This window comes from Xiphophorus maculatus, unplaced genomic scaffold (assembly GCF_002775205.1).
Source record: "Xiphophorus maculatus strain JP 163 A unplaced genomic scaffold, X_maculatus-5.0-male Unplaced_Scaffold_BN000173F, whole genome shotgun sequence".
NCBI classification, from domain to species: Eukaryota; Metazoa; Chordata; class Actinopteri; order Cyprinodontiformes; family Poeciliidae; genus Xiphophorus; species Xiphophorus maculatus.
In genome coordinates, this window is record NW_019369769.1 from 27,061 (window position 1) to 99,149 (window position 72,089).

Sequence of the window (72,089 nt, forward strand, 5' to 3'; positions counted from 1 at the left end):
AATGTAAAAAAATATAAAATCTCGTTTTAGAACACAAATTTGTAAATGTATTTTTGTGGAAACTTCCAAATAAAATACATTTGACAATCCAAGCCATTAAAAATGGCTAATACTGCTTTTTTCATTACATTGTCTGCTTTTATAGAACAATTAGATGGAGTTAAACTGGGACGGACATTTGGTATTTAAAAATTAAAATGTTGTCTTTTCCATACTGGGTATTGAATGTAAACCTGACAGTGAAAATACGGCTGGTCTCCTCACATGGAAAGAATTAACCTTTTTGCTTTTAATCAATGTAGATCATATATTACTGTTTCTGACAATTACTTGTGCCATTTAGGAAAAAAGAAAGTGAGAAGAGTAAAAAAAGAATAGCAATGAATCAGAAATGATATGTTTAGTCCAGTTTTGTTTTATTTTACAGCTAATTAAAATCTCAGGTTAGACAAAATAAGATCTGTCATAAAATAAGAATAATGTTTCCAATTTGACATTATTTCCATGTATTTGCCTTAAAAAACTTCAACTTTGTCATCAGGCTTTTTACATACAGTATGTGTGTGTGCACCTCAATAGGAACTCAGGTGGTATTCTCTATCAAGTGCCTTGGAAAAGTAATCATATCTCTTCACATTTTTCACATGTTGTTATATAATGTTGCAAAACAACAACGGTTTGTGTAAATCAACAACAAAAAAATGGCATAAAACAGCTTTGAGTCAACACTTTGTAGAGCTATTTTGTCTTCAATTACAGCAACATGTTTTTTTGCCCAGTGTTGTTTGTAAAGCAGCTCATGGTTAGGAAGTTTGGATGGAAAATGCCTGTGAACATACCTTTTCAAGTCTTGCCACCGATTCTCAGTTAGGTTTTTGGACTAGAGTTCGTCAAATTTAAACACAAGAATTTGTGTTGATCTAGAACATTCCATTGCAGCTCTGGGTTTTGGAGCTTAAAACACCTTTTCTTCCTGGACTGCCTTGAATTTATCTCCATTCATTTCTCCCTTCCTTAATTCCAAAGAAATATGTAGGAAATGCAAAGGTAAATAAGTGTCCCTTATATGAAAGTAGGCTGACAGGAAAGGGGGGGATGACATGCGGCAAATGTCGCCGGGTCCGGGAATTGAACCCACAACGAGGACTCAAGGACTCCAAAGGTGGGTCACGCTATCCCCTACTCCACCACAGCACGCCCCAAATAATCTTTTGACTTAGTGTGAAAAAGTTGACACTGTTTCAGACTTTGAGCAACAGCCCTGCACTGTTGCACAGAAAACATATAACAGAGAGACATCAGGCCAGGATTCAAACCAAGGACCTTTTTGCTGCAACAGAACAGTGCCACCTGCAACACTGTGCACTGTAAAGATTTTTAATATAATGTTGTTTTTTTTTGTTGTTTTTTATTTCAGACATTTCAAACTGTTTAAGAGGTGTGCTGTTAGTAAAAAAAAAAAAAAATCGATGAGTGAATATGTTCTCATGAGTAATACAATGAAATTTTAATTTCAGCAAAAAATATCTCTGTCTAGAGTTCTGACTACTCACACACTGAGTACCAGAGTAACTTAATTCACACTTTTGTGTGCTCCAAAAGCCAACATCCGTTTTCTCATAGAGGAAAACAAAATCCAGGACCTTTGATGTTGCATGAGAATAATGCTATGGAAAGACTTACTGCAAACATTTTACTCATAAAAAGAGATCACCCCTCCTTTAGGATTTTAATATATCCTGTGTTTTAAAGGCATGTTATAAAAAGCTGATTTTCTGAGTTGTTTATCCTGACATGTTTTTCCTCCTGTTAGTTTTGTCATCGACCACTTATGAATGTGGAAACAGAAAAAAAAAACATAAAGAAAAATTAGATGAGTCTCTGTGTAAAATACAGCGACAGACAAAGAGAGACAGTTGATACAACAGTCAACAGAAAACTTAACCAAATCCTTTGTAAAATTCTTACTTTAAATTTCAAGAATGCAAAACAATATATACGTTTTTTTTTTTTTTAATCTTTGCAAGGACTGCTCTTAAGTTGCTTTTTATATTAACAGCATTTCATATTTTTACAATTTATAGACAACTACTACTCAGTGGTAGTTGTTATTGTGTCTTGTCTCTATGCTGTAACTGCGAAGTCATTTCCCTGCTGGGATGAATAAAGTACTTCTATTCTATTCTATTCCATATATATATAAATTTCCAAGAAAATATGAAGACACATTTCCAGCAGTCCAGATTGTTTGTCAATTATTTGGAAGGAAAGACTTAGTAGAAGATGATTTATAAGCAGTCATTCTCCTGAATGAAATAGTAACGGACATATCTGTTGATACATGAGGATGAGCTGGTGTGGATAAAACCAAAACTTTTCTGAATCACACACATGAAGATCTTAAGAGAACCCTTTGGTAGCTCTGTTGTTAAATCTCATAGATACACTGTCAATTTGAAGGGATATTTTAAAAATACATATATTCAACAGACAATTGAATTTCTCGTAATCATTTCAAAGGCAAGGGGAAAAAATTCTCAGGTCCAAGGAGCACTGAGGTGATGCCTATTAATGCCCTTCCATCCGACAGCAACGCTGAAAAGGTAGAATCGTGAAATGACAAGCCCCTAAAAAAAGTGAATGAGCACACTTGAACGATTTCAACTACAGCTCCCCTCAACCATGGCTGTGGTTTTGAAAAGGAGGAGAATATAGTGAATACTGTCTGAAGACTGATGCAAAGCCAAGTGGACAGACAGGTAATGGGAGGCTGAAGCGGGGAGGGAAAGACAGCTATGGAGCAATCATGAAAATGAATGCAAATGGAAGCAAGAGCAGCCATAGGAGGTCCGGGAGCATAAAGAAGGATGTACCTATTAGGAAATATATTCAAGTAGCGCCAAAAGTCTACACGTTTCACATTAATGTATTGGACTTACCAGACAACTTTGAAAATGCACGCTAATGTGTTAGCAGTTTAAAGTCATAAGTTGGCAACGTACAAATGAAAATGCAGTTTATTCAGTGAATCTGGGGCTCTTTAAATAAGCAAATAGCATCTTTAAAGAATTACCCTGGCAGCCAGGTTTAGCAAAGTCACTCCAAATTGTTAATGTTTAAAGTAAGAGTGGAAATTTAAGTTAAGTGTGTGTGTGTGTGTTTCCTCTTTTTGTAGATTAGGTCGACGCTCATAGACGCTACCGTTATTCCATAATACACTCGATAATTGGATGAAAACATACATCAGACCCGTGAAAGTTATCACCTCAAATGTATGTCAATAAAAATGGTAGGTAAAAAAGAAAGATAATACTTGCGCTGTTGAAATGCAGCTACACAAATATGATAACAATACGTTTAAATTTAAATTAATAGCACTGGTGCTTCCAATGGTCCAACAGTCTTGTATTGATTAAAAAAATATATTTTAGGTATGTGAAGTTAAGATCGGAGAAGGTAAGCTTGAATGAATTCCATCTTTTATTTATTTATCTAAAGTTATGTCATATGGAAAACCATTTAGAAATTGTTTCCTAACTTTTTTGTTATGAAAAGAAAAAATAGATTCTTGTGACCTTCTAACTTTGTAAATAGCAATAATAGTGGCTCCTGATGAAGTGTTGGCAAGCAGTTCATAACTCCTCTCTCTCACTCTTCCTCAGTTTCTGTTTTTTATATGCCTTCTTTCCATGCACCGCAGGTTCTTGATGTCCTGCAGCTTTGAACATCTCAGCTTGTGGTTACCAGATTAATAAAACAGGGAATTAATGAATTTTGGATGGAATATTCACAGTTGGGAGCAGGCTGTACTTCATTAGAGCCTGTATTATTGATCAGACTGAAGACCTCATGTTCCTCTGGAGCTGAACTGTTAAAACCAGACACCAGCTTCCCTGTTCACTACAAAAAATGTTAATTATGCAAAGGCAATGCATTGATATCAAATTGGGAGCAATTTCCAGATGAATCATCATCATGGCTTGGCACTAAGAGGATTGACATTAATATGCATCGGCCCGTCACAAGCGCTTAAGCTGATAATATGAATAAGGGTGAGGAGGTTTAAAAGTTAGACATATTTAAACCCTGTGCTGCTCTGGCCCTGCACGGTGGTGCAATTGGTAGAACTATTGCCTCACAGCAAGAAGCCCTGTGTTCAAATACCAGCCTAAGGTCTTTTCGCGTGGAGTTTCCATGTTCTCACCATGTATGTGTGAATTCTCTCCGGGTTCTCCGGCTTCTTCCCACTGTCTAAAAACGTGACTGTCAGGTTAATTGATCCAGCTAGAAATGTGTGTTTGTACATCATTGTTTGTCCTCTTTGTTTCTATGTTGACCTGTGATGGACTGGTGACCTGTCCTGGATGCCTCTTGCTCAATAACCTCTGGAGATATGCACCAGTACTGCTCTACATGGGTATATCTTCATGAGTAGTAAGACATATCTCACTGTGCAAAAGAATAACATTTTACAATAAAGAATAAAACACAGAAAAGTGTTTACAGTCAACATGAGCCCACATTATGAAATAAACTTAGGTTAAAAGTCAGGGAAAGTACTAATTCGGTTCTCCTTTTTTGTGGAGATACCAGTATGTAAATGCATAATGAAGTTTCAGTTTGTTTGTTCTTTGCTCCTCTTTAACGACTATAGTTTGTGCTCTGGAGTAACTTGTCATAAAAATTTAACGGGATGCTAAGTGAATAATGCACTTTCTAGTTGTGCGCAGACACAATAAAAAATTAACACCAGAAATAATTAATCTTGATTGGTGCCTGCACTACTTAGGAACTGCTGTTGTGACCTTATGAGTAATTCATCTCTAATGCAAACTCTGCTCTTCACTTACGCAGAAAATAATGTCACTTCCATGTTACGTGGATTCTAAAAGACTACTAACTTATGTTCCACCGTGTCGTAATTACAATGAGCACTTGAGCACCTCTGCTTGATTTTGAAATTTTATTTTGCTTTATTTTGAAACTCCTCCCAGTCATTTAATATGCATTTAACCAGAGGTAAACATGCATCCTAAGCAAGATTTCAATTTGTAACAATTAATTCTTACCTTTCTTCCCTGGCACGGCTCATTGTGAACAACTTTTGTTTTGTCTTGTTGTCTACCACTTGGCATATTGCTACTAGCACTGCACACGCCTTGGGTTTAACTGTCATTTAGCCTAATGCAGCATCCAGTTCCCCGTGTTTACATGATGTTAGCCTGACTACTACCACTGAGGATATGTTAGTTTGCCTGTTTTCTAAAGCGAGTCAACAAATAAGTCCAGTGTTACATGAATATCTACAGGACCAGGGCGACTCAGCGTCAACTTCTGGATCAGAATAACAAAGTCCTTATTGTTTATTTACTTTGTCATTAAAACATGATTTTTCTATTGAGCTGTGGCCCTATGGTTAATGGCATATTTCCCCACATTTTGTGCTTTTTGCACTGCATGTCACGAGATTGCTGTGTTTAGATCAACCAGTTAAATTTGTTACATATGCATTCCTTAACAAAAAGACCTGCAAAGAAATCACAAAAGTTTAGCTGCTAATAATGTGTTTGCAAGTGTATTTCAGCTGATTACAATGAAAAGTTCATACATTTCTTTAGATTAATTTAAAAAGTAAAACTAATATTTTGTAGCTTCATTAAACACAGAAAGAAATGCTTGAAATATGTCGCTGTGTGTGATAAATCTGTAAAATACGGGCTTGATTTTGTGAACTCATTTAATGAAATAAAAGAACGCCTTCAGACATGTACAACTAATTTCACTTGTGGACGCTCTGAAGGTTGGCGAAATATTTGTTGAGAGTTTTTCTGAGTACAGCCGAAAATCATGCATGTGCAGTCCTTTTATGAGTTTAAATTAGCACATTTAAATGAAAGTTAGATATGCAATGTTCTCAGTTATAGGATACAACTGATAAATGCATCCGCTTAGGTCCTGATTTAACCCAACCAATACTCTAAAACTCACAAGTAAAGTTCTTTCCACAAAATCAAATGTGTAGTCTCGATGGGACACCTCCTCCCCCTCCACACAGACAGAGATTACTCTCAGCCTCCCGTGATCCTCTTGCTATTCCCGCACGGCATCTCGCTGAATGAGTGAATCCATCCTGACAACAAATGGGGTATAAGACACAGAATATGCTTCCCTTCACTTCTCTGTATTACTAATAGATAGACTGTTGGGTTGCATGGCATAAATACTTTAACTACGTCGCCTCCATTTGTAGTTGTGCGGCCCAAACAGATTCAAACAGGAATGTATGAAATATGAATTGGCATTTTATAATGGCTTATTGTGTGTGAGTAACCGTCTGCCTGAGTGCGTTGTGCATTATCGTCATGTTCTACGGGGACAGTCCAACCCATGTACACAAAATAAATTGAGGATGAGAACTTGAGCATTTCGCTGGGGACTCAGCTTGCAATGGTGGGCAACACTGTATGGGAATCATATATCTGCCAAATCCTAAGACGTCTTAATAATATAAATACCCTGAAGCATCGTTTACTGTCGGGTTTGTTTGAGAGTGATTCAAAGATATTGGTAATTTTTCGAGACAGTACTGCTCCACAATGAACTAAAATTGTAACTGTCTTTGCAGTACATATCTAACCACATGTGACACAAGTTAAGGAAAATAGCAGAACACAAATTCAGGACATGAATTTGACTGGTAAATTTAAAAAAAAAAAATTTCCTGAGGAATCAGGGAATCAACATGTTGAATAGCAACGTGGCTGCAAAGAGAGTTGGGACCGACACCAGCCAGAGAACAGCCTCACAAATTCTGGTGAAAACACAGCAGACTGGAGTGGAAACGGGCTTGACACTTGTCAGCACAGAGTTGTCATGTTAAGAACAAGGGTTTCTATTTTATACTTGTCAAACTCTCACAAAATCGTCAAAGTAGTTTAGTTGTTTTATTATGGATGTGTATCATTTTTGGTGGATGATCTGAGTAGAGGACTTGGCATAGGCCAAGAGAAATCCTACTTACAAAAGTGTTCACCCCTTGGATGCCTTAGCCTTTTAATTGCTTTTTTATTTCAAATTAGTCATGGCTAACAAAATTTTGATTTTTTCTTACAAAAAAAAAAGGACATTGCAGTTTTACTTCGTACTTTTTTGATTCTCTGTTGATTAGACTTAGTTTCATCCACTCCAGAACATCCACCTTGTTCTTACTGGATGCTGCATATATACAATATATTTAACCAATTATATATATATATATATATATATATATATATATATATATATATATATATATATATATACTGTATGTATATATTATTATTATTATTATTATTATTATTATTATTATTATTATTATTAGTAGTAGTAGTAGTAGTAGTAGTAGTAGTATTATTATTCATAAGTATGAAATTAAATTAAATCTCTTGGTCATTTTAGACCAAGAGATTAAGTCAAAAGAATACCTTTTCTCAGTGGCTGGTTTTATGTTTAACATGCTGTATGCCTACCACAAGAGAAAACATAGTTAGAAGAGCAAATGGGCAGAGCATGTAGACAAGATACACGGTTTCTTTGAGGTTGTACTACACTCTTGTTGGACATCATGTCAACCTAGGGCTGATCCATCACACTCAGCAACACAAAATGCACTCTAGTTGTGGAGCTCCGACCGCAGATCTGTCATTGTAAGGGCTGCAGAACATCTTGTCTGTCTTGAGCTCATACTACAGTTAAACTGTTGTACTACATATAAAATCAGAGGTCCCTCATTTAACAGGGCAAGGAACATAAAGTCTGTCTTGTTAAAAGCCCAAGACTGAAAATAGAACCAATTACGACTTCAAAGATTCTGCACTATAAGGATACAGATAAAAGCATGTGGACAAAATAAATGTTCTTTAAATTACCACAATACTCTTACAATAAAGACCAGTGAAAGCATCATCTTCACGTTAGTTTTGCCCCTTTAGACATACAAATATAAAAGTGTTATAACATCATATTTCAAAATACGTGTTTTTTTTTTTTACTAAAAGAGCAATGTGAATTGCCCTAAGCAACCTCACACTTCAGAACGGGACACTTGTAAAATTCAGATAGATTTTCTCTTGTATTTTAAAATAAGATTTTTTTTATTTTTTATGAATGTACACAGCCCTTCAAGCATTGTGTTCCCTGTAGCAATGAGCTGACTGAAAGAAATAAAGACAAAGAAACAAAACACAGTAACATAGGTTTGGCATTTATGAATTAAGGAAAGCTTAGTGCTAATCAGCAGCCGATCCGTGGCTTGTGCCATATAGGAAAACGTTTTTAATATATATAAAAACAAACATGAAGTTAGGGTTGCAAGGTGGTTTGGAATTAGTGTTATCTGATCTTTTTAAACCAAAGTCTGACCTTTCTTTCAGTACTGAAGTGAAGTTTGACCATACAGCACATATTTAGAAACCTTGTCCTCGGTTTTCATTTTAGATTAACACAAACCGCATCTTTACTTTACTTAAGAAGATGAGTTGTGTCACATTAAGACATCTAAGGACCAGACATACTGGTTGTCTTCATGTATTTCTATGCCACAGCTCCTGTGGAAGAGAGACAGATTCTGCAGGCAGCTCTCTTAATGGTTTATAAGACAAATGGACCATAAAAAGAGAAAACTGCTTCACAGGAGTGTGTCCTCCAGAGATAATTATATGACAGATTATTTGTCTTTTTATTTTTTCATATGTCATTTTATGAACTTGTCTGAAAGAAACATATTCAGCAACTAGTAAAGCAATGTATCACATTATGGTAGGCTGAAATATTTGGTCATATGTAGAGCCCCAAAAGTTTTTCATCAGGGTGACCAGATAGGGCCAGTGAGCATTTTTATATACATATTCTATATATTTTCTACAATTGAAGTATTTATTTAGTTATTATTTATGCATTTATTTATTGGGATTTGCATTTATGTCTTGATTAAAGATGACTGTATGGTTTCTTGACCTGAATATCATTTATTAGGAGGGGTGGACAGGAATTTTCCAGGATCTTCAATAAAGAATCTGCTGAGTTTATTGAAAAGATCTGAACTTTCCCTGATCTGTCAGACGATGTCATTTTCCTTAGCCTTGATTCCCAGAGTTTGTATGCAAATGTACACTTGAAACCAGATATTTACATACACCAAATAAAAAGAATCAGGCACATTTCTGTCTTTGAAAATTTATGATTTGGGTCAAATCCTTTGAGCTTCTCACAATAGTTCAGTTTAAAAGACAGTTATCCTTGATACTGACTAAATATGTGTAAACTCTTTAATTTGAGGAATGTTTTCTGGCATTTATGAAATAGAAACAATTTGGGTAATTCTAACTGACCTAAAACAAGAGTGGCTTTGTCACATTTCAGACAGTGGGAAAAAAGAAATGTGTATGTGTCTTTATTTGGTAAATATCTGGTTTAAAATGTAACAATTTCCAAACATTTTGGCTTTGGCTTTATCTAAAACCAGCCAAATTCCATTGGAACGTTGAAACATTAATAGAAAAAGCATCTGCAGCATCTATTTATTTGTTTGTTTTAAGATGGGGTCCAAGGAAGAGAAAGAAAAGTGAGTCAAAAGTTATTAATGACTCATCCATATGCATGTTCTGGACAATTATCCATTCACAGGTGAATGTAACCGATAGACCACTTGCTCGTTCTACAACAATTCAAATCAACCTTGATAACATCAATTGCATCCCTCTCTTTACTGCATCCATTCACTCTAGTCATCCATTCTAGTGCGTCCACTTGTCTGTGTGTGTGTCTCCTTGTTTTTGCTAAACTATAAGGACCATTTTGTTAACAAATCCTACGTTGTGGGGACGTACTGATCTTTATGGGGCCCAAAGCGTGGGCCTGTAAGAAAAGGTGCTGCTTGTGGCTTGGGGGTTAGGTTTAGGACTGTGGGGTGAATTGAGTTCATGTTAGGTTTAGGGTTCAGCATGTATCAGTAATGGTTAGATTATGCTATAGGAAAGACCAAAAAAGGAAGGTAAGTCAATGTAAACTCCCTGTGAAGACAGAAAGACATACTGTATGTGTGATTTTGTAACCCAGAGGATGTTGGGGTGCCTTTGGTTATCAATCTATTACCAAAATTTGCTTTCCCATCCCCTGAGGGGACAAAGAGAAAAAAAAGAGAAAGGGAAGGGCTTAATTACTTTAGCCTGTTCCACTGTCAGGTCATTAATAAACCGAGTTATCTTCCTCTGATGCTCAGCTTGGAGCTTCCCTTAGCCATATCTGCAGCTTATCTACAGTAAAATATTTGGAATATTTTTTTTTCACTCAGAAAATAATTCAAGATTTTTGTCTTTTTTGGGGGGGGTATGAAGAGAAAAAAAAATAAAGCATGGACTACACAGGAGATATTTCTGGCATGATGTGAAAAGTCAACTAAGTGCATGTGCTCATGTTAGTGCAATTCAATGTGCTTGTCTACATGCATGTGTGTGTTCTAGGCGGATAAATGTTGCAGACCAGGGCTGGCCACGGCTTCATAAACATTGATGGATCTCGGCAACCTGCAAATGCAGATAAGGGAGGTGAAAAAATCACCCGGGCAGTTTTCTTACTTCTCGGCCAATGTATATTTAAAAAGACTGTATATGTTGTAGGTTACATATGCATTGCTTACCTCTTCCCTCACATACATCAATGACAAACAAGGAAAAATGAATAGTCAATAATAGCATGGCTGGGTTGTCCCACCAAGTCTAGTTGTGCATATTTTACACTCACCCCTATCAAAAAGAAATAGTAATGTGATATGGAGTTCATTTCCTGTAGAGTAACCTTTGGCCTATTTGCCTGGAAAGATAAAATGGTACAGAGTTGGTAATTTAGGCATGCTACAGCCTGCTATGAATTATCTAGCTACAAGCCGTGAAAATCCAGATTTTTTTTTTTCTCAACTAGCATCCAACAGTATTAAATCTCATAAAATGCTGACAGTATACAGATTCATGAGGGAAGAAGACTATTTATGGATATTACACTTGGTCAAATCTTGCTATTTGTTTTATGCGACAGATGCAATGTGTATGAGTTACGCTTAGCAAGAGGAATACCTTATTTGGATGGGCTGTCTACTTTCTAACTAACTTAGAGTTCTGTTTTGAGAGTTCAATCACCTCTGTTTCTCTCTTGGCTGGACGGATAGTTATCTTTGACTCCAACAGTGGTTCTGTCTGCCACAGGAAATTCTAATGGGTTTTTCACCAATGTAGTGCTTACTAAGCTATATTTGGACTTGGATTAACCCACTCCAACACATGAACCAAGTTCTTCCGTTGTAGCTCTGGTTGTTTGACCTGTTGTCCTACTGGAAGAAACTTGGACCAAGCGTTGTATTTATCGCAGCCTCTTAAAGCACTGCCTTAAACTCTGAACAGCTCTCCTTAATCTGTTGAACAAAGCCTATCCACAGCATGACACTGAGTAGTAGCTCCAATGGGAAGCTACCACTTGGGAAGCCAAGATAAAAGTCCAAAGATAGTGGATAAAGACTGTGTAGAATAAAAATAATTAAGACAAAATACCACAAGGTTCAGACTATACAAATGTCAACCAATGATGTGCAGTAGTTTACATATGTTTTTGTCTTTGTATTTTTATCTTGTAAGTTGTTAATATATTGAGTTCTTTTAATGTTGAATATTGAGCAATATTTTTTTAATCTAATGGAGATAGTAGTTATGCTACATAGTGATCATATTGTCAGAATGACCACTTAAACCGCAGGTTTATTATTAACACAAAAGGATACAGCCTGGTCAGGAAATTACTGAGTTCTTCTCAGAATTTGTTTTATATAATAACCTCTTGGAATAATTCAAGAGGTTATTCCCAGTGAATCTTAATACAGACACACTTGAAAATTCATTTTTTTACCTTTATTTTTTCCATCAACCTTTGAGTTTATTGGAATGACAAAACAAAATCTTTTTATAACTCAAATTTGCATTAGAGCTCTCAGATATTGTTGTTAATGAAGTCAGACTCTCTACTGGTGATGTTGGTTTGTGATTCAGTCACCCCACTACCCAGTGTTTTACCCAGCACACACATACACACCCACAAATGCATGTAACCCACCCCCTTCGATATTCAGGGTCAGCCATGCCCATCTCCTCTGCTCTACATTTAGGATTCATGAATAAGTAATGGTGTCTCTCATCACCTCAGAGCACTGACAGTCAAGCCAAGAGCTTTCATCTGCTCCAGCCCATGTTCAATGTTAATGTTTTCTTTCCTTCCTGATCATATGACAGACAAGCAGCTGACCCGAAACCACCATAAACAGTGGCACTATGTAAGCGCACCACTGTGAGGAAATGGAAATCTGGTTAAATTATTTGATTTATTCTAAGGTTGTTATTATGGCACAGTCATGCTTAAGTTTGCAAGCTTTTTGAGGTTCTAGCACTATAACTTCAACTTACTAAAATGAATTAAAAGTTAACACAAAATGCATTTTAAGGTGAAATTGGTTAAATGTTTATGATTTTGAAGCATTAAAGTTGCGCAAAAGCAGTTTTATGACCATCTTCGTAATAACATAAATCAATGTGCGAAAATAAATACAAACATTAATCAACCAGCTTAACAACGTGCCATCTCATAATAGTAATAAATTCTAACCAAAGGGCATCACATATTACAGTGTTTTTGAAAATCTGCCTTTTGGGTCAAGCTTGTAAGACAACTTTGAGGAAAATGACAAAGACAGATCCTCTTCTATGTTGTAGATACTCTTCAATATTTCTAGCTAATTCAGATCGACTGAAAATTTATCAACTTGATTATTTACCTTCACATTAATAAATAGAGCACACTTGCTTTTACACCTTTCAAAAAGAAGAGAAGATGTAGTAGATTATCCAGCTAGCTGAAGCTAATGTTTCTCTGACACCTATCTTAGTTTCTCTTATTATCTCAGATCTTTAGTACAGGAAAAATAGATTCAATTTTCCCAGCCCAAAAGCAGTCCAAATTAAATCGACCTTATTTGTTGCTGATCTTGGACTTAATACTAACCTCAACAGGTTTCAAGGCCTTCTACACAACTTTGATGGGGAATTGCTCTGAAAAAATGTTTGGTAATTTCTGTCAGGGTGTCCTACAGAAATGACTAATGCTAGCTTAAAAGTTGTTAATTTCACAAGGTTCTTTTAACCTGGTGCACACCTTTTCTAACTTGTGGAATACAAATCTAAAACTCCAATATCTCCAATACTTCCTCAAACTTAGTAAAATATTTTAACTTTGTGATGAAACAGAGAGTTGTTCTTTTAAAGTATTTGAGAACTTGCATTTATATTTCCAGCCACATATTAAAAAAACAACAGAAACTTAAAATGAACTCCAAAGAAAAGGTGCCACTGCTACTGCACCTGTGTAGTTTAATCCTTTGGGACTTTGCTGATGTCAAAACACTGACATCGGCAAAATTGATTTCAAATTTGTTACAGTTGCACCAATTATTAATTTTGCTGGGATTTTATTTAAAGAGTAAAGAATAGTCTCTGTCACCCAGTGATATACATTAACTGCTAAAAATGTTGACATTTTTGTGATGAAAGAGACTTTTCCACTCACCACCCCTTTGATCTCAGGTAACTCGGCCACTCATTATTTCCTGTCCTCGTCACCCTGTTCACTGCGTTTGTTACTGAAAAAAATTAAAAGTTCTAATAAGAATGCTTGCTTCATGAAAAGGGAAACTATCCCTTTAATACAGGTAGCAAAGCTTTATAGAGATTGACTGCATGCAAATGAGGCAGTTTAGCTATTTAATTCAAGTTTAGGGACACTGACCCTCGAGAATGGAGTTTGAGACCACTGCTTTTCAATAGATTTAGGATTTCCTTTCTTAGTTTCAATCATGCTTTTACTTTACCTGTTAAGCTATATAGAATGGGTTATCCTTTATTGTCCCACAGTGGGAAAAATTAAGGCGTAGGAGCAGTACCAAGGGAGACAAGTTCACATCCCTCGATGTATTAAAACTATAGAGAAAACTGCATTAATGTTATGTTTCATATTAAGGAGAGGATTATGATGTAAAACACTGTGCAGGTAACAGAGTGAGGGAATTATGGATGTAGTGCAACTAGTTTGTCACTCCCTTATTTGGAGAGGTATAGTAAATTGTTGAACTTTGTTTTACATTTAACATTTGATTTTAACTTTGTTTCCATTGATAATCTTTGTTTACAGATGAGAGTCTGTGATTGGACATAAACTAATCTCTGTTCATCATCCATATTCCGGCTCTTACTTTCATTTTGTCTTTGACACTTACTTTTAAGTATTCAGTTAATGCTAAATTGATGGATTAAGTTATCCCTGGCTCCAAATCAATCGCAACATTTTTTTCCCCTCCTTGTTCCTTTACGCTGGACTGAGATGCCAGAGAAAGGAAGAGAGAATGCATTGAGCCACTGATAAGGCTCTCACCCATTATGTGTCATTTTAAACAAAGAAGCAAGGCAGCCTGTGGAGACTCCCTATCAGCTATTAAACAGAGACGTAGCACGCAGCCTGAGATTAATGATTAGCATTTTCTCCTGGTAGAATAAAGAAGCTGGCTTGGACTGGCGATAACAAGCCAGAGCGTAAAAAAAACAAAAACACTTCCTATTCCACACTCCTCTCATTTCTTTCAATATTCTCTTCTCTCTAGATATTCCTGACCTCATAAATATCTATATCCAGACATTATCGTCTCTTATACATTTTCCTCCTTTTTTTTACTCTCTTTCATTTTTCTTTTGCCATTACTTTTCATTCTCGCTCCCTTCATAGAGGTAAATAAATGCACTGGCTGCGTCGCTGTCCTTTTGTCTTGCATCCTCGTGTAATCTGTTAGGAGCGGACAACTTGGAATCCCTTATGTCACAGTCGGAGACTTGTAAGTCCCGGCCAGATACAAGGCAGAACGACACAGAATGAAAGGGGGGGATTTAAGTAAGGGTTTGATAGGAGCATGTAGGGCCATTGTTTTCTTCGCTGCAAGACCAATGTCAGCCATTGTGCTGAGACAGTTTCAACTGCATGGGTTGGAAGACGGCTAGGTTTTAAATATGCCAAGAGGATCTGCACTGTATGTTTCTTGCTGTACATTAGCCCTCTATGGCATGACTTTTTATTTTTGTGGGGAAGAAATATCTTCCTGCATTCTTTGGGAGCTTGGTGGTCCCTAATTACATGTCAATCATAAAATCGGACTCTGACACCTCCTGGAACCAGATTTGGGTTTGTTGCCTCAGGGTAACATTGGTCTAGAACACCAAGATTGTCTACACTGATTATGAGAAATGAAATACAAATCAAACAAAAACTATATTCATAAAAGAACTATTTTTTGGACAAAAATATGTCAAAAATCATGCCCCCCAAAAAATAAAATAAAGGAGCAATGTGAGGTACAGCTATGTGGTTTGTTGCCTGAGGGCAACGCCATGCCATAGAGGGTTAGATATGAAAAAATGCTGTGATGCTTAATTACTTTGCTATGGGTGCAGTTCAAATTATGTAGCATATTTTATATGAGCTCTAAATTACACTGACAATATTCAAAGATACTGAGATTGATTGCACAAAAGAAATTAATAATGCTTTAATTAAAATAAATAAATAAATAAATTGAACAGTGAAGTCAAATAGGAAGTCATTCTGACTGGGCTGGAGATGTATTGCAGTTACAGTGAGTGTGACCAGCTGGTGAGATCATGCCATTCATTTACCATAGTTATTAGGGATGCAACATTTTTACAAAAATCATGGCTTAATTCATTTTCATTAAGCTTCAATCATTAAAAAAAATAAAACATGTGATTTTATGATTTTCCTTTTTCACTTTAGTCACAAAAAAACTGATAATTTTAAGTTCTGCAATTTGTCTGAACTTAAGTTCCAAAACTTCAAAAAGTGGAATGTTTAAAACTGATTGACAAAGATAAGTAAAAGTATATACATTTATTACAATTTCATACTGAAAGAAAGTGGAAATAACTACCGTTTATCACCAAATATACTGTATATTCCGAATTGTCGAAATATTACTCATGAGTGCAAAACTGTCACAGTGCCGCAAGTTTGTTTCCTCTTCCTTTGGCTTTATCATAGCTGACGAACCATACACTTAAAAACTTGGAAAATTGTTATTTCAGTAAATAGATAATGTGCTAAAAGTTGAAAATATATTTTGAAATAGCTTTTAAGATTTTCGATGACTGACAGAACCTAATGGCTTTACGCTCTTAATTTGTCAAACCAAAATAGGAGAAACAAACATCACACCTTTGACCAAAGCACTAGTCTCATAAATATGCTGATGTTGTGTTTTTCCACAAGAAATAAATGCAACAAAAAACACCCAAACTTTAATCTCGCACAAAGACATGTGCTTATTTTTCAAGGATGGATTTGAGCACATGCTGCACATGTGGCACCATACAAACAAAAGGAAATTTACACAGAATGTACCGTGCATGCATGCATACACACTTGCAGATGTGAGCAGTCACAGATGAAGACATGGTCCACACAAGCACTTTAGAGATGGTCAAAGGAACATCACAAGAGCTCCACCATTTGCTCGCAGCTAGTACTGCAACAAGCCAGACACCATATTCTACATGTCAGATGCTTTTGTTTAAATCACACAGACACCTTTTTACTTATGTTTAGTCATGTAAAACTAATAACATATTTTTCCACTGTGGTTTTATTTGTATTGGCAGTCAAATTGTCAGGTTGTAAGCAAGTCCTCAGAAAAAGTCATATTTCCTGGGTCAAATACGTATTAAACTAGTTAACAATCGAGCGCAGAGTCAGACCTCTTGGTTGTCATTACCACACATAAGACCAGGAAATGATGGGGAAAGCCCAACAGTAAAAGAGTGTGAAATCAAAATCCTTTTGCTTTGATACAGTTGTCATCACCACAGGTGCTCAATTAGACTAAACACTATCACCCTTTCAGGGAAACAAAGGACAACAGAGGCAGCCAGAGGAAGAGAGGAAATAAGGTTGTATTTGTTGCAGTGTTAGCAGATGTGGAGACATGGAAGGACATTTCTCCAACAAAAGAATATAAACAAGTCGCGAGAAATGTGCCATCAACCCTGTTAGACTTTTAGTGTAGATTTATTTTTCTAAGCTTTCAGCCTGTTTTCCATTCCAGCATGTCTTGACCAATCACATCCATTAAAGTAAAGAATGTCTGGTTTTGTTTAATTTTTCCAGCCTGCTTGTCAAAACAAGAACTGACTCTCAAATCTTGACAATTGGCAGTGCTGTGAAAAAGTATTTGCCTCAACAAGATTTTTAGGGTTTTCCCTTTTGTTGTCACGGTTGATGTATCTGATGAAGAAAGAGACAACCTATGCAATTACCTGAAAGGATTCTTTCAGCTATTAACAATAAAAATTATACCCAAATCAGCCTAGTCTCCTTTTTATTAAGCATGAACTAACTGTGATTAACTGCAACTTTGGGAAAAACAAAGTTCAAATTCACAAGTCACACACAGGCCTGGTTAACTTTCGGACATGTTCAGTCAAGAAATCACTTAAATCGAACACGTTTTATAACATAAAGAAGGCTAAAATATCTCCAGAAGCAACACATTATGTCCCGACAGGTTGCAGATGGAGGGTAGGCAGTGAAAAAGCTGAGAATCTGCCATTTTAAAAATTCTTATGTTTTGTGCAGTTTACAGCTGCTCCAATTGTTCTAATAAACAAAAGGGGAAACGTTATTACAGAGCACCAAAGATTGTTTATGAATGTGAAATATGTAAAAAGCTCACAGAACAACGCGGTAAAAAGTGGGTTTTGAATCTACGTTAGCTGTCGGAAGGATTGGCGTCTGCTAATGCCATGGTCTCCATCAACCACTTCAACGGCGGTAGGTTAGCTGGCTCTTTTTAGGTTGTCTTTAAATAAATGTTTACATAATATTGATTGTTAAGCAAGCATTAGTCTAATATGTACTTTGTCTATACTTAGGCTACACAATCCCATGATCAGGGGTGATCAGTGGACATTGAATGGTTGAGGTAGAATGTGTAACCAGCAGTATTCTTAAATATTACATGTAATATTGCCTGAAACAACAACTATCAGGCTAATGTTCCCTGTTTGTTGACATGATTGCCTCTACTACTAGTAGCTAGCATGTTAAGTTATAAAGCAGTAAATAAAATAGAACTCGCCATGATCTAAACCAAACCATATTTATTGTGGAGCCATTTGGTACAAGGGTTCTGAACCCACTCGCTGACAAAAAAAGTTGCTGCTGTGTTGGGTTGTAAGTTGTTTAAAAGACCGTGTAGTTTGTGATATCAACATCTTCTATTGCCGCAAATTTTTTAGGTTCTTTCCAACTCATGATAAGATACCAGTCATGTCCAACATATTTATTAATTTGCTTTTTTGTATCTTTGCATTGAAACTGCATGTAAAGCGCTACAATATGGAATCAGTACAACAGTTACCTTCATTGACATTTTATTGACTGCCTTCCTTCCTGCCATGTTTATGTGTCATGAAGATTACGTGACTGAAACCTAGCTATTTGGAAATCTAAATGAGAAATTTAAAAACAGATGAGAAACAAAGTTACTGACATCTATTAGTCTGAAAGGGCATTGGTACTAAGCAGTTTTTGGAATTCCAGCAACTCACAGTGAGAAGGAATATCCACGAATGGAGAAAACACAAAAGTGTTGCACATTTTAGGCTGGCCAACCAAAATTATTCCAAGAAGCACTTGCAATTTATCCAGGAGGTTACAAAAGAAAGGAGAATATCATCTAAAGTGCTCTTGACGTTACATGCTTCAGAGAAGACAAGAATATTTAATTTTAAAGAAAATCTGTCTTTTTTCCCTGACACTTGCATTTAACTAGAAAGCCATCCAATTGAAAAGATGGGTGTGCCCCTCAGTATAATTCAAATCAAATTATATGAATAATGAATTATGGCTTCTGAATTATGTAGTGAAACACCTGCCACTACATGTTTGGAGTGTAATCACATGATTCAGAAGCCAGCTTGTTTTTTATCATAGTGCACTAAAAGCCTGATATGAACACACAGAAACAAAAAGTAATGGCCACAAACTTTGACCCTTGCCTTGACATCCATTGTAAAGTTCAAGAATTTCACAGGCATCTCATTGTCTAGAACAGACACTAATACCTACTCAAACATTAGTAACTCCTTAGTGGTTTTCAGCTGACACGCTTTGCATGGTGAGAGCACAACAGAGTAAGTGTATTTGGAATGACTGTGTGTTCATCTACTTCAGTACTTCGTCTGTTTTGTCTTCCTGCCGTCTATATTTTAATCACATTCCAAAGCCTTGAGCTCCCATTTTCAGTTCTACATTTTATCTGTTGCTGTGTCTGCAGTCATATTCAGTAATTTAGAATGTATGTTCCAGTGAGTCTCATTTGTCAGACTAAATCTAATAAATGATCTTTTTCTTTTGGAATTAACAGAGTCAACCATATTAAGTCTACATTTTTGTTTTTAAAAATAGTTTTGTATTCATTTGATTCTTATGATTATACGACTGCTATGAAATTGTATAACCACATTTCCTTCATGTGGTCTGTGAGTAGAATATAAAACTAAATTTGGTGGTTTAAATCAGGGTATGAAATGCATTTCTTATAAGTTTGAATTGAGGCAAGGTTAGTATGAAACAGCTGCTCCATTTTTTTTTACCCATAAAAGTCCATCATAAAACAATCAAAATTACAAAGGTACCCTATGTTAATGGCCAAAGCATATTCTCAACTTGTGAAAAAGGGGTTTATATTATTCTACCTAAAGCTCGCCTTCTTAGAAAGCGTCTTTTGAAATGGAAGATGTCTATTTTCCTACTATACACAAAACTTCAAGAATAGAAGGCTACAAAAGAAACTCTGACAAACATTTTCCTGCATGATCCCTCCTTATGCCTCTTTTCCTTTTTGTATTTGAGAAATTACAGTTGTACAGGTGTCTTACCAAAAGAATAATGCTGAAAGACAGGCATGCAAAAGGACAGCCAAGCACTTGTGTTCAGCACAAAGATCTTGCTTGTCTTACAACTGCCTGCCCTGCCCAACAAGTGGCTTTAGTTACAAACAACCCTGCTCCTCTACCCAGAACCCCTTCATCTCCATGAGGAGCAAAGAGGACGATGGAAGGTGCTTTCCGAGATGAGCCGAAAAGTGGCTTCCATTTTCAAAGGGCTGTGGATGTACATGGCTTGCGGATTCCTGTGTTAGCTATGAGATAACGCGACACCTGGAGGGGCCCAACAGGAAGAAAAGACAAGAGAACAGAGATGAGGAAAAAATGAAATGAGAGAAGCCGCTTAGATGCCATGCCAGGGAGGGGATACGCGGCTCTCTCAGATTTCAAATGTCCGTTCTGTGAAATTGTGGTTTCAAACATTTCCAATCTCGCTGCCATCCCATCTCTACCCCTTTCATCCCAGACTTGTCGTCAGCACATCATGAAATGTGAAGATTAGTGCTTTGCACAGAAATGACTGGTGTGAATTCCTTTTTACCACAGGCTTTTGAGAAAACCATTGCCTGTGTTTTGTGTTTTATCGCTTATGGTGCCAAAAGATGACAAAATGCATGGTTCTATATTACATAAAGAGAAAGGCTCTTTGTGGCAGGAGTAAAACAAAGGACCTTTTTCTGAATGACACATCCAGAGAGCCCCCTGTCAATCTCAGGCACAAGCCATTTCCTGAAGCCAAACTGTTCTCTTTGTGTGTTGAATATGTTTTGGAACATGCTGACCATTGATTGACATGGGCGCAAGGGCTGGTAAAACATTTCTGCGGTATGAAGCAAACAACAGTTCGTCTGTCACTCTGCTTCAGATGTTTTGCCTGAGGGGTTGTACTGATATAATAGTGGTGCAAAAATCTGAACATTTCCTCTTCATGTTCTCGTTCTCCCTCATCCTTCCCCTTTCACTCACTCCAGCTGCTTTGAAACAATCCCTCTGGTTAAAAAAATAAATAAAAAATCCTTTGTATTTTTCTTAACCTGATTACAGGCTGTGATTTTTCTTCTCAATATGACCCTTTATCTTCTTTGGTTTTAGACATGCATAATTTGTGTTCACAACCAGCAATGGACGAAAGACAGTTGCAACCAAACTACCAGCAATCCTTCAGCTGATTGATACAAGATAAGCAGGAATCCAAATAAGCTTACAAAGAATGTTGTACATCTGTCTGAGACTGCATCAGATCTTACATTTTTCAATGAGAACTCTGAGTTAACAAAGATAGCATGGAGTTGATCGATGCTAAATTCTCTACTCTCTTTATTTCATATCTATATGCTACGTCTAGCTCTGTGGTCATTTGCTGCTTTATTCAATGCTTCAGAAAGGCAGTGCTGTGTGGCTTCGTGTTCCAAATAAGTTGAGAAAACTTGGATCAATTTGGTTCTGATCATTAAAAGGGCTTCAAGTGGTAAGAACAATATAAAGTCATAACTGAGTTGTTTTGAAGCCTCTTGATCTAAATTTGAAAACTGGGGAAAAGTTACAATTTCACCTTCCACATAACTGGATCATTGTAAAGCTTCAAAGCACAGAGGGAAGAGCTGGAGTAGCCACATTATTAACTGTATTTAAATTAGGGCAGTCAACGTGATTAATCTAAAATGTTCTATGTGTTAATATTAATCTCATTAACTATTTTGATATAAGAGCCTCTCTCTCGCAGCAGCGTGTTACCCGGTCAGATCCTCCAGTCAACACTGAGTAGTAAATGTAAGTGGAAAGATGAGCAAAGGGAGTCAAACTGGTGCGCTCAGCAGCAACTTTTGCTTTAAAAATCACTTCGAAGGAAGTTTGGATAAAACCATGGTTATATGTAGAAATTGCAACAATGAATTATCCTTCCAGCAAAACACAAATAGTTTATAGTTAACATTTTCAAATTAATGTTTCATACAAAATGACTTATTTTAAACCTTCATGAATAAGTATGAAAACCTGGAAAACAGAGAATATTCAAGCATGTTTGTTTTGAGACAATAAAACACTTTTTCAAACATTTTTTTTTGAAAACATGCATATTTACATTTCAAACTTCAGCATAGATTAATTGTGATTAGCGCTAGAGCATGGATTAAAATGATTCATTTTTTTAATTGATTGACAGCACTAATTTAAATTCAGACAGGCTGTTTTTCAGCTGATCAACAACAATAAAATGTTCAAATCCGGAAGGAAATATGGCTTCACATGATTTCGTGGCAAGCATTTACAATCCCAAAACCCTTAATGGCAAAGTGGGAAAGGTTTTCTTTGACAACATTTCTGTAAAGTGGACCAAGGATGGGACATTGGGATGTGGAAGAAAATGTTATTCTTCAACAAGAAAATTAATCTGAATGGTCCTGATGGCTTACAAGATTAGAAATGACAAGTAGATTCTACTCAAGATGTTCTCCATACAGTGACGGAGATTCCATCATAACTGCGGAGCTTCAGGTTATTCAGGGTTATCAAGCTACAGCAAACTAGGTAGAAATGTTTCAGTGAGCCTTGAATGAAGCTCTTTGTCTATGAGACAATGTCTTGGTCTTTCAACAACAAAAGGTTGCAGTTCAAACCTCTCACCTGACAAAAAAGCTCTTCAAGAAGTACTAAGAGATCGACCGAGATTGTACTTTACCACTTAGAATGATTTAATTCGAGGTGATCATATCTTTAGACTTATTTTTTGTTTGTTTGAGGTAAATGTTTATTGTACATTGTATAACCTTTCTTCTTGCTTATGAGTTAACACAACGTACAATAACCATACTTTTTGAGATGTTTAAGCTTTACTTTTACCCCTTCAAATAGTTGGAAGGCATAGTAGTGGCACTTTCGATTTCCAAATGAAAACAACAGGGGGAAAAATGCTTTATATATATATATATAAATATATAAAATGTCCTTATAGTTGTGTATTTTCCAAAATGTCATATGGATTGATTCAACAGCAGCATTACAATTTTAATCAGTGGTGTAGAACCAGGTGTTAAAACCCATGCGGCAGCCCTCCAGGCCATAAGAAATTGGACAAGGCACCAGGAAATTGTCTCTCCTCTAGAAACAAGTGTTTTGTGATTGTTTACCCCATGTCTTTAAATTGCATTTCTTCCTTTTTAATTTAAGCACCTCAGCTATGGGACTGAAGAAGGGAAAGGGAACGTGAAAGGAGAGTGGGAGAAATGAGGAGGGTGGTGGGCACCTTTTGCTTTTTTTCCCTTTCTCTCTATCTCTCCATTTTCTCCAGCATTAACCCTGTCTGGTGTCATTGTTGTCAAATGCAAATGTCACGACCTGATATGGTCAGCCCACGGGGCACTTTGGCTACATATTGTTGCACACTGGAATTAAAATATGAAGTAGAGTGGTCCTTTTTGTGTGGGTGTGGGTGTGTGTGTGCGTGTGTGTGTGTGTGTGTGCGGTCCCTACAAATGTGTGTGGATGTTTTCACAGATGTCTGCATTCAACTGCCTGTCCTTGACATTCTTAGAAAAAGCATAAGCAGAAACACGATTGCACAAAAGAACAAGGGGGAGATTCGGTGTCACAGATGAAATGTTGCCTTCAACACGCAAACCAATTTTTCCTACTATGCTTGAGCACATACGTGAACAAACATGCCCTTCAATCAATGGGCTCAAAAAAGGAAAACTTTCAAAACTGCTGTGTACATGCAATTCAGCTTAACACCAGAGTTTAATACTTGGTTTATTCTTAAAGGAGGGGGTATTATAAAAATTCTTCTTTTTTGCGTTAAAAATGCCTTGAGTGTCGCTCTGATTCTTTCGTGCATGTTTGAGGAATCCTTGGATCTCCTGTAGCATCTATTCGTGGATCCCTGAACATTCGCTCTCAACAAAACCACCTATTTCCACAAAGCTGCTCCTCGGAGCTGCAGTCTCCAGCCGAGCTTCCGTCTCACAGATCACCTGTACCTCCACGCCTTCCACACTCGGCTCCTTCAGACTAGCAGCAGCAAACACCTGGTGGAACTGCAGGTCTGCTAAACTTACACAAATTACTTCTCAGCCCAGTTATGCGAAGAACCATTGTATCGGCATAATAAGAAGCACTGATGTGATGAGGTGCAGAATTCAGTGTCAGAAAGAGCAGGAGCTTCTTCAAAAACAGAAGCCCAATTTCAAGATATCAAATTACAAAGTCAAATTTCTTTTATTTAAATCATGGTCCATATATACAGTACACCATTTTAATAAAAGGCTGAAGGTAACACATTTGCTAGATTGTGCTTCAAAATGACACCATGTACCTGGAACATACACAATACCACTCCTTTAACACTTAATTTTGGGTTATGTTACACTATATTGCATTAATCTTAAATTGTCTCTAGTTAAAAGTACTAATTTCATAAGACCCTGTTTTATATTTTCGAAAGGTCTGATGAAAAGGTAAGTTAGAAAGAAATGATTGAGACTTTATGACTCTTATTGAGCATCTTACTCTGACATAATTTGTACTTCTACCTTGTGTTTTAACGTCAGAAAGAAACTTGATAAATGTTGGTTCCAGCTAGTGTTGCCAAGCATCATTTTAGACTAGTAAAGATGAACATAAAACAGTGATGAACATAAGGTCATATAAAGGGTTTCAATACTTGGAACCAAATAACATATTTTTGTAGAATCTTCCTGAATATTTCACATGAACGGTTTCAATAGTATTTTTTACATATTTTGTCATTTTGACAAAACATTACATTCTTTAATGTTAATACATTATGATACATGTTTTAAGTGTATTACAATGTAACCAGCTATGTAGAAAATTCACTGTTAAAAAAAGACATTTCTAAAATAAGTTTTTCCATCCACTGTTTTAAATGCTCTGCGTTGGTCTATCATTTGAAAGACCCCTAAAAACATATTCTCATTTTTACTTGTAAAGTGGTAAAAATGTGGAAATTGTAAATAAATACTTACAAGGCAGAGCACAATCCATATTTGTTGCATTCATAAATAAATCCTTAACGGTAGAGAAAATGCAAGTTAATTACCAAGTTAGTTTTTTTGTTTGTTTGTTTGGTTTTTTTTTTACATTTTACAATAAAACATTGCACAAATTATTTCAAGGCGTGCAAATGGAAACAGCATTACCTTTTTGTATAGCAACTGAGAGGGCTTTTAAAATGTTGAGTTTTTTTCCGAATTTATTTCTCAGAATATTACAAAGATGTTGCCACAAGAGGGCAGCACATAACTACTTTTACAACACCGAAGTCAATCCACAGCGCCGACACTGCTGGATAACATCACACTTCTGGTAGAAATAAATTGTCAAATATTACACTTCAGTAAACACAAAACATGCAAAGATCAAACCTAAGAGGCATATGTATTTTAATATTTGAATACTGATAGTTGCTATAGCCTACAACTGTCAGGGATTTTTAAACGCATTATCAGTCAAATTTACTACTTTGACCATTGACTACTGTAAATTACTAACCTCAGTTTACGCCCAACAACACAAGAGTTCATCCAGTAGAAATTTACCATAAAATGTGAAAGTTAGGAAAGAACAAAGGTGCATAATGGGATTCAGTGACTAAATTACTGAATCCCATGTTTTCACCACATGAGAAGACTATTGTTAAATTTAAATCAAAAACAAAAATACTTCAATGACCACAAGAAAAAAAAATCATAAGGTTATTATTTAATAGTTACACCTTGTTAAAGATTTATTTGCCTTGAGCAGCAGAACTAATAAAACAGTTAAGAAAAGATAGGATTACATAATCCTACTATTTGAAAACATAATCACTGATATTACTTATTATTACGATGAGTACGGTTTGAACTTTATATATTGAACTATATGTCTGTATTTTACATACTTCATTTTGCTGTATTCATTACACAGTTTTACGTTAAAGTTTTTTAAATTACGACATGTGAGGTTGATTTTGAAGGCAACATTGGGTCGTGCTTGGCAAATGCCGTTGTGGACGTTGCGCAGGCGCACTGCTGTAGGAACGGTGTCGCGCTTCCGTTAGCATTGAGAGCTAGCTGGCAGGTCTGGTTGGGGAAGAGGCTGTGCAGGAAGGAGACCTGCGCAGCCAGACAGATATCGGTGACTTCAGATATCCCCAGTTAATCCTTGAGCTAACAATTATCCCTCCATGCTGACCAGAAAAGGAAGATAACGTTAATAGCTTGGCACTGCCTCCATCTAAATTAGCAACCGACCAAGCCAGTTAAGGGGAGACCGCGTTTTGGTTTTGAGGGGCTTCTTCTCTCTCTTCTTCTTTTTTTTTTTGGCAGTTTTCTTTTTAGGACATAAAAAGTACCAACTGCAAGCCTCACCTTACGGTCTGTCTAAGTATGAGGTTGCCGAGTAGCAAACATTTTGCGACTGAAGGAGATGGAAAGAAAATGGACCAACCTCCTCCGTTCAGAAACCCTTTTGTGCACGTCTTGAAATTCACTCCACTGGAAAAGGCAAAGGTATGAACCGCTTATCTACACACCAACAAGATGCTTTGCTTGTTGGACATGGAACAGCTGAGTGCGACACAGCAATTGTGTTGTCACCATTATTTTAGTTTTTCTTGTTTCCTTTAAATCAGCTGTGCTAAGTCTTAGCTAACCGGCTAACATTAGCAGAGTACATGTCACTTTTATCATGTGGCTTTATTCGGCTTTTACTTCAAACACGTTTTGGTTCTCATACAGTTTAGAGCACAATAAATATTTTAGGAGTTGCAACCACGTTGTTTAGTTTTAATATCAGGGTTTATGTAAAATAAGTTTGTTTCACTCATGAAACCCTTAAAATAGAGTTGACTGAAGCATGGCCCGCTGTCAAGGAGGGGCCTAGCTTGTTGCTCTGAACTGCATGCTTTTCTAGTGCCTTTACCAAAAAGACATTTATTTCAGTAGGCATTATCAAAGAAAAAATATATATATTTTTCAAACACTGCAGTTTAGCAACTTGTTTTGGGATGTCCTCTTGCATTGTTGGATTTGCACTATTCACAGCAGCAAAGCAACATTCGTGTAGAAAGACAGACAACTGATAGCTGCTCTTTTTATTAAGTTTCTCACTTAAATGTCGTTTTTGTTATTGTTTTGGCTGTGATCCATTGCTTTTATTTTGTTTAGGATTGGTTACTTGGAACAAAAATATGGCTATAGTTTTGGAGAACTGTAGAGATTAAAAACATATTAAAACATTTAGAAAAGTGTGTGAGACTCATTGTCATTTGGGCTGTTTCAATGTCATAAATATGCTCAAAAGGCAGGTTGTATTAGAATATGTTACCAAAACTAAACATTAACGAAATTTTAATAAAAAGCTTTCCCCACAATCAGTACGTTTTCTTGGAATTGACAAATATTGAATGTGATTTGGCAATATACAGAAAGAAGCTTATTTTATTGATACAATATTTAAACACACGTGTCATCTTGAATTGATTTGTGTCCCTCTGTTTAAAACACATTTTTGTGCAATATTTACCTGGGTTACAAATAAGAGAAAATAATGTGTAGGTATATAAAAATTGTTGCACAAACGAAATATGCCACCATATGTAATTTCGAGATGCATGTAATGAGTTGTAATTTTTCTGAATCTTGTTTTTTTTTCCCAGATTCTGCTTTATTCCATTTTAAAATTTAACATATTTTCTGAGTTAACACATTATATTACCTAAGAGCTTTCTGAAGTCACGTGGCTAATGTTAAAAAAAAATAATAAAACCAATAGTTCAATATGGAGTAGTCCAAGTTTCATGAGATTAAGTTAAATAGTTGATGTTTTTGTAAAGCTCATGGGAGGAAATGAAGAATATAAAAATTTGTGATTTCTGGGCATTCGTGTTTTTGTTACAAGTGCATGGGCAAAATATACAACCATGATTCTTAAAATCTTTATTTTTATTTCAGAAACTACTACAGAAGGTCAGGATAGAAATCTAAAACTATTCTGCCAAGCTCTTATCATCATGAGTTCATGAAGAGGGTGACTGAGTTTCAACATTTACTTTCAACAACACTGACATGTCCTGTTGCTCTCTATAAGTGTTCAAATTCAAAATAACAAATGTCACAGACGCTATTACTGTAAAAATCAATGTATATTATTTTGGCCACTATAGTGTAGTAATGGTTGCTTTTCAATTTTAAATAATAATTAAAAAAAGATTATGTTTAACATTTTTGGTTTAAAATGTTTGTGGGAAGAGAGGAGTATTTTCCAGGTGCATGGTGCCATTTCTTAACACAGTCAAGTAAGTTGTGTACATCATCAAGAATAATTTTAAATAAATTTGACTTAGCAGTTTGCCTTCTTGAAATTAGCCTCTGTCTCTCTAAGAATCTCCTACACTTTCAGATATTCCTCATTCAGCCTGTCATGAAAACAGTGCTTCTCCATGATGCTGTTTTAAACTGTTCTTAGGAGCATTGGTCTGAGGAATAGTTTGTATGATGAGCTCAGCAGATGCACAGTTCCACCAGGTATTTATTCATTGCTGCCACTGCTAGCCTAGAGGAGCAGCATGGTGTAGGTGTGGGGGAGGGGTGCTCTATGAGGTGGAAGCGTGTTTGGAGATCAAGCTCTAAGGAAGAGCTTTGGGTAAATAGGAGCCGCATTGTATAAGCAAAAATTTAGGCACCCCAGAATGACTGCCACAGGACATTTACGGGATTTCTCAGACATGCAGAAATGATTCAAAGCAGCACTCCAAATATGTTTTTGATGAGGGATTAACAGTATAACATGATATAAGGCTTAGTCAATTTGACATAATTTAGCATGATTTACCTAATTTTTCTGTAGAAACTTTTCATCTGTGCTAAGTTACATTCTTGTTATTCAAATTCAATTCAAAAATGTAAAAAAAAACTAACCCTTTGTTCCATGCTTCATCCAGAGTGTCTGGACTCTTGGCTATTGAGAAACAATTGCTTGCTGGAGGCATACCAGCCGAACCAGGTGGCTCTCATGTTAATGTTAATTCGATATTTAGAAGCATGGCCAACCTGGACTGAATAGCTTTATTCACTTTCACTTCTGCTACTGTCAAACTACAGGCAGACTAAAATTCTGAATCAGAACAGAAATCAATGTCATTCTTCACATTTTTTGAAATCCAGTTCAATGGAAGAAAGCCCTTATGGGGTGGTGAAGAGAGTTGAGAATCAAATGGAATTTTGTAGTAAGGCAATGGCCAGGCTAGGTGCTTTGTGTCAAACAAAAGGTAGAAAGGTATATAAAAGGTCAATGTTGAGTCCTGGGATTGCTGCCACTGTTGGGTCAGTGGTGGGATATTGAAATTTCAATATTCAATCAAATGCTTGATTGCAACAAGATGCACGTTGCAGAATATTTAAATCTTATAACTGCTGATCATAGAGATTTAACTATATGCAACTTTTTTGTCAAGTTTAATGTTTGCAGATATATTATAATCAAAATTATCACAGCTTTGGCAATCATGTTGAACATTTGCAAAAAGTACTACAAGTTGCTACTAATGTGAATCACAAGATTTTGATGGAGAAATACTGTCACATGCTGCATTATGCATGGATGATGGACATTCTACTAATGACATTTGTTCCTTTAAAAACTAAGGGTTGTCTAATCATTAAGAATACCACATGGACCCTCTTGTTGAATTCACATGAGTTAAAATGGGGAAGTGTTTGCATCTACGTGAGGTCATGAGTTTGTTGTTGAGAACAGTGATTAGAAATCCAGCATGTGGTTTAAAACTTCAGACTGCAGAAGTGTCTACTCACAAATGAGGTTGAGAAAAGCGCAGTACTCCTCAGAGTGATGCTGTTGCATGTTTCCTGTCAAGATGGTTTGCAAAAAGAAAAAGATTTGCACAACTAAGCTGTATGGGGCATGAATTTGCACAAAATGTTTGGTCAGCATTATAATAAATTGTCTTTTATGAAAGGAACTACTCTTCCATATCAGGTATCTTGTTACAGGTTACAAATGGTAACCTAAGGAAAGTCAGACACAGATGACATCATGTTTCCATGGATCGTGTGAAAAGTTAGATGGTTAGATGAACAAAGAAAAAAAGTCAGTACTTGAAGTCTTTAACAGTTTTTCTTATTGTAATATGTAATCACAGGTTCTGTGAGAATAGACATTAACTACAACTAAAAAGACAGAAATGATGAAATAAATGTGAAGAAATGTTGCTTGTTAGCCAGAAAGCTGAGGAAAAGAATGACCTCAGACTTATCTTTTAACTAAATCATAAAAAAAAAATCCTATCTGAGAATCATCTCTAACCTGGTACAGATGAACTACTGCTGAGACTTGTGGGATTTCCCCCACTGGTGCGAAGCGAGATGAGGGAAATCCCTGCATTCAGAAACTCTTGTGGAGTTGTGATCACTTCAATTGGAGAAATGTTCCAATTTCAAAACTTTGACTGAAGCGCAGATTGATCCTTCAGATTAAACATCAAAGTCATGACATTTGATGACGCACAAGCGATTACGCAATTCAAGTCCATGCAGACCAGGTAGTTTGCAAACGCGTTTGTTTCTTCAACACCTTTTGTTTGTTTTGGTGATTGTGCTAGTCTTACAACGTTGTTTAAAAGTTATAATGGCCTTCTTAACATACGATCACCCAATAAACTGAAGTGACATATTTATGGATGTAAGGAATATGTTCACTCTAACACTGATCCCGTCTCTTTTCACTCAAGAGTTTCCAATTTCAGAAAAGGGGAGGAAGTAAAGCCAATCCACGTCTGATCTGATAGATTGTCGCAGAGCCGAATTGACGTGATTAGTCCAAGTTGTACTTAGTCTTTGACCGTAAGGCTCTTACGTGTAAAGGACAAACTAAAGACCACTGAACTAATAGGCTGAAGCAGAATTATAACCTACCGTGTTTTCAACATGTCTCTCTTGTCCTTGCCCGAGTAGACTTACTATGCAGTGATGAACAAGTCAAATTTATCTCCTTGTGAAATATGTTAAGATCTTTTCTATCAAAGGAAAAAACTATTCATCAAAGCCGGATGTGTGTAATTATGGTTGCTTCTGTTGGTTTTCTACATAAATCAGTTATATAACATTGAGAAACTTAATTTAGCAGTGAGATAACTTGCGCTTACTGTCTTAAATCTGTTTGATCCTGTTTTATATTGCCTGAATTGGATAGTGAATACTGGTCAATAATGCAGTGCATGAACCTGTCTTTGTACTAGCCATCATTTTAAAGACAAAACAGCCTATCCAACAGTTATAGTTTTTTTCTGGTTTTACTTTATAAAAAAAATACTAACTTATTTAGAAACCCCAATAACTCACCCCAGACTCCACAATGTAGTTATTGTTTTGAACAATAATGAATCTAAGCAGGAAAAAAGAAAAATGAACCCAGAATGCCTCGATACATGCAGCATACATTCAAGACTGAAGTTTAAATGGCTTATCTTTATTTCATGGTTATATGATGGTTGCATTTTAATTTAGGTACAGCACTCACGAAGTGACACTCATTTCATAAGTATCTTGTAAGACTAATTGAATTGATTTTTAATCATGTTCATCACTTTTGAACCATTTATCCTGCATCGTAGCACTGCACAATTTCACAGATATGATTATTTGCGATACAGTTGCTTAAAATTTTAACTATCTGTACTACAGTTATCCCTCTTTTGAAGGAATGTTTTTAAATTCTGTACCTTTGCATAATGTTGCCATCACTTTCCGTTTGCTGTAGGATCTTGTCCACTAAGGAAATAGACCTGGTGTAGGCATTAAGGGAATTTAGAGTTCATCAAACTGCAGATAACCACCATTATATTCTGCCCAGCAGGCGTTGAAGGATTTGGTGTTTTGTGACGCTACTTGCATTGCTTAACACCAATCAACAGTGCAGTGATAATTATGACCAAGTAACCAAGCCTTTGGGTGAATTCTATAAATGCTCTGCAGTAGCCCCTTTCTGAACAAGTAAATTTGAGGGTTTGTTTAGTAGAATAGTTTTGAAAAAAGAAAACCTTTAAAAGACTATGCAATTCAGACTTCCATATATATATATATATATATATATATATATATATATATATATATATATATATATATATTTATTTATAATTTTTTTGTTTCTTTTCTGTTACTACTGCTTCCTCTTTCACCGTATGTTTGCTTGTTGTTCACAAGACAGGTTTAACCTGAAACTGCTTTGCGTTTAAAGCCCAGAATACCAGAATAAAATATGCATCTTTACTTGATTTCAACAAAAGCAGAACAATAACTAACTGCAGCTGTTCACTAAAATAGTGTGACATTAGTGAAACACTGTCATTAAAGCTGGTATTTAAAAGCACCTTCTGGGTCTATTCATTGAACAGTTATTATTCAAAAAACTAAATGATGTTCATTAGGGCAGTGGTAAATGACAGCTAGAAAAATTTATTCCACTTGTAATTTTTTTCGTAGTGTCAACAATGTCGGCTTTTGTTCCCCTTTCAAGAGTGAGAACTGCTTTTGTAAAATTGTATGTGGTGTACTTTAAAATCCTTATGCAATTCAGGGTTTGCTTTAGAAATATTGCATATTTGTTGCAATGAATTAGGTGCTTGCTCCTGTTCTTAAGAGTCAGTTCTCTCAGAGCACGTGGCTGAAAGCTTCTTTTTTATGTGGATGTTCAAGATTTTAAGGACCTGAGACACCTAGAGGGCAGCAAAGTAAGAAGATGTTAGCTGTGAACCTGTGATACAGTATTTAGGGAAAATAAACAATTGATACACCAATGATTTACTTTTTTTCAAGTTTTCTGACTTGCAAAAAATGAAGATGACATATTGTTTAAAAAACAAGGATCCACACAATCACATTGTTTATTTTTGAAATAATTAAATGTTTATTTTATTCCACGTAATAAGTGTGATATAAAATAGAGCTTAATGTTTGGTGCAGAAGTCTGTTTCTTGTAGTTTTTGACCAGGTTTGCATATACTGCAGCAGGGATTTTAGCCCGTACAGATCTCCAGATCTTTCCGACTTCGGGGCTGTTGCTGGGCAACACAGAGTTTCACCTCGTTCCTAAGATTTTCTATTGAGATCAGGTCTCAAGACTGGCTCAGCCATGCTAGGACCTTGAAATTCATTTTACAGAGCTACTACTTGATTGCCCTCTGTGTGTGTTTGGGTCATTGTAATTCTAGAAGACCCAGCCACAACCCATCTTTATTCTCTTACTGAGGCTACGAGGTTGTGACTGCCCCATCCATCCTTAGAATCTAAAATTTTTCAAACATCAAATGGTTATGCATTGGTGCATCACCAAACCTTTCTCATTTTAGAGTAGATTTGATTCCATTGTTTGATTTTATACTGAGAAGACATGATCAAATGATTGTCATTTGATTAACACTTCTTTCCCCCTCCTCTTAATCTTTAACAGATTGGATTAATGACGGTGACGCTATTCCCTATTCGTCTGCTCATAGCAGCATTTATGATGCTACTGGCTTGGCCTTTTGCCTTCCTTGCTTCAGTGGGGCGCTCCGAGACCACTGTTGAACCCCAGTGCCTCTGGAGAAGGTAGGTGCTCTGCTGCTCAAATGTGTCTCTGAAAAGATGTGTGCATTAATGTAAGGAAGCTGAAATAACTCTTTTGATTGTTAAGATTAACTCTTGACTTCTTTTTTCTTGCTTTATTACATGTCATATCAGCAAAAAACTATTGCATTACTAGCAGATGTTTCTATTTGTTTCAGAATTTTAAAAAATGATTTTTTTGTGTTCGACAAAAAAAGTCACAGCTGTTCTTTGTATCATTTAATCTTTGCTATTTTATTAAGACCCTGAGGGTATATTAAAGAAATGTATTAAACTAATGGCAATCAGACAAGTCAATAAATAAGTTTTGAAAAGATTTGTCTGGAGTTGGGTTATAAAACAATATGCCAAGTTTAAAACATCCAGATTTTTCACTTTTAAATCTGTGATCCAAAAATAAAATTAAAAGAAAACATGGCACAATTCAAATATGCAGACATGGTGAAGACATACCCCAAAAGACTTTCAGCTGGTATTATGTTGATGAACTTGTTCAGAGGGGTATAATGTAAATGCTTACCAGGTTTGGGTTTTCATTCTGAACACACGTTATCAAAACCAATGTATTTATTTTTTTCACATCTAAATTATTTCTCTGTGTCAGCCCATCTCACAAACCTCCCATATTACCAGCACTGCTATTTAAGTAAATTGCACCATACTTAGTGTTTGTAATCCAAAGTTGAATGAAAGGACCACTAAGTCATGCCAAATTTTGTTTACAGACTGGTGGACATCATCCTAAGAGTGATCATGCGGATCATGTGGTTTGCGGGAGGCTTTCACTGGATAACTGTGAAAGGGCAAAGAGCTCTGCCTAGAGAAGCACCCATCATCACCCTGGCACCCCACTCCTCTTACTTTGATGCCATCCCCGTCACAATGACAATGTCCTCGATAGTCATGAAGGCTGAGAGCAAGGATATACCCGTTTGGGGAAGTAAGTAAAATGTGCTAAAATGTTTATTGTTACCATTAAACAAAACAATCATTCAGTACACATGTAGCATATGATATTGTTTGGTTTGATGCCACAAATGAGAGGTATTGCTTTAAAATTGTAATAGAGCTAAAGTTTTTACTTTGTCAGTTATTTAAATAAGCTGCCTGCACTATCAGTGACTATTCTTTTCTGATAAGATAGTGTGGACTTTATGCTGAGCAGTAGTTGCTACAATCAAAACAAATATTGACAGTCGATAAGGACTGCTACTAGAAAGTCATAAAGGAAACAATCCAAATCGGGTCAACACAGTGACAAACTAAACAATCTTGGTCCATTAAAAATGACACAGTACACCTTTCATCTCATTTAGACAACAAAGGTCACTATTGACCTACACCATAGTTTTTCGTAGTTTTTTGCATAGTTGAAAATTTTCCCACATTTTAGCAGTGTGTAAAAGAATGTGGGGGTGTACAGGAACAGGCTTGAGATTTCGCTGTAAAATTATTGTCAAAATTTTCAGTTTCCCCAAAAGCTACTTTGGTAAACTGTTAATTTAAACATACATATACAGTACCTATATAATTTTATTCTCCAAATGCAATGAGTTGCTAAGGCAACACTCAAATGTCCTCAGTTATTTTAGGAATAGGAAAACTCTTAATTTCAAATAAACATTGATTTATTTAGAATTTCAGTTAACCTTAGTTTCAACGTTTCAATTTGCTAAATAAATTTTGCTCATTGATTTCTAAATATTTGACAAGGAGGACACTCCTACAGAATACTTTCAGTTATTTGAAGTAAACTTATTATTTTCTCCTGCTATTATTCATTTAATTTTATCCAAACCTAGACCAGGAGCTTACACAGACCCAATGCAGACATCAGGTAGACCTTAGTCGCAGACTGTAGTCACACCACATTGACAACATATCCTATTAAGTGGCTTGCATGTGAAGTTACCCTTCTAGCTGCCAGTGCAGACATTGGATCATATATACCTCTAAGCAGGTACACAGTCAAGGTTTGTGTCTTATTTTAGCCTCTCTTTCACCTCATCCTGCCCTGTCAACTAAGTCAGCAATTTGCCACATTGTTAGCTCCAAGCTGAGTGGAGCTCAGCCAAGTTAAAACACTCTTACTTGCTTGCATTGCAAGATTGAAACGGCATACTATTGGTGCATAATATTTCTGGCAGTGTGTGTCAGAATCAACAGTCTGCAATATGCTGGGAAATGTGTTGTAGTATTCTGAGGTATCAAATATGTGCAATACTAGATTCATTTATTTATTTATTTTTTTGCACAGCTTTTGTTTGACTCTGAAACAGTCATGGCAATGTAAAAATAATAAGACTTGCCAATCTTAAATTTCAGTCCTATTGCCTTTGTAAAAGGAGCCAAGAAGCAGAGCCTGCCAAGCATGTGGAACCCATAATGAGCATTAAGACATGATCAGCTGCAGTCACGTGTGCAGAATGTCTTTTGGAAAGAGCTACCATTAATCCCTTCCTGTCAGTGGGAAACTCAGTCACAAGCAGCTTTTTCTTCATGTAGTTCCACCTCATTTTTTTCCAAATACAACATTATCTTTTTTTTTCATGCCGTTTATTTTATTTTTTTTTTTCTCAAACATGTCTGGAAGATTTGGTTTCCAACAGTGTCTTGGTTAAGCTTGAATATTCAAAAATATCAAGAAATATACAACTGCCATGTGAATCTTTAACCCAGTGTCATATTCATTGCACTTTTTCATGTGCAGTATGCCTCTGTTAGTGCCAATAGCTAAGGTTTACTGTTTTTAATGTTATGAAAGCTTTCTTTTAGTTTTAAGGAGTGAAGGAGTTTGGATCCAGGAAGTAATATTGAAAGCTGCATTTTGTAATCATTTGTTAGTGTGCTGTGTTTTGTCTGAATTTCTTTTAGCTGATTTAAACTGTTTATCTTCCTAATTAAAGTACATTTTCCTTAACCTTAAGTTGGGTTTATCACATTACACATCTGTTTCACTTTCCCACATCTATAGAGTGGGAAACTTGCTAAAGCATATAGCCTTAGTTTTAGTAATTCTAAAAGTACTAAACCAGTGTTACCAGTGATGCTTTGTGTTGGTTGGGTTTTGTTTTGGTGGAAGTTAGTTTGCATAAAAACGAGGAAGACAGACACAGCTAGTATGAGGAAAAGCACTGACAGCTTCGCTGGGAAATTACCTGGATGGCCAGCAGCAGCATCAAAAACACCATGTTATGTCTGTTTAAACAAATTGGTTCTGCATTAACCAAGATTAGGCATAAAAGTAGGCAGAGTGTCTACTTCCATAACAAAATACTGTTTAAAACAGAGAGCAGTGATTATATTCAAATATTTTCAGTCCAGGTAATTTTTGCGCCAATGGGTCCTTTAACATAATTTATACACTGATTGTCAGTTTTGTAAATGTTATTACTCCTTTTAATAATTTGTATTTTAATATTTTACATTTATTTACATGTTTTTATTTATTTTAATGTCTTTAAATTCAGCTATAGACTCAGATTATATAAACTTGCTTATTATTTTGACTAGCCACAATTACTAACTGGATTAGTAATTGTGGCCACAGTACATGGCCGCTACTATACAACTGTCAGTTAAACTAGAAACTGAACTCTGCATTGCTAAGTTCCTGTCATGCGTCATTGTATATAAAAATAGTTATCCAAATACCAGGAAGAAACAATGCAGTTTGTTAATGGGGAACAATGACATTGTGGAGCTTGATTAAACTACGATGAGGATAAAAGATCGCTTGTGTCCTTGTAGCCTTATATTTGCTTACTGTATTTATAAAAAGAAGCGAGACCTATCTTACATTTACGATCATAAGATGAGGCTATTCTGACTATTGCTTCTGTCTTTGAGGAACGTGCATTACTATCATTCACAGCTGTGTTTAAAATAGCACACTAATTGTGGTTACTTTGGCCCAAACATAACACGGATGGGTTTGCTGATTAATGCTGCGCTCAGTCAAATATAACTGTTTTCTAAAGTTTCCATGATGAGAGGTTTTACTCCCCCAAGCTTCTGCTTTTTATCTAAATGTACTGCAGACTTGTAAAAATGTCTGCCGATAAGCATGTTTGACATGACATGTTTGTCAGGAGTGATTTGGTGTTAACTTGTTTGATCATCTGTGTTTTACTTAGTTGAAATAACAAATGTTTTCTTGACTAACTGTGCTATATATTCATTTTTTGATTGTGCGTCTCTTCTAGCTTTGATAAAATACATTCGGCCGGTGTTCGTATCCCGATCAGACCAGAACTCAAGAAAGAAGACAGTCGAGGAGATCAAGCGGAGAGCTCATTATGGAGGAGATTGGCCTCAAGTGAGTTGATTTGCAAAACTGCAATTTTGTTGTGGCCTAATGATCCCCCAAAAGAAGCATCTTTTAACAGAAACTGTTTTTTTGTTGTTGTTTTGTTTTGTTTTGTTTTGGGGTTTTTTTGCATGCCTAATTTACCAAGGTGGTTGCAGTTCTGCTATATCTTTTTGACATTTTCTTTTTTTTCTGCAAAAATGAAAAGATATTGAAACAAGTTTACATAGAGTCACACAAGTGATTTATAGTAACATTTGGTGGATCGTTTTGGGATGAATTACTTGCCGTGTTACAAATTGTAGTTAAGACAAACACTGTATTGTTCCTAGTAGCATGAACAATGATAGAAAATATTGTTAAATCAGTGATTAATTTCCTACTGTTACTTTTAGGTCATGATTTTTCCAGAGGGGACCTGCACCAATAGATCCTGCCTCATTACCTTTAAGCCAGGTAACATGTTTCCAGGCATTCAGTCGAAACTTTGTTCACTAAACTACAGCTGATTTCAAGGCTTGCTTTTAACCAGAAAACAAAGAGTATTGTTTGCCAATCACACAGTAAATCACACACTTTGTCATTTGAAAGAATGTTATACAACATTAAACAAAGTGGGTCCAAATGTGAAAATTGGGCTATTTTAGGCCTATTTATCCATTGTCTTTTATTCTGGTATCTTCCTAATAATCTACACTAATAAAATCAAATATTCTTGATGACCACTGACATAAGTAAATAACTGATTATTACTGGTGAACCAGCGACATGGTGATTGATAAAAAGGTATTTTTTTGATGCACGTTGGAATCAAAGGCTGCAAGTTGTCTATCCAACAGATGAGCCATCATAACAAAAATTCCTAAAGTGTAACTCTTCAGAAAAACAAAACAAAAAACTTTCCTGTAAATATCAATTTACTCTCTGCTCAAAATAACTTGATACTTTCTTGAACCACAGAGACATGTGAAGGGTAATCAGAAAAATAGACAAAGTTTAAGTTGTTATTAAACTCCCAAATGTAGATTTATCACATATAATCTACAGAAATATGGCTTTGGCCGTTATATTGTAATGGTTCTGTTTATGTGTTTGCAGGTTTTTATTCATCTAAACTTTGTTTTCTTTTTTCTTTTAGGAGCTTTTATTCCTGGTGTTCCAGTACAGCCTGTTGTGATTCGCTACCCCAATAAACTGGTAAGATTGCCGATATATTTTGTAATAGACTATTTTATTGCCAAACCTTTGATATTTATATAAAATAGTCTGGTAAATACATCAGCTTGCTATCTGTACATAAAGTCCAAGGATAATACAATAATAATTTGTTTTAAAGCAAATTTAGCTTAACAGTTTTATGTGTTTTTAACAGGACACAATCACATGGACGTGGCAAGGACCAGGAGCGTACGTACTGTTTTTTATACAGTAATTATTATATGGTCTATGGTGTTCTAGCAATGTTGTTAGAAATTTGCATTTTGTGGGGAGGTAAACGATTAAATAAATGTGTAACAAAATTTCATATGGTCTCAGATTCATTCAAAATGCACAACTTGTTTTTGATATACCTAAAACAATTGCGACCCGTTTTAGAAATTAGATGTCATAAAATTGACGTTTGCAGGAGTAAAAGAAAGAAACCCAGTGCTTATAGTTTTCATTTTAGCATTATTATTACAACTTAGATCTGTGCTGCGTTGAATGCTGTGATTACTTGTTAGTTGGCCTCACTGAGCCATTTGACAGGTAGTCATTTGACAGAATATTGCACAACATTAAACAAAGTGTTTTGTTTAATGGTGTCATAGAAACTGCTGTATGTGTCTTCATTGGTCACTTATGATTTCTATCTTTCTGCCTTTCAGTTTTAAAATCTTGTGGCTGACTCTCTGCCAGTTACACAACGAATTTGTGATAGAGGTAAGTATTAAAGCAGGATTATCTGTGCATTTTTCTCTCACTGTCAAAGATGGCTTACTTGATGTTAATCATTAAAAGCAAGAATTTGATCTTAGAAACCCTCAGGTTCTTTTGTCATTCTAATTTTTGTTAAATTTAGACTTATTTTTCCTTTTGAATGATGAACAGCTCACATTTTATTTTTGGATTTTGTGCAGTTCCTTCCCATTTACACCCCTTCAGAGGAGGAGAAAAGAAATCCTGCTCTCTTTGCTGTCAATGTGAGACGAGTCATGGCCAAGTAAGTGAAATGTATTGATTGTTTTGGCAGATGTGAGAAATTACACCATCCTGCACTCTACACTTTGGTATGCACATCACCACATGTAACAGAAAGGAAGCTCAGATGGCCAGAGATTTGTAAAACCCCTCTATATAATCATAAGGATTTGATCTGTGATCACTAAAAGTTTCATACGTTTGAGATGGAAGCATAAATCTTTTCCATAATAAGAACATATACCTAAAGCAAAGTATTGATTTGTCCTGTCGTTGTCCCATCATCTCTGGTGCGCTCAGAGCCCTTGGGGTACCTATCACAGATTATTCATTTGAAGACTGCCAGCTGGCGATGGCAGAGGGCCAGCTGAGGCTGCCGGTCGACACCTGTCTGTTGGAGTTTGCCAAGCTTGTCAGGAGACTGGGGTGAGTCAAGTTTTCCAATGCATAGCACTCATTTAAGAGAACTAAGTAAAGGGCACAAATGGGAGACGATGAAAATCACAGCAGGAAATCAGCAGGGATTTGTTTTTTGGCCACAGTATTGTAAACAAGTCTTGCGTATACTAAGTTAACTGTCTGCAGTGGATTGGTGCTTTTTGTGACGAGCAGCTACCGGAAAAGAGTCCCAGTTCCTCTCTAGCTGCTGGAGATTTCACTGAACTTCTTCTTTTAAAAGTATTGTAAAATTCAGTTATGTTATCTACTCTAAACGTCAACCAAAATTGTCCTTGCTGTTGAGAGAATATTATCCTTTCTCAATGCATCAGTTGTCTTTTTTTTTTAATAATTAGAAAATGTTTTCTTGCTCATATAATGCATAATAGTTTATAGATTCTAAACAAGTGTTTCCTCCCATGCTGTCACAGGCTGAAACCCCAGAACACCGAGAAGGTTTTGCAGGAATACGGGAACAGAGCCAGAAAGCTGGAAGGGCAGAAACTTGCCTTGGAAGACTTTGCTCACTTCCTTGATGTTCCAGTTTCAGATATGCTGCGCGACATGTTTGCTCTTTTCGATGAGGTAAAGGCTTTACTCACACAGCTACAGCTCGATAAGTATGTGTTTTGTGAAAAAAAAACAATGGACTTGTAGGTCAATGTAGTTGACAAATAATATTGTTTTGCAGTTCAGGAAGGTGGGTAAAATAAATTGATTTGTAATTATCAAACAGTCCTCTAAGAACTTTGTGGTTATTGTATCTGTACACATTAAAAAACAAAATACAATATCTCAAACTATGCATTTATTCAACCATCTATACCTTCTTAGGAAATGTATAGCTATGGCAACACTTTGCATTTCAAAAGATTTATTTTTCGTCTAGACGTACATTAATAGTTTCTCAGGATTTTGTTCTAATAGGAGTCAGAATGCTACAGAAAATCATCCCAAGCACATTATCAAGGACTTTTAATTAATTTCTGGTCTGACCTCTTTGGGGGTCAGACCCAATATATATTTGAAAAAAAAATTCTCAGAGACAATCCTGGAAATGTGATCTTGGGATATGCTGGTAGAGGTGTTGGGGATAGAAAACTGATGGAAAAGTTTGTCACTGTGTGAAACCAGGTAGCAAGATGGCCATTTTTTTACATGGCCACATTATTCTGCTAATATTAAACCCCATGTGATGTTACTCTTGTGAGCTCAGACAGGATTTGCAGCATGTGACAAATTAATTTAATTTAGCACATGCCATTTCAGCAAATTCCATTGTAAATTTAATTTATCCTTTTGTTTAATTTACTTATGCTCAATCAGGCTCCTGATAGGGCCAAACATATTTTTGACTACTTTTTTTGGTGGCAGCAAATTTCTTTTTTCGTATTAGAGCTCGTTTTCATTCTTTTTTTTACAGCATGAAGATAACAGCATGGATATTAGAGAGTATGTCATAGCCTTATCCGTTGTATGCAGACCTGCCAAAACTCTGGAAACGATGAAATTGGCTTTCAAGGTAGGTTTTGATTCTTTCTGTGCTTAATTATTTATTTGGAAAAAAAATCGTTTGAAGACAAATAGAATTAAAGCTGCAAGCAGCCTCGGGCGGCCCTCGCAGCAAGCGCCGCTCCGGCCTATTGGCCACCGCGGGGGTTCCGGCCACCGCAGAAGCTCTCGCGCGTTTTCCAGAGCCGCAGCCAACTCCCCACCGCAGAAGCTCCGCCGCAGTTTCTAGCACCGCCGCCCGCTAGCCGCCGCAGTAGCTGTCGCGCATTTTCTCCGGCCGTCCACCGGGCGACACGCGTGAATGCGTCCGGCGGCGCTCCCCGACGACTGTCAAAAAATCTGGTGCAGATCGGTCCATGCGTCGAGGAGATACGGCCGATGTATTACCTTAGGGGGCGCAGTGGAGTCAAATTACATCTCAAACCCGTCGGGCTCTTTAGAGGTGAACAAAGGTCATACATATCCAGTTTGGTGCCAATCGGATGATCCATGCGTGAATTAGAGCCAAACGTATGCATATGGCGAGGGACTGATATTCGCCATTTGGCCACGCCCACACGGTTCAGCCAGCAGCGAGCATTGACAGAGTTTATCATCCGAATCACCTTGATTAGGTCAAGAGAGCCATAAACAGAGCTTTCCAAGGAAAAAAACGGCACTTCCGGTTCTGAGGGGGCGGGGCTTAGATGACGTCATAATATGATGACATAGGGTCGTCAGGGTCCCGCCAGGGTCACTCGTGCAAAGTTTGGTGCAGAAGCTATCGACCGTTCACAGTAGAATTACAAATTTTTAATTTTTTCCTACATTACAAAATTGAACTCTGTCTTTCCGTAGGGCAATGCTGCCCTCTGGTGTCGAATTACTGAAATAATGAAACTATTTCAGTAATTTCAGTAATTCGACACCAGAGGGCAGCATTGCACTACGGAATGATAAAGGATCCCCTTTGTAATTACATATTACACAGTCGATCACAGGGGAACTTTGAGCCCTGCTAACCCCGCTTCAACATGCTCCCAAACTCACCATATTGATAACTTTAAATCAGACATGCCTTATGATCAGACTGACCGAGTTTGAAGCCGATCAATCGAAATCCCTAGCAGGAATTCGATCAAATACGAAGGCTCTAAATGTCAAAATCGAGGTCAAATGAACTTCAATCTAAAATGGCCGACTTCCTGTTGGGTTTAGAGCATGGCTCCAAGAGACTTTTTTGTACGTCCTGACAAGATACACATGTGTACCAAGTTTCGTAATTCTAGGATAAAGCATGGCTTGGGGCTGATTTTTTAAAATATTCCAGGGGGAGATGTAGAGAAATTAGGCCACGCCCACCAAATTTCGCTATGGATTCCTGTTCGGGGATGGATAAGGATCCATCCTAGTGAGTTTGGAGCAGCTCACCCCGAAACTGTGGAATTCAGAGCCAAACGAAATTCGATGGCGTTCGCAACGCCGCCACGCCCACCTGCTTCATCGCAGCCGGTCGGGGTTGGAATCCACAACACACCAACATGTTTTCTGTCTCGGGACACAGTTTCATGTTGATTAGGTCAAAGGGCTAAGATAGCGACCATTCACAGTAAAACATTACACTTCCTGCTCTCAGGGGGCGTGGCCTACATAAAAAAAAAAATTTCACTGCAGGGTATTTTAGGGCACTCGATGTCGATCAATCACTGAAAGTTTGGTCCCTCTATGTGTTTTTTAATAGGAAATATAAGAGTTTCGTGTTTCATGGCGAGTAGGTGAACTTTGACCCCTGGTAACCCCCCTTCAGCAAGCTCATACAGTCACCAATTTGATAACTTTAAATCAGACATGCCTTATGATCAGACTGACCGAGTTTGAAGCCGATCAATCGAAATCCCTAGGAGGAGTTCGATCAAATGCAAAGGCTGTAAACGTCAAACTCGAGGTCCAGAATGGACCTTCAATACAAAATGGCCGACTTCCTGTTGGGTTTAGAGCATGGCTCTAAGAGACTTTTTTGTACGTCCCGACAAGATACACATGTGTACCAAGTTTCGTAATTCTAGGTTTAAGCATGGCTTGGGGCTGTTCATTTAAAATACTCTAGGGGTCGCTATAGAAAAATTAGGCCACGCCCACCAAATATCGCTATGGATTCCTGTTCGGGGATGGATAAGGATCCATCCTAGTGAGTTTGGAGCAGCTCACCCCGAAACTGTGGAATTCAGAGCCAAACGAAATTCGATGGCGTTCGCAACGCCGCCACGCCCACCTGCTTCATCGCAGCCGGTCGGGGTTGGAATCCACAACACACCAACATGTCTTCTGTCTCTGGACACAGTTTCATGTTGATTAGGTCAAAGGGCTAAGATAGCGACCGTTCACAGTAAAACATTACACTTCCTGCTCTCAGGGGGCGTGGCCTACGTAAAAAAAAAATTTCACTGCAGGGTATTTTAGGACACCCGATGACGATCAATCACTGAAAGTTTGGTCCCTCTATGTGTTTTTGTATATGAAATATAAGAGGTTTTTGTTTCATGGCGTGTAGGTGAACTTTGACCCCTGGTAACCCCCCTTCAACATGCTCCAAAACTCACCAATTTGATAACTTTAAATCAGACATGCCTTATGATCAGACTGACCGAGTTTGAAGCCGATCAATCGAAATCCCTAGGAGGAGTTCGATCAAATACGAAGGCTGTAAACGGCCAAATCAGGGTCCGAAATGGACCTTCAATCCAACATGGCCGACTTCCTGCGATACTTGCACTATGACATTACTTGTAAATTCTGAGCGTCTTAGTGAGCTCTACAACTGTACCGAATTTCAAGTCTCTACGATGAAGTAAGTGAATAGCAATGGGTCTTTTGAAAATTGCTAGTTGCCGCCGTTGAGCAATTTTTTTTGCGATTTTTGCGACGACCTTACAGTACTTAAATTTAAAACTCGTTTTATGCGACCGCCAAGTTTGGTGAGTTTTTGAATATGATAAAGCCCCCAAAAAGGCAATTCATTTGGGTGGAAGAATAATAAGAATAATAATAATAATAATTAAAGCTGCAAGCAGCCTCGGGCGGCCCTCGCAGCAAGCGCCGCTCCGGCCTATTGGCCACCGCGGGGGTTCCAGCCACCGCAGAAGCTCTCGCACGATTTCCAGAGCCGCAGCCAACTCCCCACCGCAGAAGCTCCGCCGCAGTTTCCAGCACCGCCGCCCGCTAGCCACCGCAGAAGCTGTCGCGCATTTTCCACACCCATCCACCAGGCGACACGCGTGAATGCGTTCGGCAGCGCTCCCCGACGACTGTCAAAAAATCTGGTGCAGATCGGTCGATGCGTCGAGGAGATACAGCCCATGTATTAACTTAGGGGGCGCAGTGGAGCCAAATTACATTTCAAACCCGTCGGGCTCTTTAGAGGTGAACAAAGGTCATACATATCCAGTTTGGCGCCAATCGGATGATCTATGCCTGAATAAGAGCCAAACGTATGTATATGGCGAGGGACTGATATTCGCCATTTGGCCACGCCCACACGGTTCAGCCAGCAGCGAGCATTGACAGAGTTTATCATCCGAATCATCTTGATTAGGTCAAGAGAGCCATAAACAGAGCTTTCCAAGTAAAAAAATAGCACTTCCTGTTCCGAGGGGGCGGGGCCTAAGTGATGTCATCATTTGACCATTGGATATTATTGGACACTCGATTATGATCAATCACTGAACGTTTGGTGCCTCTGTGAGTTTTTGTGTTAGAATTACTAATTATTTAATTTTTTCCTCCATTACAACATTGAACTGTCATTCCGTAGGGCAATGCTGCCCTCTGGTGTCGAATTACTGAAATAATGAAACTATTTCAGTGGGCAGCAGAGGGCAGCATTGCCCTACAAACAACGAACATGGACTGTTTATTATGTAATTACACAGAAGAGCTCTCTAATTCATTCTGAGGGGGCGGGGCTTAGATGACGTCATAATATGATGACATAGCATTGTCAGGCATCAGACCAGGATGTGTCAGGCCAAGTTTGGTGCAGCTCGGTCGAAACATGTGGAATCTAGAAGCAAACGTATGGCATCGGCGTTACAGGTCACTTCGCCACGCCGCCACACCCAGCTGCTTCATCGCAGCCGGTCAGGGCTTGGATCCACAACACACCAACATGTCTTCTGTCTCTGGACACAGTTTCATGTTGATTAGGTCAAAGGGCTAAGATAGCGACCGTTCACAGTAAAACATGACACTTCCTGTTCTCAGGGGGCGTGGCTTAAGTGATCTCATCATTTCACCACAGGGTATTTTAGGACATCCGATGCCGATCAATCACTGAAAGTTTGGTCCCTCTATGTGTTTTTTTATAGGAAATATAAGAGTTTCGTGTTTCATGGCGAGTAGCTGAACTTTGACCCCTGGTAACCCCCCTTCAGCAAGCTCATACAGTCACCAATTTGATAACTTTAAATCAGACATGCCTTATGATCAGACTGACCGAGTTTGAAGCCGATCAATCGAAAACCCTAGGAGGAGTTCGATCAAATGCAAAGGCTGTAAACGTCAAAATGGAGGTCAAATGAACTTCAATCTAAAATGGCCGACTTCCTGTTGGGTTTAGAGCATGGCTCTAAGAGACTTTTTTGTACGTCCCGACAAGATACACATGTGTACCAAGTTTCGTAATTCTAGGTTTAAGCATGGCTTGGGGCTGTTCATTTAAAATACTCTAGGGGTCGCTATAGAAAAATTAGGCCACGCCCACCAAATATCGCTATGGATTCCTGTTCGGGGATGGATAAGGATCCATCCTAGTGAGTTTGGAGCAGCTCACCCCGAAACTGTGGAATTCAGAGCCAAACGAAATTCGATGGCGTTCGCAACGCCGCCACGCCCACCTGCTTCATCGCAGCCGGTCGGGGTTGGAATCCACAACACACCAACATGTCTTCTGTCTCTGGACACAGTTTCATGTTGATTAGGTCAAAGGGCTAAGATAGCGACCGTTCACAGTAAAACATTACACTTCCTGCTCTCAGGGGGCGTGGCCTACGTAAAAAAAAAATTTCACTGCAGGGTATTATAGGACACCCGATGCCGATCAATCACTGAAAGTTTGGTCCCTCTATGTGTTTTTGTATAGGAAATATAAGAGGTTTTTGTTTCATGGCGTGTAGGTGAACTTTGACCCCTGGTAACCCCCCTTCAACATGCTCCAAAACTCACCAATTTGATAACTTTAAATCAGACATGCCTTATGATCAGACTGACCGAGTTTGAAGCCGATCAATCGAAATCCCTAGGAGGAGTTCGATCAAATACGAAGGCTGTAAACGGCCAAATCAGGGTCCGAAATGGACCTTCAATCCAACATGGCCGACTTCCTGTGATAGTTGCACTATGACATTACTTGTAAATTCTGAGCGTCTTAGTGAGCTCTACAACTGTACCGAATTTCAAGTCTCTACGATGAAGTAAGTGAATAGCAATGGGTCTTTTGAAAATTGCTAGTTGCTGCCGTTGAGCAATTTTTTTTGCGATTTTTGCGACGACCTTACAGTACTTAAATTTAAAACTCGTTTTATGCGACCGCCAAGTTTGGTGAGTTTTTGAATATGATAAAGCCCCCAAAAAGGCAATTCATTTGGGTGGAAGAATAATAAGAATAATAATTAAAGCTGCAAGCAGCCTCGGGCGGCCCTCGCAGCAAGCGCCGCTCCGGCCTATTGGCCACCGCGGGGGTTCCAGCCACCGCAGAAGCTCTCGCACGATTTCCAGAGCCGCAGCCAACTCCCCACCGCAGAAGCTCCGCCGCAGTTTCCAGCACCGCCGCCCGCCAGCCACCGCAGAAGCTGTCGCGCATTTTCCACACCCATCCACCAGGCGACACGCGTGAATGCGTTCGGCAGCGCTCCCCGACGACTGTCAAAAAATCTGGCGCAGATCGGTCGATGCGTCGAGGAGATACAGCCCATGTATTAACTTAGGGGGCGCAGTGGAGCCAAATTACATTTCAAACCCGTCGGGCTCTTTAGAGGTGAACAAAGGTCATACATATCCAGTTTGGCGCCAATCGGATGATCTATGCCTGAATAAGAGCCAAACGTATGTATATGGCGAGGGACTGATATTCGCCATTTGGCCACGCCCACACGGTTCAGCCAGCAGCGAGCATTGACAGAGTTTATCATCCGAATCATCTTGATTAGGTCAAGAGAGCCATAAACAGAGCTTTCCAAGTAAAAAAATAGCACTTCCTGTTCCGAGGGGGCGGGGCCTAAGTGATGTCATCATTTGACCATTGGATATTATTGGACACTCGATTATGATCAATCACTGAACGTTTGGTGTCTCTGTGAGTTTTTGTGTTAGAATTACAAATTATTTAATTTTTTCCTCCATTACAACAGTGAACTGTCATTCCGTAGGGCAATGCTGCCCTCTGGTGTCGAATTACTGAAATAATGAAACTATTTCAGTGGGCAGCAGAGGGCAGCATTGCCCTACAAACAACGAACATGGACTGTTTATTATGTAATTACACAGAAGATCTCTCTAATTCATTCTGAGGGGGCGGGGCTTAGATGACGTCATAATATGATGACATAGCATTGTCAGGTATCACACCAGGATGAGTCAGGCCAAGTTTGGTGCAGCTCGGTCGAAACATGTGGAATCTAGAAGCAAACGTATGGCATCGGCGTTACAGGTCACTTCGCCACGCCGCCACACCCAGCTGCTTCATCGCAGCTGGTCAAGGCTTTAATCCACAACACACCAACATGTCTTCTGTCTCTGGACACAGTTTCATGTTGATTAGGTCAAAGGGCTAAGATAGCGACCGTTCACAGTAAAACATGACACTTCCTGTTCTCAGGGGGCGTGGCCTACTTAAAAAAATAATTTCACCACAGGGTATTTTAGGACACCCGATGACGATCAATCAATGAAAGTTTGGTCCCTCTCTGTGTTTTTGTATAGGAAATATAAGAGTTTCGTGTTTCATGGCGAGTAGCTGAACTTTGACCCCTGGTAACCCCCCTTCAGCAAGCTCATACAGTCACCAATTTGATAACTTTAAATCAGACATGCCTTATGATCAGACTGACCGAGTTTGAAGCCGATCAATCGAAATCCCTAGGAGGAGTTCGATCAAATGCAAAGGCTGTAAATGTCAAACTCGAGGTCCAAAATGGACCTTCAATCCAAAATGGCCGACTTCCTGTTGGGTTTAGAGCATGGCTCCAAGAGACTTTTTTGTACGTCCTGACAAGATACACATGTGTACCAAGTTTCGTAATTCTAGGATTAAGCATGGCTTGGGGCTGATTTTTCTAAATATTCTAGGGGGAGATGTAGAGAAATTAGGCCACGCCCACCAAATTTCGCTATGGATTCCTGTTGGCGGGTGTATAAGGATCCATCCTAGTGAGTTTGGAGCAGCTCACCCCGAAACTGTGGAATTCAGAGCCAAACGAAATTCGATGGCGTTCGCAACGCCGCCACGCCCACCTGCTTCATCGCAGCCGGTCGGGGTTGGAATCCACAACACACCAACATGTCTTCTGTCTCTGGACACAGTTTCATGTTGATTAGGTCAAAGGGCTAAGATAGCGACCGTTCACAGTAAAACATTACACTTCCTGCTCTCAGGGGGCGTGGCCTACGTAAAAAAAAAATTTCACTGCAGGGTATTATAGGACACCCGATGACGATCAATCACTGAAAGTTTGGTCCCTCTATGTGTTTTTGTATAGGAAATATAAGAGGTTTTTGTTTCCTGGCGTGTAGGTGAACTTTGACCCCTGCTAACCCCCCTTCAACATGCTCCAAAACTCACCAATTTGATAACTTTAAATCAGACATGCCTTATGATCAGACTGACCGAGTTTGAAGCCGATCAATCGAAATCCCTAGGAGGAGTTCGATCAAATACGAAGGCTGTAAACGGCCAAAATAGGGTCCGAAATGGACCTTCAATCCAACATGGCCGACTTTCTGTGATAGTTGCACTATGACATTACTTGTAAATTCTGAGCGTCTTAGTGAGCCCTACAACTGTACCGAATTTCAAGTCTCTACGATGAAGTAAGTGAATAGCAATGGGTCTTTTGAAAATTGCTAGTTGCTGCCGTTGAGCAATTTTTTTTGCGATTTTTGCGACGACCTTACAGTACTTAAATTTAAAACTCGTTTTATGCGACCGCCAAGTTTGGTGAGTTTTTGAATATGATAAAGCCCCCAAAAAGGCAATTCATTTGGGTGGAAGAATAATAAGAATAATAAACAGTATGAAAACAATAGGCCTTCGCAGCGCTTTGCTGCTCGGGCCTAATTAAAGCTGCAAGCAGCCTCGAGCGGCCCTCGCAGCAAGCGCCGCTCCGGCCTATTGGCCACCGCGGGGGTTCCGGCCACCGCAGAAGCTCTCGCACGTTTTCCAGAGCCGCATCCCGCTCCCCACCGCAGAAGCTCTGCCGCAGTTTCCAGCACCGCCGTCCGCTAGCCGCCGCAGAAGCTGTCGTGCATTTTCCCCGCCCGTCCACCGGGCGACACGCGTGAATGCGTTCGGCGGCGCTCCCCGACGACTGTCAAAAAATCTGGTGCAGATCGGTCGATGCGTCGAGGAGATACGGCCGATGTATTAACTTAGGGGGCGCAGTGGAGTCAAATTACATTTCAACCTCGTCGGGCTCTTTAGAGGTGAACAAAGGTCATACATATCCAGTTTGGCGCCAATCGGATGATCTATGTGTGAATTAGAGCCAAACGTATGAATATGGCGAGGGACTGATATTCGCCATTTGGCCACGCCCACACGGTTCAGCCAGAAGCGAGCATTGACAGAGCTCATCATCCGAATTACCTTGATTAGGTCAAGAGAGCCATAAACGGAGCTTTCCAAGGAAAAAAAAGACACTTCCTGTTGTCAGGGGGCGTGGCCTACGTGATGTCATCATTTAACCATTGGATATTATTGGACACAAGATAATGATCAATAACTGAAGGTTTGGTGTCTCTGTCAGTTTTTGTGTTAGAATTACAAATTATTTAATTTTTTCCTATTTAATTCAACATTGAACTGTCATTCCGTAGGGCAATGCTGCCCTCTGGTGTCGAATTACTGAAATTACTGAAATAGTTTCATTATTTCAGTAATTCGACACCAGAGGGCAGCATTGCCCTACACATGACAAAGCCCTTTGTATTACACAGTCGATCACAGGGGAACTTTGAGCCTTGCTAACTCCCCTTCCACCTGTTCAAATGTCACCATATTGATAACTTTGAATCGGACATGCCTTATGATCAGACTGACCGAGTTTGAAGCCGATCAATCGAAATCCCTAGGAGGAGTTCGATCAAATACGAAGGCTGTAAAAGTCAAAATCGAGGTCAAATGAACTTCAATCTAAAATGGCCGACTTCCTGTTGGGTTTAGAGCATGGCTCTAAGAGACTTTTTTGTACGTCTCGACAAGATACACATGTGTACCAAGTTTCGTAATTCTAGGTTTAAGCATGGCTTGGGGCTGTTCATTTAAAATACTCTAGGGGTCGCTATAGAAAAATTAGGCCACGCCCACCAAATATCGCTATGGATTCCTGTTCAGGGATGGATAAGGATCCATCCTAGTGAGTTTGGAGCAGCTCACCCCGAAACTGTGGAATTCAGAGCCAAAGGAAATTCGATGGCGTTCGCAACGCCGCCACGCCCACCTGCTTCATCGCAGCCGGTCGGGGTTGGAATCCACAACACACCAACATGTCTTCTGTCTCTGGACACAGTTTCATGTTGATTAGGTCAAAGGGCTAAGATAGCGACCGTTCACAGTAAAACATTACACTTCCTGCTCTCAGGGGGCGTGGCCTACATAAAAAAAAAATTTCACTGCAGGGTGTTTTAGGACACCTGATGTCGATCAATCACTGAAAGTTTGGTCCCTCTATGTGTTTTTGTATAGGAAATATAAGAGGTTTTTGTTTCATGGCGTGTAGGTGAACTTTGACCCCTGCTAACCCCCCTTCAACATGCTCCAAAACTCACCAATTTGATAACTTTAAATCAGACATGCCTTATGATCAGACTGACCGAGTTTGAAGCCGATCAATCGAAATCCCTAGGAGGAGTTCGATCAAATACGAAGGCTGTAAACGTCAAACTCGAGGTAAAAAATGGACCTTCAATACAAAATGGCCGACTTCCTGTGATAGTTGCACTATGACATTACTTGTAAATTCTGAGCGTCTTAGTACGCTCTACAACTGTACCGAATTTCAAGTCTCTACGATGAAGTAAGTGAATAGCAATGGGTCTTTTGAAAATTGCTAGGTGGCGCCGTTGAGCCAATTTGTTTGCGATTTTTGCGGCGACCTTAAAATACGAAATTTTTAAACTGCCCGTATGCATCCGCCAAGTTTGGTGAGTTTTTGAATATGCTAAAGCCTCCAAAAAGGCGCCTCTTTGGGGGGGCAGAAAAATAAGAATAATAATTAAAGCTGCAAGCAGCCTCGGGCGGCCCTCGCAGCAAGCGCCGCTCCGGCCTATTGGCCACCGCGGGGGTTCCAGCCACCGCAGAAGGTCTCGCACGATTTCCAGAGCCGCAGCCAACTCCCGACCGCAGAAGCTCCGCCGCAGTTTCCAGCACCGCCGCCCGCTAGCCACCGCAGAAGCTGTCGCGCATTTTCCCCGCCCGTCCACCAGGCGACACGCGTGAATGCGTTCGGCAGCGCTCCCCGACGACTGTCAAAAAATCTGGCGCAGATCGGTCGATGCGTCGAGGAGATACAACCCATGTATTAACTTAGGGGGCGCAGTGGAGTCAAATTACATCTCAAACCCGTTGGGCTCTTTAGAGGTGAACAAAGGTTATACAGATCCAGTTTGGCGCCAATCGGATGATCTATGCCTGAATAAGAGCCAAACGTATGCATATGGCGAGGGACTGATATTCGCCATTTGGCCACACCCACACTGTTCAGCCAGCAGCGAGCATTGACAGAGTTTATCATCTGAATCATCTTGATTAGGTCAAGAGAGCCATAAACGGAGCTTTCCAAGTAAAAAAACGGCACTTCCTGTTCTGAGGGGGCGGGGCTTAGATGACGTCATAATATGATGACACAGGGTCGTCAGGGATCCCACCAGGGTCACTCGTGCAAAGTTTGGTGCAGAAGCTATCGACCGTTCACAGTAAAATACAAGACTTCCTGTTGTCAGGGGGCGTGGCCTACGTGATGTCATCATTTAACCATTGGATATTATTGGACACAAGATAATGATCAATAACTGAAGGTTTGGTGTCTCTGTCAGTTTTTGTGTTAGAATTACAAATTATTTAATTTTTTCCTTTTTAATTCAACATTGAACTGTCATTCCATAGGGCAATGCTGCCCTCTGGTGTCGAATTACTGAAATAATGAAACTATTTCAGTGGGCAGCAGAGGGCAGCATTGCCCTACAAACAACGAACATGGACTGTTTATTATGTAATTACACAGAAGATCTCTCTAATTCATTGTGAGGGGGCGGGGCTTAGATGACGTCATAATATGATGACATAGGGTCGTCAAGGATCCCACCAGGGTCACTCGTGCAAAGTTTGGTGCAGAAGCTATCGACCGTTCACAGTAAAATACAAGACTTCCTGTTGTCAGAGGGCGTGGCCTACGTGATGTCATCATTTAACCATTGGATATTATTGGACACAAGATAATGATCAATAACTGAAGGGTTGGTGTCTCTGTCAGTTTTTGTGTTAGAATTACAAATTATTTAATTTTTTCCTCTTTAATTCAACATTGAACTGTCATTCCGTAGGGCAATGCTGCCCTCTGGTGTCGAATTACTGAAATAATGAAACTATTTCAGTGGGCAGCAGAGGGCAGCATTGCCCTACAAACAACGAACATGGACTGTTTATTATGTAATTACACAGAAGATCTCTCTAATTCATTGTGAGGGGGCGGGGCTTAGATGACGTCATAATATGATGACATAGGGTCGTCAAGGATCCCACCAGGGTCACTCGTGCAAAGTTTGGTGCAGAAGCTATCGACCGTTCACAGTAAAATACAAGACTTCCTGTTGTCAGAGGGCGTGGCCTACGTGATGTCATCATTTGACCATTGGATATTATTGGACACAAGATAATGATCAATAACTCAAACTTTGGTGTCTCTGTGAGTTTTTGTGTTAGAATTACAAATTATTTAATTTTTTCCTATTTAATTCAACATTGAACTGTCATTCCGTAGGGCAATGCTGCCCTCTGGTGTCGAATTACTGAAATTACTGAAATAGTTTCATTATTTCAGTAATTCGACACCAGAGGGCAGCATTGCCCTACACATGACAAAGCCCTTTGTATTACACAGTCGATCACAGGGGAACTTTGAGCCTTGCTAACCCCCCTTCCACCTGTTCAAATGTCACCATATTGATAACTTTGAATTGGACATGCCTTATGATCAGACTGACCGAGTTTGAAGCCGATCAATCGAAAACCCTAGGAGGAGTTCGATCAAATGCAAAGGCTGTAAACGTCAAACTCGAGGTCCAAAATGGACCTTCAATCCAAAATGGCCGACTTCCTGTTGGGTTTAGAGCATGGCTCCAAGAGACTTTTTTGTACGTCCTGACAAGATACACATGTGTACCAAGTTTCGTAATTCTAGGATAAAGCATGGCTTGGGGCTGATTTTTTAAAATATTCTAGGGGGAGATGTAGAGAAATTAGGCCACGCCCACCAAATTTCGCTATGGATTCCTGTTGGCGGGTGTATAAGGATCCATCCTAGTGAGTTTGGAGCAGCTCTCCCCGAAACTGTGGAATTCAGAGCCAAACGAAATTCGATGGCGTTCGCAACGCCGCCACGCCCACCTGCTTCATCGCAGCCGGTCGGGGTTGGAATCCACAACACACCAACATGTCTTCTGTCTCTGGACACAGTTTCATGTTGATTAGGTCAAAGGGCTAAGATAGCGACCGTTCACAGTAAAACATGACACTTCCTGTTCTCAGGGGGCGTGGCCTACTTAAAAAAATAATTTCACCACAGGGTATTTTAGGACACCCGATGACGATCAATGACTGAACGTTTGGTCCCTCTATGTGTTTTTATATAGGAAATATAAGAGTTTCGTGTTTCATGGCGAGTAGCTGAACTTTGACCCCTGGTAACCCCCCTTCAGCAAGCTCATACAGTCACCAATTTGATAACTTTAAATCAGACATGCCTTATGATCAGACTGACCGAGTTTGAAGCCGATCAATCGAAATCCCTAGGAGGAGTTCGATCAAATGCAAAGGCTGTAAACGTCAAACTCGAGGTCCAAAATGGACCTTCAATACAAAATGGCCGACTTCCTGTTGGGTTTCGACCATGGCTCCAAGAGACTTTTTTGTACGTCCTGACAAGATACACATGTGTACCAAGTTTCGTAATTCTAAGTTAAAGCATGGCTTTGGGCTGTTCATTTAAAATACTCTAGGGGTCGCTATAGAGAAATTAGGCCACGCCCACCAAATATCGCTATGGATTCCTGTTCGGGGATGGATAAGGATCCATCCTAGTGAGTTTGGAGCAGCTCACCCCGAAACTGTGGAATTCAGAGCCAAACGAAATTCGACGGCGTTCGCAACGCCGCCACGCCCACCTGCTTCATCGCAGCCAGTCGGGGTTGGAATCCACAACACACCAACATGTCTTCTGCCTCTGGACACAGTTTCATGTTGATTAGGTCAAAGGGCTAAGATAGCGACTGTTCACAGTAAAACATTACACTTCCTGCTCTCAGGGGGCGTGGCCTACGTAAAAAAAAAATTTCACTGCAGGGTATTATAGGACACCCGATGCCGATCAATCACTGAAAGTTTGGTCCCTCTATGTGTTTTTGTATAGGAAATATAAGAGGTTTTTGTTTCATGGCGTGTAGGTGAACTTTGACCCCTGGTAACCCCCCTTCAACATGCTCCAAAACTCACCAATTTGATAACTTTAAATCAGACATGCCTTATGATCAGACTGACCGAGTTTGAAGCCGATCAATCGAAATCCCTAGGAGGAGTTCGATCAAATACGAAGGCTGTAAACGTCAAAATCGAGGTAAAAAATGGACGTTCAATACAAAATGGCCGACTTTCTGTGATAGTTGCACTATGACATTACTTGTAAATTCTGAGCGTCTTAGTGAGCTCTACAACTGTACCGAATTTCAAGTCTCTACGATGAAGTAAGTGAATAGCAATGGGTCTGTTGAAAATTGCTAGTTGCTGCCGTTGAGCAATTTTTTTTGCGATTTTTGCGGCGACCTTAAAATTCAAAATTTTTCAACCGCCTAGACGCTTCCGCCAAGTTTGGTGAGTTTTTGAATATGATAAAGCCCCCAAAAAGGCGCTCAAAGAGGGGGGCAGAATAATAAAAATAAGAAGAAACAGTATGAAAACAATAGGCCTTCGCAGCGCTTTGCTGCTCGGGCCTAATTAAAGCTGCAAGCAGCCTCGGGCGGCCCTCGCAGCAAGCGCCGCTCCGGCCTATTGGCCACCGCGGGGGTTCCAGCCACCGCAGAAGCTCTCGCGCGGTTTCCAGAGCCGCAGCCCGCTCCCCACCGCGGAAGCTCCGCCGCAGTTTCCAGCACCGCCGCCCGCCAGCCGCCGCAGAAGCTGTCGCGCATTTTCCACGCCCGTCCACCGGGCGACAGGCATGAATGCGTTCGGCGGCGCTCCCCGACGACTGTCGAAAAATCTGGTGCAGATCGGTCGATGCGTCGAGGAGATACGGCCGATGTATTAACTTAGGGGGCGCAGTGGAGCCAAATTACATTTCAACCTCGTTGGGCTCTTTAGAGGTGAACAAAGGTCATACATATCCAGTTTGGCGCCAATCGGATGATCTATGCGTGAATAAGAGCCAAACGTATGCATATGGCGAGGGACTGATATTCGCCATTTGGCCACGCCTACACGGTTCAGCCAGCAGCAAGCATTGACAGAGTTTATCATCCGAATCATCTTGATTAGGTCAAAAGAGCCATAAACAGAGCTTTCCAAGGAAAAAAACGGCACTTCCGGTTCCGAGGGGGCGGGGCTTAGATGACGTCATAATGTGATGACGTAGGATTGACGGGCAAGCCTCCAGGATCACTCAGGCCAAGTTTGATGCAGCTCGGTCAAAATATGTGGAATGTAGAGGCAAACGTATACGAACGGCGTTGCCGCCATTGAACACTCTTGGCACTTTAAAGCAAGTGAGATCAACTTCCTATCTGTCATCCAACACAGAATCAACTTGATTAGGTCAAGAGAGCCATAAACAGAGCTTTCCAAGGAAAAAAACGGCACTTCCGGTTCCGAGGGGGCGGGGCTTAGATGACGTCATAATGTGATGACGTAGGATTGACGGGCAAGCCTCCAGGATCACTCAGGCCAAGTTTGATGCAGCTCGGTCAAAATATGTGGAATGTAGAGGCAAACGTATACGAACGGCGTTGCCGCCATTGAAAACTCTTGGCACTTTAAAGCAAGCGAGACCAACTTCCTATCTGTCATCCAACACAGAATCACCTTGATTAGGTCAAGAGAGCCATAGATGAAAGTTTCCAAGGAAAAAAATAGCACTTCCTGTTCTGAGGGGGCGGGGCTTAGATGACGTCATAATCTGATGACATAGAATTTTCAGGTATCACACCAGCATCACTCAAGCCAAGTTTGGTGCAGCTCGGTCGAAACATGTGGAATCTAGAAGCAAACGTATGGCATCGGCGTTACAGGTCACTTCGCCACGCCGCCACGCCCAGCTGCTATCTCAAAGCCGGTCAGGGTTGGAATCCTCAACACACCAACATGTCTTCTGTGTCTGGACACAGTTTCATGTTGATTAGGTCAAAGGGCTAAGATAGCGACCGTTCACAGTAAAACATGACACTTCCTGTTCTCAGGGGGCGTGGCCTAAGTGATGTCATCATTTCACCACAGGGTATTTTAGGACACCCGATGACGATCAATCACTGAAAGTTTGGTCCCTCTATGTGTTTTTTTATAGGAAATATAAGAGTTTCGTGTTTCATGGCGAGTAGGTGAACTTTGACCCCTGCTAACCCCCCTTCAACATGCTCCAAAACTCACCAATTTGATAACTTTAAATCAAACATGCCTTATGATCAGACTGACCGAGTTTGAAGCCGATCAATCGAAATCCCTAGGAGGAGTTCGATCAAATACGAAGGCTGTAAACAGCAAAATCGAGGAAAAAAATGGACGTTCAATACAAAATGGCCGACTTTCTGTGATAGTTGGCTTATAACATTAAATGTAAGTTCTGAGTCTTTTGGTGAGCTCAACAAGTGTACCAAATTTCATGTCTCTACGATGAAGTACGTTCATACCATTGTGTCAACAGAAAATTGCTAGTTGCCGCCGTTCAGCAATTTTTTTTGCGATTTTTGCGACAACCTTAAAATTCAAAATTTTTAAATTTTCTAGTCGCGACCGCCAAGTTTGGTGAGTTTTTGAATATGATAAAGCCCCCAAAAAGGCACACGAAGAGGTGGGAAGAATCGTAATAATAATAATAATAAACAGTACAGATACAATAGGCCTTCGCAGCGCTTTGCTGCTCGGGCCTAATTAAAGCTGCAAGCAGCCTCGGGCGGCCCTCGCAGCAAGCGCCGCTCCGGCCTATTGGCCACCGCGGGGGTTCCGGCCACCGCAGAAGCTCTCGCACGGTTTCCAGAGCCGCAGCCCGCTCCCCACCGCGGAAGCTCCTCCGCAGTTTCCAGCACCGCCGCCCGCCAGCCGCCGCAGGAGCTGTCGCGCATTTTCCCCGCACGTCCGCCGGTCGACACGCGTGAATGCGTTCGGCGGCGCTCCCCGACGACTGTCGAAATATCTGGTGCAGATCGGTCGATGCGTCGAGGACATACGGCCGATGTATTAACTTAGGGGGCGCAGTGGAGCCAAATTACATCTCAACCTCGTCGGGCTCTTTAGAGGTGAACAAAGGTCATACATATCCAGTTTGGCGTCAATCGGATGATCTATGCGTGAATAAGAGCCAAACGTATGCATATGGCGAGGGACTGATATTCGCTATTTGGCCACGCCCACACGGTTCAGCCAGCAGCGAGCATTGACAGAGCTTATCATCCGAATCATCTTGATTAGGTCAAGAGAGCCATAAACGGAGCTTTCCAAGGAAAAAAACGGCACTTCCGGTTCCGAGGGGGCGGGGCTTAGATGACGTCATAATGTGATGACGTAGGATTGACGGGCAAGCCTCCAGGATCACTCAGGCCAAGTTTGATGCAGCTCGGTCAAAATATGTGGAATGTAGAGGCAAACGTATACGAACGGCGTTGCCGCCATTGAAAACTCTTGGCACTTTAAAGCAAGCGAGATCAACTTCCTATCTGTCATCCAACACAGAATCAACTTGATTAGGTCAAGAGAGCCATAAACAGAGCTTTCCAAGGAAAAAAACGGCACTTCCGGTTCCGAGGGGGCGGGGCTTAGATGACGTCATAATGTGATGACGTAGGATTGACGGGCAAGCCTCCAGGATCACTCAGGCCAAGTTTGATGCAGCTCGGTCAAAATATGTGGAATGTAGAGGCAAACGTATACGAACGGCGTTGCCGCCATTGAAAATTCTTGGCACTTTAAAGCAAGCGAGATCAACTTCCTATCTGTCATCCAACACAGAATCACCTTGATTAGGTCAAGAGAGCCTAATCAAGGTTCTCTTGATTAGAAAACCTTGATTCTCTAATGAATCCACAACACACCAACATGTCTTCTGTCTACGGAATGAACTCTGTCATTCCGTAGGGCAATGCTGCCCTCTGGTGTCGAATTACTGAAATTACTGAAATAGTTTCATTATTTCAGTAATTCGACACCAGAGGGCAGCATTGCCCTACACATGACAAAGCCCTTTGTATTACACAGTCGATCACAGGGGAACTTTGAGCCTTGCTAACCCCCCTTCAACATGCTCCAAAACTCACCAATTTGATAACTTTAAATCAGACATGCCTTATGATCAGACTGACCAAGTTTGAAGTCGATCAATCGAAATCCCTAGGAGGAGTTTGATCAAATACGAAGGCTGTAAACGTCAAAATCGAGGTCAAATGAACTTCAAACTAAAATGGCCGACTTCCTGTTGGGTTTAGAGCATGGCTCCAAGAGACTTTTTTGTACGTCCTGACAAGATACACATGTGTACCAAGTTTCGTAATTCTAAGCTAAAGCATCGCTTGGGGCTGATTTTTTGAAATATTCTAGGGGGCGATATAGAGAAATTAGGCCACGCCCACCAAAGTTTGTTATGAATTCCTGTTGGCGGGTCAATAAGGATCCATCCTAGTGAGTTTGGAGCAGCTCACCCCGAAACTGTGGAATTCAGAGCCAAACGAAATTCGACGGCGTTCGCAATACCGCCACGCCCACCTGCTACATCGCAGCCAGTCGGGGTTGGAATCCACAACACACCAACATGTTTTCTGTCTCTGGACACAGTTTCATGTTGATTAGGTCAAAGGGCTAAGATAGCGACCGTTCACAGTAAAACATGACACTTCCTGTTCTCAGGGGGCGTGGCCTACTTAAAAAAATAATTTCACCACAGGGTATTTTAGGACACCCGATGTCGATCAATCAATGAAAGTTTGGTCCCTCTCTGTGTTTTTGTATAGAAAATATAAGAGTTTCGTGTTTCATGGCGAGTAGGTGAACTTTGACCCCTGCTAACCCCCCTTCAGCAAGCTCATACAGTCACCAATTTGATAACTTTAAATCAGACATGCCTTATGATCAGACTGACCGAGTTTGAAGCCGATCAATCGAAATCCCTAGGAGGAGTTCGATCAAATGCAAAGGCTGTAAACGTCAAACTCGAGGTCCAGAATGGACCTTCAATACAAAATGGCCGACTTCCTGTTGGGTTTAGAGCATGGCTCTAATAGACTTTTTTGTACGTCCTGACAAGATACACATATGTACCAAGTTTCGTAATTCTAGGATAAAGCATGGCCTGGGGCTGTTCATTTAAAATACTCTAGGGGTCGCTATAGAAAAATTAGGCCACGCCCACCAAATATCGCTATGGATTCCTGTTCGGGGATGGATAAGGATCCATCCTAGTGAGTTTGGAGCAGCTCACCCCGAAACTGTGGAATTCAGAGCCAAACGAAATTCGACGGCGTTCGCAACGCCGCCACGCCCACCTGCTTCATCGCAGCCGGTCGGGGTTGGAATCCACAACACACCAACATGTCTTCTGTCTCTGGACACAGTTTCATGTTGATTAGGTCAAAGGGCTAAGATAGCGACCGTTCACAGTAAAACATGACACTTCCTGTTCTCAGGGGGCGTGGCTTAAGTGATGTCATCATTTCACCACAGGGTATTTTAGGACATCTTATGACAATCAATCACTGAACGTTTGGTCCCTCTATGTGTTTTTATATAGGAAATATAAGAGTTTCGTGTTTCATGGCGAGTAGGTGAACTTTGACCCCTGCTAACCCCCCTTCAACATGCTCCAAAACTCACCAATTTGATAACTTTAAATCAGACATGCCTTATGATCAGACTGACCGAGTTTGAAGCCGATCAATCGAAATCCCTAGGAGGAGTTCGATCAAATACGAAGGCTGTAAACGTCAAACTCGAGGTCCAAAATGGACCTTCAATACAAAATGGCCGACTGCCTGTTGGGTTTAGAGCACGGCTCCAAGAGACTTTTTTGTACATCCTGAAAAGATACACATATGTACCAAGTTTCGTAATTCTAGGATAAAGCATGGCCTGGGGCTGTTCATTTAAAATACTCTAGGGGTCGCTATAGAGAAATTAGGCCACGCCCACCAAATTTTGTTATGAATTCCTGTCGGTGGGTGGATAAGGATCCATCCTAGTGAGTTTGGAGCAGCTGGGCCCGAAATTGTGGAATTCAGAGCCAAACGAAATTCGACGGCGTTCGCAACGCCGCCACGCCCACCTGCTTCATCGCAGCCGGTCGGGGTTGGATTACTCAACACACCAACATGTCTTCTGTCTGTGGACACAGTTTCATGTTGATTAGGTCAAAGGGCTAAGATAGCGACCGTTCACAGTAAAACATGACACTTCCTGTTCTCAGGGGGCGTGGCCTACTTAAAAAAATAATTTCACCACAGGGTATTTTAGGACACCCGATGACGACCAATCTCTGAAAGTTTGGTCCCTCTCTGTGTTTTTGTATAGGAAATATAAGAGTTTCGTGTTTCATGGCGAGTAGGTGAACTTTGACCCCTGCTAACCCCCCTTCAACATACTCCAAAACTCACCAATTTGATAACTTTAAATCAAACATGCCTTATGATCAGACTGACCAAGTTTGAAGCCGATCAATCGAAATCCCTAGGAGGAGTTCGATCAAATACGAAGGCTGTAAACGTCAAACTCGAGGAAAAAAATGGACGTTCAAGACAAAATGGCTGACTTCCTGTGATATTTGCACTTCTAAATCTATACCTAATTCTGAGCATCTTGGTGAGCTCTACATGTGTACCAAATTTCATGTCTCTACGATAAAGTAAATGAATAGCAAAATTTCCTTTGAAAATTGCTAGTTGGCGCCGTTGAGCCAATTTTTTTGCGATTTTTGCATCGACCTTAAAATTCAAAATTTTTAAACTGCCTAGTCGCGACCGCCAAGTTTGGTGCGTTTTTGAATATGATAAAGCCCCCAAAAAGGCACCTCTTTGGGGGGTAAGAATAATAAGAATAATAATAAACAGTACAGATACAATAGGCCTTCGCAGCGCTTTGCTGCTCGGGCCTAATTAAAGCTGCAAGCAGCCTCGGGCGGCCCTCGCAGCAAGCGCCGCTCCGGCCTATTGGCCACCGCGGGGGTTCCAGCCACCGCAGAAGCTCTCGCGCGTTTTCCAGAGCCGCAGCCCGCTCGCCAGTGCGGAAGCTCCGGCGCAGTCTCCAGCACCGCCGCCCGCCAGCCGCCGCAGAAGCTGTCGCGCATTTTCCCCGCCCGTCCACCGGGCGACACGCGTGAATGCGTTCGGCGGCGCTCCCCGACGACTGTCGAAAAATCTGGCGCAGATCGGTCGATGCGTCGAGGAGATACGGCCGATGTATCAACTTAGGGGGCGCAGTGGAGTCAAATTACATCTCAAACCCGTTGGGCTCTTTAGAGGTGAACAAAGGTCATACATATCCAGTTTGGCGCCAATCGGATGATCTATGCGTGAATAAGAGCCAAACGTATGCATATGGCGAGGGACTGATATTCGCCATTTTGCCACGCCCACACGGTTCAGCCAGCAGCGAGCATTGACAGAGTTTATCATCCGAATCATCTTGATTAGGTCAAGAGAGCCATAAACGGAGCTTTCCAAGTAAAAAAATAGCACTTCCTGTTCCGAGGGGGCGGGGCCTAAGTGATGTCATCATTTGACCATTGGATATTATTGGACACTCGATTATGATCAATCACTGAACGTTTGGTGTCTCTGTGAGTTTTTGTGTTAGAATTACTAATTATTTAATTTTTTCCTCCATTACAACATTGAACTTTCATTCCGTAGGGCAATGCTGCCCTCTGGTGTTGAATTACTGAAATAATGAAACTATTTCAGTGGGCAGCAGAGGGCAGCATTGCCCTACAAACAACGAACATGGACTGTTTATTATGTAATTACACAGAAGATCTGTCTAATTCATTCTGAGGGGGCGGGGCTTAGATGACGTCATAATATGATGACATAGCATTGTCAGGCATCACACCAGGATGAGTCAGGCCAAGTTTGGTGCAGCTCGGTCGAAATATGTGGAATCTAGAAGCAAACGTATGGCATCGGCCTTACAGGTCACTTCGCCACGCCGCCACAGCCAGCTGCTTCATCGCAGCCAGTCAGGGCTTGAATCCTCAACACACCAACATGTCTTCTGTCTCTGGACACAGTTTAATATTGATTATGTCAAAGGGCTAAGATAGCGACCGTTCACAGTAAAACATGACACTTCCTGTTCTCAGGGGGCGTGGCCTAAGTGATGTCATCATTTGACCACAGGGTATTTTTGGACACCTAATGATGATCAATAATTTAAAGTTTGGCATCTCTGTGAGTTTCTGTGCAGGATATATAAGAGTTTCGTGTTTCATGGCGAGTAGGTGAATTTTGACCCCTGGTAACCCCCTTCAGCAAGCTCATACAGTCACCAATTTGATAACTTTAAATCAGACATGCCTTATGATCAGACTGACCGAGTTTGAAGCCGATCAATCGAAATCCCTAGGAGGAGTTCGATCAAATGCAAAGGCTGTAAACGTCAAAATCGAGGTCAAATGAACTTCAATCTAAAATGGCCGACTTCCTGTTGGGTTTAGAGCATGGCTCTAAGAGACTTTTTTGTACGTCCCGACAAGATACACATGTGTACCAAGTTTCGTAATTCTAGGTTTAAGCATGGCTTGGGGCTGTTCATTTAAAATACTCTAGGGGTCGCTATAGAAAAATTAGGCCACGCCCACCAAATATCGCTATGGATTCCTGTTCGGGGATGGATAAGGATCCATCCTAGTGAGTTTGGAGCAGCTCACCCCGAAACTGTGGAATTCAGAGCCAAACGAAATTCGATGGCGTTCGCAACGCCGCCACGCCCACCTGCTTCATCGCAGCCGGTCGGGGTTGGAATCCACAACACACCAACATGTCTTCTGTCTCTGGACACAGTTTCATGTTGATTAGGTCAAAGGGCTAAGATAGCGACCGTTCACAGTAAAACATGACACTTCCTGTTCTCAGGGGGCGTGGCCTACATAAAAAAAAAATTTCACTGCAGGGTATTTTAGGACACCCGATGCCGATCAATCACTGAAAGTTTGGTCCCTCTATGTGTTTTTGTATATGAAATATAAGAGGTTTTTGTTTCATGGCGTGTAGGTGAACTTTGACCCCTGGTAACCCCCCTTCAACATGCTCCAAAACTCACCAATTTGATAACTTTAAATCAGACATGCCTTATGATCAGACTGACCGAGTTTGAAGCCGATCAATCGAAATCCCTAGGAGGAGTTCGATCAAATGCGAAGGCTGTAAACGTCAAACTCGAGGTAAAAAATGGACCTTCAATACAAAATGGCCGACTTCCTGTGATACTTGCACTATGACATTACTTGTAAATTCTGAGCGTCTTAGTGAGCTCTACAACTGTACCGAATTTCAAGTCTCTACGATGAAGTAAGTGAATAGCAATGGGTCTGTTGAAAATTGCTAGTTGCTGCCGTTGAGCAATTTTTTTTGCGATTTTTGCGACGACCTTAAAATTCAAAATTTTTAAACCGCCTAGTCGCTTCCGCCAAGTTTGGTGAGTTTTTGAATATGATAAAGCCCCCAAAAAGGCGCACGAAGAGGGGGGCAGAATCGTAAGAAGAATAATAATAAGAAACAGTACAGATACAATAGGCCTTCGCAGCGCTTTGCTGCTCGGGCCTAATTAAAGCTGCAAGCAGCCTCGGGCGGCCCTCGCAGCAAGCGCCGCTCCGGCCTATTGGCCACCGCGGGGGTTCCAGCCACCGCAGAAGCTCTCGCACGATTTCCAGAGCCGCAGCCAACTCCCCACCGCAGAAGCTCCGCCGCAGTTTCCAGCACCGCCGCCCGCTAGCCACCGCAGAAGCTGTCTCGCATTTTCCACACCCATCCACCAGGCGACACGCGTGAATGCGTTCGGCGGCGCTCCCCGACGACTGTCAAAAAATCTGGCGCAGATCGGTCGATGCGTCGAGGAGATACAACCCATGTATTAACTTAGGGGGCGCAGTGGAGCCAAATTACATTTCAAACCCGTTGGGCTCTTTAGAGGTGAACAAAGGTCATACAGATCCAGTTTGGCGCCAATCGGATGATCTATGCCTGAATAAGAGCCAAACGTATGCATATGGCGAGGGACTGATATTCGCCGTTTGGCCACGCCCACACGGTTCAGCCAGCAGCGAGCATTGACAGAGTTTATCATCCGAATCATCTTGATTAGGTCAAGAGAGCCATAAACGGAGCTTTCCAAGGAAAAAAACGGCACTTCCTGTTCTGAGGGGGCGGGGCTTAGATGACGTCATAATATGATGACATAGGGTCGTCAGGCATCACACCAGGATGAGTCAGGCCAAGTTTGGTGCAGCTCGGTCAAAATATGTGGAATGTAGAGGCAATCGTATACGAACGGCGTTGCCGCCATTGAAAACTATTGGCACTTTAAAGCAAGCGAGACCAACTTCCTATCTGTCATCCAACACAGAATCACCTTGATTAGGTCAAGAGAGCCATAGATGAAAGTTTCCAAGGAAAAAAATAGCACTTCCTGTTCTGAGGGGGCGGGGCTTAGATGACGTCATAATCTGATGACATAGAATTTTCAGACATCACACCAGCATCACTCAAGCCAAGTTTGGTGCAGCTCGGTCGAAACATGTGGAATCTAGAAGCAAAAGTATGGCATCGGCGTTACAGGTCACTTCGCCACGCCGCCACGCCCAGCTGCTATCTCAAAGCCGGTCAGGGTTGGAAACCTCAACACACCAACATGTCTTCTGTCTCTGGACACAGTTTCATGTTGATTAGGTCAAAGGGCTAAGATAGCGACCGTTCACAGTAAAACATGACACTTCCTGTTCTCAGGGGGCGTGGCCTAAGAGATGTCATCATTTGACCATAGGGTATTTTAGGACACCTATTGTTGATCAATAACTGAAAATTTGGTGTCTCTGTGAGTTTCTGTGCAGGATATATAAGAGTTTCGTGTTTCATGGCGAGTAGGTGAAATTTGACCCCTGGTAACCCCCCTTCAGCAAGCTCAGACAGTCACCAATTTGATAACTTTAAATCAGACATGCCTTATGATCAGACTGACCGAGTTTGAAGCCGATCAATCGAAATCCCTAGGAGGAGTTCGATCAAATGCAAAGGCTGTAAACGTCAAACTCGAGGTCCAGAATGGACCTTCAATACAAAATGGCCGACTTCCTGTTGGGTTTAGAGCATGGCTCTAAGAGACTTTTTTGTACGTCCCGACAAGATACACATGTGTACCAAGTTTCGTAATTCTAGGTTTAAGCATGGCTTGGGGCTGTTCATTTAAAATACTCTAGGGGTCGCTATAGAAAAATTAGGCCACGCCCACCAAATATCGCTATGGATTCCTGTTCGGGGATGGATAAGGATCCATCCTAGTGAGTTTGGAGCAGCTCACCCCGAAACTGTGGAATTCAGAGCCAAACGAAATTCGATGGCGTTCGCAACGCCGCCACGCCCACCTGCTTCATCGCAGCCGGTCGGGGTTGGAATCCACAACACACCAACATGTCTTCTGTCTCTGGACACAGTTTCATGTTGATTAGGTCAAAGGGCTAAGATAGCGACCGTTCACAGTAAAACATTACACTTCCTGCTCTCAGGGGGCGTGGCCTACGTAAAAAAAAAATTTCACTGCAGGGTATTTTAGGACACCCGATGACGATCAATCACTGAAAGTTTGGTCCCTCTATGTGTTTTTGTATAGGAAATATAAGAGGTTTTTGTTTCATGGCGTGTAGGTGAACTTTGACCCCTGGTAGCCCCCCTTCAACATGCTCCAAAACTCACCAATTTGATAACTTTAAATCAGACATGCCTTATGATCAGACTGACCGAGTTTGAAGCCGATCAATCGAAATCCCTAGGAGGAGTTCGATCAAATACGAAGGCTGTAAACGGCCAAATCAGGGTCCGAAATGGACCTTCAATCCAACATGGCCGACTTCCTGCGATACTTGCACTATGACATTACTTGTAAATTCTGAGCGTCTTAGTGAGCTCTACAACTGTACCGAATTTCAAGTCTCTACGATGAAGTAAGTGAATAGCAATGGGTCTTTTGAAAATTGCTAGTTGCCGCCGTTGAGCAATTTTTTTTGCGATTTTTGCGACGACCTTACAGTACTTAAATTTAAAACTCGTTTTATGCGACCACCAAGTTTGGTGAGTTTTTGAATATGATAAAGCCCCCAAAAAGGCAATTCATTTGGGTGGAAGAATAATAAGAATAATTAAAGCTGCAAGCAGCCTCGGGCGGCCCTCGCAGCAAGCGCCGCTCCGGCCTATTGGCCACCGCGGGGGTTCCGGCCACCGCAGAAGGTCTCGCACGGTTTCCAGAGCCGCAGCCCGCTCCCCACCGCGGAAGCTCAGCCGCAGTTTCCAGCACCGCCGCCCGCTAGCCGCCGCAAGAGCCGTCGCGCATTTACCCTGCCCGTCCACCGGGCGACATGCGTGAATGCGTTCGGCGGCGCTCCCCGACGACTGTCAAAAAATCTGGTGCAGATCGGTCGATGCCTCGAGGAGATACGGCCCATGTATCAACTTAGGGGGCGCAGTGGAGTCAAATTACATTTCAACCTAGTTGGGCTCTATAGAGGTGAACAAAGGTCATACATATCCAGTTTGGTGCCAATCGGATGATCCATGCGTGAATTAGAGCCAAACATATGCATATGGCGAGGGACTGATATTCGCCATTTGGCCACGCCCACACGGTTCAGCCAGCAGCGAGCATTGACAGAGTTTATCATCCGAATCATCTTGATTAGGCCAAGGGAGCCATAAACGGAGCTTTCCAAGGAAAAAAACGGCACTTCCGGTTCTGAGGGGGCGGGGCTTAGATGACGTCATAATATGATGACATAGGGTCGTCAGGGTCCCGCCAGGGTCACTCGTGCAAAGTTTGGTGCAGAAGCTATCGACCGTTCACAGTAGAATTACAAATTTTTAATTTTTTCCTACATTACAAAATTGAACTCTGTCTTTCCGTAGGGCAATGCTGCCCTCTGGTGTCGAATTACTGAAATAATGAAACTATTTCAGTAATTTCAGTAATTCGACACCAGAGGGCAGCATTGCACTACGGAATGATAAAGGATCCCCTTTGTAATTACATATTACACAGTCGATCACAGGGGAACTTTGAGCCCTGCTAACCCCGCTTCAACATGCTCCAAAACTCACCATATTGATAACTTTAAATCAGACATGCCTTATGATCAGACTGACCGAGTTTGAAGCCGATCAATCGAAATCCCTAGGAGGAGTTCGATCAAATACGAAGGCTCTAAATGTCAAAATCGAGGTCAAATGAACTTCAATCTAAAATGGCCGACTTCCTGTTGGGTTTAGAGCATGGCTCCAAGAGACTTTTTTGTACGTCCTGACAAGATACACGTGTGTACCAAGTTTCGTAATTCTAGGATAAAGCATGGCTTGGGGCTGATTTTTTAAAATATTCCAGCGGGAGATGTAGAGAAATTAGGCCACGCCCACCAAATTTCGCTATGGATTCCTGTTCGGGGATGGATAAGGATCCATCCTAGTGAGTTTGGAGCAGCTCACCCCGAAACTGTGGAATTCAGAGCCAAACGAAATTCGATGGCGTTCGCAACGCCGCCACGCCCACCTGCTTCATCGCAGCCGGTCGGGGTTGGAATCCACAACACACCAACATGTCTTCTGTCTCTGGACACAGTTTCATGTTGATTAGGTCAAAGGGCTAAGATAACGACCGTTCACAGTAAAACATGACACTTCCTGTTCTCAGGGGGCGTGGCCTACGTAAAAAAATAATTTCACCACAGGGTATTTTAGGTAACCCCATAACGATCAATCCCAGAAAGTTTGGTCCCTCTATGTGTTTTTGTATAGGAAATATAAGAGTTTCGTGTTTCATGGCGAGTAGGTGAACTTTGACCCCTGGTAACCCCCCTTCAGCAAGCTCATACAGTCACCAATTTGATAACTTTAAATCAGACATGCCTTATGATCAGACTGACCGAGTTTGAAGCCGATCAATCGAAATCCCTAGGAGGAGTTCGATCAAATGCAAAGGCTGTAAACGTCAAACTCGAGGTCCAGAATGGACCTTCAATACAAAATGGCCGACTTCCTGTTGGGTTTAGAGCATGGCTCTAAGAGACTTTTTTGTACGTCCCGACAAGATACACATGTGTACCAAGTTTCGTAATTCTAGGTTAAAGCATGGCTTGGGGCTGTTCATTTAAAATACTCTAGGGGGCGCTATAGATAAATTAGGCCACGCCCACCAAATTTTGTTATGAATTCCTGTCGGTGGGTGGATAAGGATCCATCCTAGTGAGTTTGGAGCAGCTGGGCCCGAAATTGTGGAATTCAGAGCCAAACGTATGGCAACAGCGTTACAGGTCACTTCGCCACGCCGCCACGCCCACCTGCTATGTCAAAGCCGGTCGGGGTTGGAATGCTCAACACACCAACATGTCTTCTGTCTCTGGACACAGTTTCATGTTGATTAGGTCAAAGGGCTAAGATAGCGACCGTTCACAGTAAAACATGACACTTCCTGTTCTCAGGGGGCGTGGCCTACATAAAAAAAAAATTTCACTGCAGGGTATTTTAGGACACCCGATGCCGATCAATCACTGAAAGTTTGGTCCCTCTATGTGTTTTTGTATATGAAATATAAGAGGTTTTTGTTTCATGGCGAGTAGGTGAACTTTGACCCCTGGTAACCCCCCTTCAGCATGCTCCAAAACTCACCAATTTGATAACTTTAAATCAGACATGCCTTATGATCAGACTGACCGAGTTTGAAGCCGATCAATCGAAATCCCTAGGAGGAGTTCGATCAAATGCGAAGGCTGTAAACGTCAAACTCGAGGTAAAAAATGGACCTTCAATACAAAATGGCCGACTTCCTGTGATACTTGCACTATGACATTACTTGTAAATTCTGAGCATCTTAGTGAGCTCTACAACTGTACCGAATTTCAAGTCTCTACGATGAAGTAAGTGAATAGCAATGGGTCTGTTGAAAATTGCTAGTTGCTGCCGTTGAGCAATTTTTTTTGCGATTTTTGCGACGACCTTAAAATTCAAAATTTTTAAACCGCCTAGTCGCTTCCGCCAAGTTTGGTGAGTTTTTGAATATGATAAAGCCCCCAAAAAGGCGCACGAAGAGGGGGGCAGAATCGTAAGAAGAATAATAATAAGAAACAGTACAGATACAATAGGCCTTCGCAGCGCTTTGCTGCTCGGGCCTAATTAAAGCTGCAAGCAGCCTCGGGCGGCCCTCGCAGCAAGCGCCGCTCCGGCCTATTGGCCACCGCGGGGGTTCCGGCCACCGCAGAAGCTCTCGCGCGTTTTCCAGAGCCGCAGCCCGCTCGCAAGCGCGGAAGCTCCGGCGCCGTCTCCAGCACCGCCGCCCGCCAGCCGCCGCAGAAGCTGTCTCGCATTTTCCCCGCCCGGCCACCGGGCGACACGCGTGAATGCGTTCGGCGGCGATCCCCGACGACTGTCAAAAAATCTGGCGCAGATCGGTCGATGCGTCGAGGAGATACAGCCGATGTATTAACTTAGGGGGCGCAGTGGACCAAATTACATCTCAATCCCGTTGGGCTCTTTAGAGGTGAACAAAGGTCATACATATCCAGTTTGGAGCCAATCGGATGATCCATGTGTGAATTAGAGCCAAACGTATGAATATGGCGAGGGACTGATATTCGCCATTTGGCCACGCCCACATGGTTCAGCCAGAAGCGAGCAATGACAGACCTCATCATCCGAATCATGTTGATTAGGTCAAGAGAGCCATAAACGGAGCTTTCCAAGGAAAAAAACGGCACTTCCGGTTCCGAGGGGGCGGGGCTTAGATGACGTCATAATATGATGACATAGGGTCGTCAGGGATCCCGCCAGGGTCACTCGTGCAAAGTTTGGTGCAGAAGCTATCGACCGTTCACAGTAGAATTACAAATTTTTAATTTTTTCCTACATTACAAAATTGAACTCTGTAGGGCAATGCTGCCCTCTGGTGTCGAATTACTGAAATAATTAAACTATTTCAGTAATTTCAGTTATTCGACACCAGAGGGCAGCATTGCCCTACACATGACAAAGCCCTTTGTATTACACAGTCGATCACAG

At 40.5% G+C, this 72,089-nt stretch overlaps 1 protein-coding gene across 1 annotated transcript; it reads left to right on the top strand.

Annotated features, from left to right (window-relative positions):
- Nucleotides 1-26,119: 26,119 nt before the first annotated feature.
- On the top strand, nucleotides 26,120-42,154 carry LOC102233875 (lysophosphatidylcholine acyltransferase 1-like; the record flags this gene model as incomplete). Its single annotated transcript, XM_023330072.1, has 12 exons — nucleotides 26,120-26,587; nucleotides 33,543-33,682; nucleotides 34,426-34,640; nucleotides 37,906-38,018; nucleotides 38,405-38,465; nucleotides 39,148-39,206; nucleotides 39,382-39,416; nucleotides 39,878-39,932; nucleotides 40,130-40,212; nucleotides 40,491-40,616; nucleotides 41,060-41,213; nucleotides 42,052-42,154. Coding segments are annotated over exons 1-12 (1,267 nt in total), but the record flags the coding sequence as incomplete, so codon positions are not given.
- Between the last annotated feature and the right edge of the window lie 29,935 nt (nucleotides 42,155-72,089).